Source organism: Pinus tabuliformis, chromosome 4_2 (assembly GCF_031772625.1).
Source record: "Pinus tabuliformis cultivar Carrire ecotype Pingquan chromosome 4_2, CPIR1, whole genome shotgun sequence".
Classification (NCBI taxonomy): domain Eukaryota; kingdom Viridiplantae; phylum Streptophyta; class Pinopsida; order Pinales; family Pinaceae; genus Pinus; species Pinus tabuliformis.
This window is the reverse complement of record NC_142304.1, coordinates 493,123,143-493,184,295: the sequence shown is the minus strand read 5'-3', so window position 1 is coordinate 493,184,295 and position 61,153 is coordinate 493,123,143. Positions and strand designations below refer to the sequence as shown.

The 61,153-nt window shown below is 36.3% G+C and overlaps 4 protein-coding genes and 1 pseudogene across 9 annotated transcripts; 3 read left to right on the top strand and 2 right to left on the bottom strand.

Annotated features, from left to right (window-relative positions):
• The first annotated feature begins 3,201 nt into the window (after positions 1 to 3,201).
• Positions 3,202 to 5,306, top strand: LOC149170132 (UBP1-associated protein 2C-like; annotated as a pseudogene).
• A 14,218-nt stretch (positions 5,307 to 19,524) lies between these two features.
• LOC149170131 (small ribosomal subunit protein uS17z-like) lies at positions 19,525 to 23,626 on the bottom strand. Its single transcript, XM_089425456.1, has 6 exons — positions 23,615 to 23,626; positions 22,306 to 22,346; positions 22,115 to 22,215; positions 20,116 to 20,260; positions 19,937 to 20,026; positions 19,525 to 19,843 (listed from the first exon to the last, which is right to left on the bottom strand). Exons 1-6 carry the CDS (start codon positions 23,624 to 23,626, stop codon positions 19,750 to 19,752), a joined length of 483 nt encoding a protein of 160 aa, XP_089281582.1. The 3' UTR covers positions 19,525 to 19,749.
• Positions 23,627 to 26,418: 2,792 nt separating this feature from the next.
• Positions 26,419 to 37,750, bottom strand: LOC149170130 (putative small nuclear ribonucleoprotein G). 4 transcript variants are annotated; one of them, XM_089428910.1, is made up of 4 exons: positions 37,394 to 37,750; positions 36,575 to 36,680; positions 26,650 to 26,752; positions 26,419 to 26,542 (listed from the first exon to the last, which is right to left on the bottom strand). In XM_089428910.1, exons 2-4 carry the CDS (start codon positions 36,607 to 36,609, stop codon positions 26,483 to 26,485), a joined length of 198 nt encoding a protein of 65 aa, XP_089285036.1. In that variant the 5' UTR covers positions 36,610 to 36,680; positions 37,394 to 37,750; the 3' UTR covers positions 26,419 to 26,482. The 4 variants fall into 4 exon arrangements, with proteins under 4 accessions (XP_089285036.1, XP_089285037.1, XP_089285035.1 ...); XM_089428911.1 differs by having other exon boundaries at positions 37,425 to 37,750; XM_089428909.1 differs by lacking the exon at positions 37,394 to 37,750 and adding an exon at positions 37,239 to 37,386.
• A 13-nt stretch (positions 37,751 to 37,763) lies between these two features.
• LOC149170129 (uncharacterized) lies at positions 37,764 to 38,785 on the top strand. The gene is made up of 3 exons (XM_089428906.1): positions 37,764 to 37,967; positions 38,053 to 38,323; positions 38,442 to 38,785. Exons 1-3 carry the CDS (start codon positions 37,962 to 37,964, stop codon positions 38,696 to 38,698), a joined length of 534 nt encoding a protein of 177 aa, XP_089285032.1. The 5' UTR covers positions 37,764 to 37,961; the 3' UTR covers positions 38,699 to 38,785.
• A 13,455-nt stretch (positions 38,786 to 52,240) lies between these two features.
• LOC149170128 (disease resistance protein Roq1-like) lies at positions 52,241 to 57,834 on the top strand. Of its 3 annotated transcripts, none has more exons than XM_089428904.1 (5): positions 52,241 to 53,111; positions 53,214 to 54,315; positions 54,412 to 54,711; positions 54,854 to 56,320; positions 57,444 to 57,834. In XM_089428904.1, exons 1-5 carry the CDS (start codon positions 52,603 to 52,605, stop codon positions 57,465 to 57,467), a joined length of 3,402 nt encoding a protein of 1,133 aa, XP_089285030.1. In that variant the 5' UTR covers positions 52,241 to 52,602; the 3' UTR covers positions 57,468 to 57,834. The 3 variants fall into 3 exon arrangements, with proteins under 3 accessions (XP_089285030.1, XP_089285029.1, XP_089285031.1); XM_089428905.1 differs by lacking the exon at positions 57,444 to 57,834 and having other exon boundaries at positions 52,242 to 53,111; positions 53,214 to 53,316; positions 53,521 to 54,315; positions 54,854 to 56,386; XM_089428903.1 differs by lacking the exon at positions 57,444 to 57,834 and having other exon boundaries at positions 54,854 to 56,386.
• Positions 57,835 to 61,153: the final 3,319 nt, after the last annotated feature.

Below are 61,153 nucleotides of genomic sequence, written 5' to 3'. Positions count from 1 at the left end.
TCAAGGTTAAGATGCATCTTAATATGTTCTTATTTGTAACTAAAGTTGTATCTATACAACTATGTTGTAGGAAAATCTTGGACTCCTTTTGTCTCTTGGACTCCTTTTGTCCATTCGGCTTCCACACTAACCCATTGAGGATTAGGTGTCCAACATTCCCCCCCTTAATCCGAAGGGTTTTGTATGAGTCCAAGAAAAGAGCTGTAATACAAAATGTGCAAAAATGCATGGCAACACTAGGCTGAATGTGCTCTCTGAAATGTTGGTATAAAGGGCGGTGGTTTAAGGATGACCACCAACACTGGAATGCTTAGTGAAATTCCCGGAACTCTTCTAAAACTGGCAAGAAGCTGAAGTCTTCTGCTAGAGGAAGTGCTCCTATTGTTTTAAACAGGGAAACCTCCAACCATGAAAGGGAGGTCTCACCCCGCATAAAAGGGAGAACTTCAACCTGAAAAGGGAAGTCTCAACCTGTGATGGTTTAAAGATAACCAACAACTCTGGAATGCATAATGCAATTCCTGGAACTCTTCCAAAACTGGCAAGAAGCTGGAGTCTTCTGCTAGAGGAAGTGTTCTCAATTTTTTTTCCTGGAATTCTTCTAAAACTGGCAAGAAGTTGAAGTCTTCTGCTAGAGGAAGTGTCCCAGATTGCCAACTGAAGGCATGTTCACGGGCATCTTTGTTTCTGGCTACAACTCTGAAACTGGTGTGGCAGGTTGTGGCTCGGGCTCGCTTGATGTGGCTTTGAAGCTTGTAGATGACCATCATTTCCCCCCCTGTATGATACAAGGTGAGATGATGGAGAAAACTCAACTGCAAGATTGTTCAATACTCTGGAACAAGTTCTGACATGTGTTTGGAATGTCTTCTTGGCTGTTGATGCCCATTGCCAAGAAGCGATCCATCCAAGATGAATCTTTGTTCTTGCGGGACGTTTATTTCTAAAGCATCTGTGTGAAGAATGGGTGGTTTTATGACAATGCTTACATGGATGAAGATCAAAACAGTGATCTTTCAAATGGCCAACTCGGTCACAGTGTTGGCATTTCACAATCTGTTGTTGTTGTTGTGGAAGAGGGGCAGAGTCTGGAACAGCTGAAGCTGAACTATCATGAGGAGCAGGTGAACTGTCATGAATGAATCCAGCACTCTGAAACTGAATGGGCTTGGCATAGTCTGGAATATGAAAGGACAAGTCCTTGTCATATCCAAGACTAGTTCTATGCTTGTTGTGGACAAGCTAATCCAAAGGTCTGATGACGGCCTTGGGAAGTGCAGACTGAACTTCTGCATCTGCATGTACAACTGCTACTTTATTGAGTAGTAAATCTGAATGAACTATAATATTATTGACTTGCTGCTCATGGGTTGCAGTCTCAACGTTATGAACGGAAACAAGTTCAGAATGATGTCTATTTTTATGTAGCTCTGCTTGCTGTAGCTGTGATTCAAGCTGCAAAAAATCGATCTTTTCCTGTGCATTATATAGGCAGGTCTGAATGTCACAGAGAGTGTCTTTGTTGATGTTTACCTTCCCATCAGCAATGGAATATATCAAGGTATTTAATAAATCTAATACATCACTAATTAAAGCCATTTTCACTTACAACAAAAGAGTATTGAAATAACTTTGGCTTCTTTTTTTTTGCAAACAATTCTTCCAGGCGTCCAGATCTTTGGAAAATTACAAATTAAAAACTCGGAAATTTAAGACACGCAAAACCTCTTTCTTTAATACAACAGCGTAGAAACTCCGTTTCGTCTAGAAAAACCTGTAAATAATAGCGACGAACTGGCCCCCAATAGCAGTAAAACCCTGTCAAAGTTTGTTCAGCAAAAGACCAAACAACACAGAAATCGCGTCGAAGTGGAGTTTTCCAAAACCAAAAACCGTCTCCAAATGTCTTAAATACAATTCCACACTGGTTACCAAAACAGACCACCAAAGCCAACCACGCTACTCCAACACTTGCTCAGGTCATAGGCATTGGAATGAGTCTCTAGCTTTTTAACAGAGAAGAAAACTATGATCATTGTAATGCAAATAAATATAATATGACAAATAAATTTGGCCTTAGGCCTCTTGGAAACTATAGGAAACAATTACATCTGAAAAATTCAGAAAGAAAACCCCTTTTCTTAGACAAAGCGGAAATAAAACAATTATCACTAAAGACGTGATTCGTTGAACAGGTGATCGCCAAGCAGTACGCGAAACGGGTCTGGTCCTAATGGACTGAGTGCTATAGTTAAAAGGCATCCTTGAAGAAGGGATGGTGTTTGGGCGGCCGAGATTTCTTGGCAAACTCCTTTTCGTTGTGGGTATCTTTGCAATAAGTCTCACGGGTTCTATTGAGGTGATAATGGAAACCGATGTGAGCTACAACCATGAGAGTTGTACTAGTACAATGATGCTTGGTACCTCCTTTGAGCCATGATGTGACAGAGATTATCACGATCAGTCCACAGTATCAATGATCCAATGGTCTGGCACTGCTCCTCGAATTCTGTAGTGAGTCTACGCCCTCAAAGAACAGGATGAAGAATTTTAGCGCGGACAGTGTCTGAGGTGAAAATGAACTGAGGAAGTGCAGTCTCGCAAACCAGACTAGCCGAGTTTTGTCAATCATGAATTGATTTCCCATGGGAAATGCCCTCAGATTTTTATGTGGGGATTGCTATAGTCCCCAAGCTGCAGAAAGGTTGACTGGAGTGATAGACCTCCTTACACAAAAACACGCATTATCTCTTCAAATGAAACTATCTCCAGAAAGTTTATATCACTACAGTTGTTTCCAGCTTTGACTCAGTATATACCAAGAGTATATATTCAGGGTGAAGTCCCGAGACTTGCTGCAACAGTAAGGCTGAGCACTGTTACAAATGAGATCGCGTGGTAAGATGAGGAACTATTACATGACAGGTCGCAGGGGTATATATACAAGATGAAGAGCCGAGGCAATGGACGGCATGCCGCTGGCTCAAACTGCGTATCGCTGAGGTTAGTCCAACAGACAGTAAAGTCTACGTTTCTTACAAATCAGGAGCAGCGCACAAATCAATTGTTCAACGCAGCATGACAATATTCCACCGAAACTTCTTCAGACAATATTCCAGTGCTGAAGCCGTCCCTCTCTCAACGCTTTCTGAATTTAGGCAGGAAGACTGCACAGTAGACAGAGAGGACAACATTTAGCAAATGCAGAATATGAGTGTTGTTTGCGTGGGAGAATGCACAGAGTGCATGTCTAGCAAGGGTAATAGAAATGTCAGTGTTGGCATTTCTGAAAGGCGCAGAGAGGATGCAGAAAATTATTATGGCAGAGAGCTCAGGGTGCAGAAAAGTATGCACAGAAGACACGCAGAGAGGCAGCGTTTGTAGTAGGTCTCTTGACAGAGGGTGCAGGCCTGACAGAGGGCGCAAACAATATCAAAAACGTATATGACATTGCTTGGGGCAGGCTATAATAAGGTGCAGCGGCAGGTGAATGATTAATAGCAAGATTTAGTGGGGTAGAGAGCCCAATTTAGGTCTTGCGTTCTAACAGTTGCAGATTTCAGAGAGTCTAGATAACGCTGAGGTTTAGAAACAAACTCACAGAAAATGACCACAAAAATTAGTGGCTTAAATTGGAGCAGGACCAGCAATCTCCCGCTCTGATACCATGTTAAACACACATTGGCAACCACAAATAGGAAAGATAAATCATGAGAGTACAATTTTTATTAACAAGAGATATACATTTATAGTACATTATGTGACCGTTGTGTTCCACATCCCAAGGTCTCTTGGACTCCTTTTGTCCATTCGGCTTCCACACTAACCCATTGAGGATTAGGTGTCCAACATTGCTCACATTTCGCAAGTTGTGTGAATATGGTGTGGTGTATTGGCACGCGTCATTGGCACCCACTAAATTCCATTGAAAGGCATAGGTTTCAGATGCATCCAACAACACACATTCGAATAGGTTCTTTGTGTTGCTTTCTTGCTTGCTACCATTTCTTTGAAGATGGTGTGGTCGATATAGCCATGGAAGATGCTCGAAAAATGTTGGAACCCATTACCCGAGAGCAACTATTGGATATTCTGCAGGAAGCGGCGACATAGGATCCTCCACAGAGAAAGTTGTTTGTCCATGGCCTTAGATGGGATACCAATACAGAGTCTCTCAAGGCCCTCTTTCCCAGTTCTGGGAGCTGGAGGAAGGCATCGTTATTATGGACAAGAACACCAGTAAGAGTAAGGGTTACGGATTCAATACTTTCAAGCACATGGACGGTGCTTTTAATGCCCTAAAGGAGCCCAGCAAGAAGATCGACGGCCGCATGACCCTCAATCAGTTGGCCTCTGTTGGTACGCAGCCTTCCCTGCCTGCAGTTGATGTCTCTACCGGTAAAATATATGTTGGGAATGTTCCCATGGACATGGTGGTAGATCGCCTGCTGAGCCCCTTTTATTTATTTTTCTCATTCTTCCACTCTTTGTAACCAGCTAGTTCCCCCATTAGTGGTGGTCTCCCATCAAACCCCCAAACTGGATATGTTTAGATAAATCAAACCCGCGAATGGAGAGATCGAAGAGAGGCGCTAGGGTTTGATAAGAAGTCGGGCAAGTCGAGGAGTTTTGCGCTTTTTATTTTCAAGTCGGTGGATGCAACCAAGCATGCGTTGGAGGAGCCTATGAAGACTATCGATGGGCATCAGATGTTCTGTAAGTTGGTCGGCGAAGGGCAGAAGCCGAAGCCTGGTGACATTAATGTTCCCGAGGAACCAGATGGGTCTAATATCAATGGCTTGAACCAGCCCCGAAATATAATACCTTCGAACCCTGTAATGCAGTATGGTGGTATGGGGCATGGTTTTGTGAATCCGACGCTTGGGGTTAGCCAGAGTTCGAATCCAACAGGACTAGCCTGACATCAAGGTTTGAATCATGTTGGGTTAGGTAATTCTGCTTTATCTAGTCTTAGAGGCCACCCGAACCCTAGTGGGATTCCTGGTGCTTCCATGAATCATCCTACGAATCCATCTTCTATGAACCCGGGGCTCTCACCTCATGGAGATATGCATGGTGGGTCAGGCCAAGTCCCTACATCTTTGGGGATGGGTGGTTATGGAGGCCATGGGATTACTACATTTCAGTCGGCCTTCTTGTCCAAGTGGTTTTATGATGCACAAAAGGGAATTTTCCATCCTGTTCGAAATTGATAGAGTTGATACTTATTTTCAGCATTCACTTTAAGTTGTAATATACACTACGGGATGATTGTAAGGTCTTAAATCTCTGCATTCAGGCAATTTGTACTCTGGACAACAGGATCATTTAATTGGGATGTCATGAATATCACTTCTTAGTGCATGCTTCATATGTCAAGTGTATCCTCTAATTTCTCACACGTAACTTTGTTACCCTTATGCAAGGAACTTTGTAAGTTATTCCTATTATTTCATATCAGGGCTCTAATTATTTTGATGGATTATATAACAGTCACCATGTTTTGAATTAAAAAGGCAATCGTTTGGATGGAGGCATCATTTGATGCATTCCCACCAAGACTTCTTATTGTAATTGTAAAGCAAATATGAAAAACTGCATTTTGGATTGTAAAAGGGTCAAAAATTAACATTGGCCTTGTGCTATAACATTGTAAATCATATCTATTGGCTATGTAATTGTACGATGTTCATGATTTTAAAACTTCACAGTAATTAATGTTCTATAACTTGAACTAAACAAGCGAGTTTCCAGGTCTGAATCTATCTTTCTTAGTCTAGGTCCAATCTACGAGCTTTCAAACAGAAGATTGATTTAAAATGCCATTTTTATTTTGTTGTTGTTTAATTGGTAGTCTTCCTTTATTGGCATACTAGTCATTCTACAATCTAATGAGGAATTACAATGCTATAGGATGCTATTCATGTCTATGCAGCAAATAGTTTAAAAATCATTGGAATCTGTTAAGTTTGTTCAAGGGCTTCAAGCGGCGCAAAAGCAGATTGCAGGGCAAAGAGATGGGTAGATCCAGGTCAATGGAGATGTTGTTCATGCTTCTCATCTGCATTGCACGCCCCATTGCCACTGTAGATGATAAATGTGCAGCTTGTAAAGCAGTTGCTGCGGAGTTGGAGGCTGCACTTACTAATGAAAAGCCAAAAAATCACTTGGATATGGGACATTTCTTGGACTCAAGGGGTCAACGTGAAGGATAAGTGATTGATTACAAGCTGAGCTACCAAGCCGAGTGTGGTTCGAGTTTATTGATATGGAGTCTATTTTCCAAGCCATATTTTGAGAGCTATGTCTACCATCTATTAAAGGGGTCAAATCTGCTAAGAAGGGGGTTGAATCTTCTATTATGGTTGGGCAAGTTCATATTAGAAAACCAAGGTCAAGATTCTCTTGTATTCTTGACTAAGAGTGTCACATTTGAAGATCCGAGTGGATCCTCCTTGCTGGTCAGAGTGCTGTACCTAAGGAGCTGAGTTTATAGAGGTTGTTGGCAGAGATTGTGGGCCGAGTTTGACCCTTAGTTGAGGTGTGAGGCTGGGAGAAAATGTATATATTAAGGTAGAAAAAAAGAATTAATTCATTATGATTAAGTCGGCTAGTTTGGCAGCAAGTCGTGTTGGGTGGTCTGAGAAGGGGATTGGCTGCAAATGAAAGTGTAGCTTGATTTCTAATCTGTTACATGCAATGAAGTTGTCTTGGTTTCTCTTGCAATATTTTAGACAAACTTCTTTGGAGCAATGACGGTTGGTTATTGTATGGTCTGGGAATTATTCAGTTAGCATGTTCTTCATGTGAAATTTTGGTTGTTTATGTCGATATTAGGTGAAACAAGAGGGCTTTAGCTGTGCATTTTTCCCCAATGTTTCTGCCAGCAATAGCTGATTGTCGCTTGAGGCATGTTTACCTGCCATTCTTATGTTCACATGGCATATTTGGGAATACTACAATCTTGTGCTTTTTTTTTTCTCTGTAGCAATAGAGAGATTATGGGTTTGAGTTCACGGTGCTTTTCCATGTATATATGTTTTTGTAATTTCCAAGATATCAATTTCAATGTAAAGAGAATTTTTGTACAGATAAAATGTCTCTCCTTGACAGTGTTGTTTCTGTGTAATCATTATCTCAGTTTCTTCCTTCCTCTTATTAAATTATTTGATACTAAGTTCCCATGAATTATAGTTATAAGCTTGCATTTTCATGAAATGGCAGTGTTGTTTCCATGTGATCATTATTTTCCTTCATGTTTTCTTCCTTCCTTCTATTAAATTAATTGAGACTAAATTCCCATGAATTACAGTCATAAGCTTGCATTTTCATGAATTTTGTTTTCTTATAGATCTATGTGAAACCAACATGGTAAAACTCGACTAAATTCCCATGAATTATAGTCATAAGCTTGCATTTTCATGAATTTTGTTTTCTTAGAGATCTATTTGAAACCAACATGGTAAAACCCGACTAAATTCCCATGAATTATAGTCATAAACTTGCATTTTTCATGAATTCTGTTTTCTTAGAGATATATGTGAAACCAACATGGTAAAACGACTTTCTGGGCAGGGCTGGCCTTTAATTTGAGTGACTTCTCAAGAGCCAATATAGATTAAATTATCATTTTGCGGTCTTTATTCACTACAGAATAGTGGTTTCCTAACTATTAGGCTTTCTATCTTTTATCTGAGTTTTTCTATCTTTCATATAACTCAGGATACATCTAAAGCAAATATTAGAATACTTGTGAATGTGTTATATGTTTTCATAATTCAGATACGTGTACATCAAGATTGTATCTTCATAACTCAGATACATGTACATCAAGATTGTCACATACATGAGAAACACAACATAATTCTCGCAAGATTGCATGTATCTATCATCATAAATAATTTACATCAAGATTGTTACATCCATGAATCAAACATGGTTCTCGCAAAATTTCCCTAATTACGGAAGCAAGGAGAGATTCGGCTTCAAGGTCCAGATTTTGAATTTGGGCTCTGATACCACGTGTGAGGCTCCCTCCTAGGGTCCTCTAACTAAAAAATAATTTTCTCTAATTTTAAACACAATAAGATGGGAAATAACTTATTTATTTCTAAACATTTATTTGATGATAATATACCATTAACATTTATTTACCACAAATTAAATAAGTAAGAATTTCATTGCAACCATTTACATAAGTAATCAATAAATGGAGGAATACATGTTCCAATAGCTTAGTTGAGATGCTCCTCAACTCCTGACTCTGTTGGGATGCTCCTCTTGACTACCCGACTGGATTTTCCTCCCAACCAACTAGGATGTATTTCCTAGCTTAGGGAATCTCCACAAGTTCCCTAATAGCCCTCCGAGCCCAAGTCCAACCAGATGTAGTGTGTCCAAGTTTAACCAACACTCTCTAGATCCAAGTTTGATCTCTCCCTCCTCTTTCTCCACATCCCTCTTCCAAAACAAAATCAAAACCAAGGATACCCCCCCTCCTTTCATCATCCTTCCCCTTTTATGCCTCTTCCTCCCATCCACCTCAACCACCTATCATTAATGTCATGACTACCCCCTCATCCTTTCATTTAGTATCCTTGACTTTTCTTACCATATATTCTCCCAAGTAGATTTGAGAAGACATTTTGGGGATAATATGTGGATATTTAATTTGGAAATTAATTGGAGAAGACCATATCTTCTCCCAAGTAGATTTTTAAAAGACATTTTGGGGATAAGATATGAATATTTAATTTGGAAATTAATTGGAGAAGACCATATTTTCTCCTAAGTAGATTTTGAGAAGACACCTTGGGATATGGATATTTAAATTGGAATAAATGCAAGGAGACTATATCCTATCCAAAATTAAATTTGAGAAGACAAGTTGGGAATTGAATAATAACAATAATAAAATTTATATCAGTGAATAAATTTACAGTTTCACAAATGTAGGTATGTACCAATATTTCTTGATAATTATAAGTCAATATTTTCAGGTAATTTAAACACTAATAAAATGTGCATGATAAGATTAATTTTTTATTTTTGTGGAAAAACCTGTGAACAGTTTTGAAACCAACATTCCGGACTAGCTTAGTGAGTCCATCATCAGGGCAATGGGATTTGTATTTTGAGAAGAGAGAGCATGAGATTATGGAGCCTATTAATAGTTAATTGAAAAAAAAATTAATGTCTTCTTTTATAGTCGACTTATAAATGATTTATTTATTTATTTATTTATATACGTATTTATTTTTATTTTTATTATTTATTTAATTGCATTATTATTTATTTTTATTTTTATTTTTTATTTTTTATTTTTATTTTATTTTTATTTTATTTATTTATTTATTAATTATTATTATTATTATTATTATTATTTTAATTTTTTTAATTTTTTATTTATTTATTTATTTATTTTATTTTTATTTATTTATTTCCTTTTTCTTTTATTTATTTATTTATTATTATTATTATTTATTTTTTTAATTGAAATTTATGTTATATATTTAAGTTCCTTTGCTATAAATTAGTGTTTTACTAAACTGTATATAATATTTATGTTAACTTATTTATTCTGTGATTTTATTAAATTTTATTTAAAGGATAGCTCTGTTCGGTGATATTTATTACTTTATTAATTAAATAATTTTATTTATTTATTTATTACTACTATTTTTATTTTATTTATTTATTTATTTTAATAGAAAGTGTGTAAATCTGCGGTTATTGCTTTCTCATTTTACTTAATAAGGGTTTCCAGGTATTACTTAATTTTAGTCCATCGTCTCTATTCATGTTGTTGGAGGATTTTTCGATTTCAATTGCTTCTTTCACCTTTCTTTTTAAATAATGGTCTTCCTTGTAAATCAATTTTGCGTGTTCCATGCAAATATAGTGTGAAGAAGAACATGCATGCTCTGCGAGACCTGATTTTTCCGACCTGTTTCTTGAAATATCATTAATATGTTCTTTTAACCTAATGCCAAAGGATCTTCCTGTTTCACATATATATACTTTGCCACATGAGCAGGGAACCGAGTATACTCCTTTGTGATTTTTTGGGTCTATTGGGTCCTTAGCAGAATCTAGCATGTTTTTGATGGTGTTAGGGGGTGTGAAGGCAACCATAATGTTATGCTTGGTGAGAATTCTGGTGATTTTGTCTGTGGTTCCTTTTATATAGGGTAAGGAGATTCTAGGGTTTTCAAGAGCTTTTCTTTTTTGGGTATTGGTTGTGGATTTTTTAATTGTTTTTTGGATAATGTTTTTCTGATAGCCATTGTTTATAAAGACCTTGTAGAGATGGTTAAGTTCTTCTTCTAAATGTTCAGGGTCGGAGATTCTAGAAGCTCTGTTGCTAGGGTTTTGATGACACCGACTTTTTGCTTCAGATGGTGGTGGGAATTTGAGTGAAGATATTTGTCAGTGTGAGTTTGTTTCCTGAAGACCTGGTGGCTTAGTTTGCCAATTCTTTTGGTAAGGAGGACATCTAGGAAGGGGAGCTGGTTGTCTTTTTCAATCTCAATAGTGAATTTAATGTATTCAGAGAGGTTGTTTATGTATGATAAGAATTCATTAAGTTTATCTAAACCATGGCTCCATTTAGCGAAAAGATTAAGTAGGGCATTACATATACATAGAAATTGTATAACAAATATTTATTTTTTCAAGGCAATACAAAGGTTTAAAATTTATAGCTTATGCAATTTTGACATCCTAATGGGTGATGAATGTCATTTGATCATACTTAATGAAAAAGTTCTCAAAATGCCTCCTTTTTCAAGGTTAAGATGCATCTTAATATGTTCTTATTTGTAACTAAAGTTGTATCTATACAACTATGTTGTAGGAAAATCTTTTAGTCTTTTTTGTTGATTAAGCAATCTCCTATTTTTTAAAAGAGTCTTGATATTATGAATGAGCTCGAAACTACTAAGTTTTTTATTAATTTTCCAAAGCTTTAAGTCCCTCTATTGAACATAGCATATGGACTACTATTAATGAAGGTATCTCTAAATTTTGGGTAACAGGGAAACACAATCTCTAATATAATATGAACACACCTTAAACACTAATTCAATTTGTGCTCATAACAAACAACAAACCCACTAGTACTAGATGATAATGCCATAACAACTTGATGCAAGCCTAAATAGAGCTTGTTAATTTTCCCACAGTGCCCAGTCTCCCTACAGTCGACGCTTCCTTCAATCCTTGTTCATTGTCTTCTTCCACGGGATATAAGTCCCTTTTATGTGCATACAGTGGCTCTCGAGATATAAATCCCTTCATATCCAAATATACAATGGGAGGCTTTATTAAATTAGCGGGAGGAATCACAAGGGGTGGAGGAATTCCTCGAAAACCACTAGATTCAAGACCTTCACCTATAGCCCCGAAGCTTGTTATTATACCTCTACTACTTGCATAAGCATTAGCGTAGGCCTCATACTTTATCTAAGCACCCAACGCTTTCAAATTCCTTTTCCCTTCATGCAACACAACCACATCATAAGATCAAGTTTCATTCCTTGGTTTTTGTCGGTTTGTACACATCAGCTCAACTCCCTTCGTAATGGCTAGTTTTCACACATCAACCTAGCACCTCTTTGTTAATTCTTTAGCCACGACCACGTTTTTCTACTCACAATGGACTGACTCAATAAATACAAGGATCATAAAAACCTCCAGCTTACCCACTTAATTTCGAGATCTGTTAATGCCACCTCAGCCCAATATTTATTGCCCGATGGAATAAGAAGGGGCATTGCAAAAGTCGTTGGGGTAAACCTTCCGGGCGAGACCCATCCAGATTCTCCCCTTAATATCTCTGACCCGCTTTCAAAATCTTGGCGTGATGCAAAGATGAGTTCACAAGTCTCTGGTTTATGAAACTTCCGGGTAGGTCCACTTTGCCGTGTGAGCCTCGTTTCTATGCCCGCCTATTTTATAAGTGCTCCCCTCTTGTTCTTCCTGGATAATAACTCCGACCTTACGTGGTCAAGAGATCGTGCTCTTTCCTTCTTAAATAAAGCCTTTGACTCGACTTTTCACATTCTATCTCTCGACACTATCAAATGACACATCCCAATGTTTTCAAGTGACAGACTTTTGTCACGAAAAGAAAATTAAGTGTTGTGCTCTTGACGATGCTTATATGTAATGGATTTATGCCCCAACATCTTCTTGGCTCTCTACTTATATCTCTTTGCTCGCGTTTTTCCTTCAAGACTCCTTGCAACCTTTAAGTCTCCTCTACGATCTCTGCTCCTCTGCATTCTTTGGGTCAATCCTCTTGAGCTTCCTTTACTCTACTTAACCTCTGTCACACCTTCTCATGTGAAACTCTTACAATCACTCTCATATATATGTGTGATATTTTTGGTGCTCTTCTCTCCTTATCTACAAACGACTCCAAAACCATTATTATGTACCTAAATGTTGTGCATGTGTTACATTATATGTATTCTAGACATATAACAAAATGGATGGTTATTAAAGAAACTATTGCTTCCCTCTCACACACAAATCCACTCAGGACACTTGGACAGAGTGCTTCTTTGTATTAAAGAATAAAACATATTTACAATAGGCCCTTTTGGCACTGCGACCATATGGCTTCTCCAAGCCTCTCGATTCTCTTCTCTCTCGCCACACATAATCTTATTTTAGCTTTACATTTGTATATAAAGATTATGAACTATATTATGGTTCAGATCCACAAAATCCTCACCTAAATCCCCATTCTAGGATTCCTAGATCCATAAATCTTTCTAACTCCCCTCATTTCTCTCTAACTCTCACAAATATTAATGAGATCTATCTTCTAAAAGAGAGATCTAGTCACAATATTGTCATTCTCATTACTTATGTACATTTCTCAGGGGAACATAGGAAAATACAATTAAATAAATAATTACACTCAATTAGAGAACCAACTCCCTTAATAAATAAAAACCCCCAATTATAGTCAAAATAGATTTTGACTTGGAAGTGGAATGCTAGTGCATCACAATATAGAATAATACAACAAATATCATAGAAATGACCATGGAGGTTATGGTGCTATGACATTGGAAATTGCGCATTAGAGAATTTTTGAGGTAAAAATTGAGCCTCAAAACAAAAATGTACAATCAAAATCAACTTTATAAGAACTAATAGGATTCAATATGATGATGTCAACCATGGGGGATGATTCACCATTTTTGGAGTAAAAATGTAGAAAGATTACAAAATAAAAATAAAAATAAAAACTATTTTTTAAACTTGTATTTTCAACTTATCTCCCTACGGTTTTATTCAAATTTCGAGCACAAGCACTTCTTGGATGCATAATTTAATTCTTCATCAAAGGAGTACCCATGTTGGATGCTTTCTATGGACCTTGCTACAAAAAAAAAAAAGAGAAATACATGAAAAATGTGATTGCAATGGTGTTTTTTCATGTATTTCTCATTTTTTGTGTAACATCATGGTCCATTAAAAGTATATAACATGGGTACTCCTTGGATGATGAATTAAATTATGCATCCAACGAGTGATTCCATTCAAAATTTGAGTAAAACTATAGGGAAGTTAAAAATACGATGTTAAAAAATAGGGTTTCCCTTTTTTCCTCTAAAATTTGATGATATAATCTAATTTTTTTTTTGTAAGCTTGACAGGACTACATTTTCATCATGTCCAATATATCACCCCGAATGAGGCTGGGAATTGAATCGGTGACTTCACATCAAGAAATGTCTTAACAGAGCACCTGATCACCGTCTATCCAAACCCCATGGACAATCTAATCTTATTTTATTATTTCCACTAACATTTTATAATATTCTTTAAGAGGTCCATTTTAGACCTCAAAATTTCTCTAATAATTTAAAATTAACTTACACGTCATTCTCATTAAAATGAAAATATAAAATGTGTGAGATAAAGTTTTCTAGAAAAATATAATATAAAATAAACCACAGAATAAACCATTTTACCACATCATATAATGTTTAATAAAAAATATGATATAAAATAAACTATGGAGAAGTTTCGTAAAAAGGTATGGGGAAAAGAGTTGGGTAGAAAGAAGAAATATTACATTAAGGAATTCAACCCTACCTGTGATTTACAACAAAAAGAGTTCATTGCAACTAGCATTTCGTGGAGAGCAAAGGTTCTTATTGCTCAATTAAGGACCAACTCACATCAACTTAGGTGTGAAACAGGACGGTGGAAAAGGCTTAAAAAAGCTTGGGAAGAAAGGTTGTGTACATTTTGCACGTCTGGGGCTGTGGAATCGGAAAAACATTTCATTTTGGAATGTGAAGCATTCAAAGACATCAGAAAAAGTTATGAGAACATGTTAGCATTAGTGTCTTGGCATTGTCCTTTTAGCGAGGAGATTGTTGGAAGGTTGAGTCAGCTCATCATCAATTTGAATTGGAAAAACACTGAATTGCAAATAGCGAAAGACAGGGAACTAATGATCCTATAGACTATTTTTAGTCTCGTGGACATTAAAATATCATTTCATTTTATTACATATTATTTCATAACCATCTGACCACATCGATTACCATTGGATTAAACAAAGGCATATCAGAAAAGTTCGAAAACGAAATTGATGTAATGCACATATTCTTAGCAAAGTCCACTCAAATATAAAACCTCAGGACGACCGGCAATTTCTGGTCCATCCCATATGTCATTTAGCAACGTCCACTCAAAATATACTAGCATTTGCACCTTATGTTGCAAAGGAAACGCCGTAAGGCATAGAGTGGGGAAGAATAGCATAGAGTGGGGAAGAATAGGTAATCAAATCCGTCAAAATTAAGATTAAATTAATCTATTAATTTGTCATTTACATACATTGAAATCGTATGCAGCGTGGGATAAAAATCTCAAGAATCTCAAGTTATCATTTAGATAAATTTCTATAGTCCATGTTTTATTTTAAATATTTTACTATTTTGTCATAACTGGAAGAATCTCAAGTTATCATTGAGATAAATAAATCTCTATAGTACATAGTCGTTACATATATATATATATATATGAATGAAGATCTCTGTTATGATTTATATTACTTTCTATAGTCCATGCTCTATTTTAAATATTTTACTCTTTTGTCATAACTGGAAGAATCTCAAGTTATCATTGAGATAAATAAATCTCTATAGTACATACTCATTATATATATATATATGAATGAAGATCTCTGCTATGATTTATATTACTGTGGCAATGCCATTTTTCTCTCACAAAGTTGCATCCATTGGTTTTTTTTAAGACATTAAAAGAATCTAGCTGCTATGGTTTGTTATGATCGATGGGTTATCTTTCAGATTATATTGTAGATGATGTTAGATACATAAAATCATTTTGAAATAAACACGGACATGCCGTTGGCATTGATTAGCGGCACTATAAGAAAATTATAGTAAAAATATCATTATTTGATCTTTTACTCTAATTTCTCTGATTGGTTCTCATAGATCTCTGGATTTTCTACTCTTCCAGATTCGTTTAGCATTTCAATACTCTATCAATTCAGTATTTTGGTACTCAGCTAGTTCAGCGTTCCAGTACTCGGGAAGCTCAGCGATCCGGTATTTCGTCCAATACTCATTCGACAATCTTGCACTCGTCAACCACCTACGCACCTATCTAGTACTCGAGCAATAGTTGTGTTCTCAACGATCTTTCTCACCACGCGTGCACTCATCCAACACTTGACCCGTCACCCGAGCTTTTGGCTAATGCGCTCATCACAACCATTCCATTGTTCGATTCTAGTAACCAAATTGCTCCACAGTTTGATTCTAGTACCAACTGCTCCAATTGTTCTATCGTTTTAACTCCAGTACTCATATTCTTTGTTCGATGCTGGTACCTGTATTCCATTGTCTACTGTCTGATTCTAGTACCATACTTCATCTTCAGACTTAGTGCTTTAGCAAACAATCCACTATGGAACCAATGAAGTTGTTGAAGACATCTCATTTACTTGGTTACCCAAGATCCACTTCCTCCTCATGCACTTCGTGTCATGAGGACAAAGTTACAAATGTAATTTCAATTTCATTACACAGATTATGGTAACGACCCTCTTCTTTATAAAAGAGAGGTATGTCGAACAATTATGTTAATAAAAATCTTTCTTGATTGGTTAATAGTTAATCTCTTAGTCTTCAGAGAGATCCAAGAAGGGAGATTAGGTTGGAAACAAAGCACTTTGAGATTTGTAATGCTGATATTGTAATCCTTTTTTTCATTAACAATATGAACAGCAATTGTTAAGATCAATGTGTTATTTTACTTCTCAACTCTATAAGTCTTTAGCTTACCTAGTAGATCAACAAGGGCCCACCGAAGCCATCAAGGCAAGTTTTCCCTTTGTTTAAGTTATTAAATAGTTTAGTCTTTCCAGTTTTATTTTACGAGTGATGCTTTCGTAGTTCAAATTGTATTTGTGCTATAGATTTAATGATTAATTGTTTGAAGTACACGTCAGATAAAATTTGAGATCTCACCATTCACCTACATGCGCCACTAGTGAAGACTTATATTTCCTATACTAATTTTGATTGTCTTGTTTAAATGCATTGAATTGATTAAGAGTAACAGGAAACGAAGTTAGATCCATCTTGTTATTTCATGAGCCTATAAATGGAGATTTGTAACGTTGATATTGTAATCCTTTTTTTTCATTAATAATATGATAGCAATTGTTAAGATCAATGTGTTATTTTACTTCTTAGCGCTGTAAGTCTTTAGCTTACCTAGTAGATCGGCAAGGGCCCACTGAAGCCATCAAGGCAAGTTTTCCCTTTGTTTAAGTTATTAAATAGTTTAGTCTTTCCAGTTTTATTTTACGAGTGATGCTTTCGTAGTTCAAATTGTATTTGTGCTATAGATTTAATGATTAATTGTTTGAAGTACACGTCAGATAAAATTTGAGATCTCACCATTCACCTACATGCGCCACTAGTGAAGACTCATATTTCCTGTACTAATTTTGATTGTCTTGTTTAAATGCATTGAATTGATTAAGAGTAACAGGAAACGAAGTTAGATCCATCTTGTTATTTCATGAGCCTATAAATGGAGATTTGTAATGTTGATATTGTAATCCTTTTTTTCATTAATAATATGAACAACAATTGTTAAGATCAATGTGTTATTTTACTTCTTAGCATTGTAAGTCTTTAGCTTACCTAGTAGATCAGCAAGGGCCCACCGAAGCCATCAAGGCAAGTTTTCCCTTTGTTTAAGTTATTAAATAGTTTAGTCTTTCCAGTTTTATTTTACGAGTGATGCTTTCGTAGTTCAAATTGTATTTGTGCTATAGATTTAATGATTAATTGTTTGAAGTACACGTCAGATAAAATTTGAGATCTCACCATTCACCTACATGCGCCACTAGTGAAGACTCATATTTCCTGTACTGATTTTGATTGTCTTGTTTAAATGCATTGAATTGATTAAGAGTAACAAGAAACAAAGTTAGATCCATCTTGTTATTTCATGAGCCTATAAATGGAGGAACTTGTTCCCTGATTTAGAATATTCAATTGCGGTACTTGAGCATTGTCTGGTTTTTCATTAATTGTGTGACAAAATGAATTACAGTTTGTAGAATGAAGTGTTAGTTTGTAATACTCACTATCTAGACCATAGTGCAGCAAACAACAAAACTTATCTATTGTCAGCACATATAGTGCATCAGCTCTACTTATTATGATTCCCAGGTCGATAATTAAGTATCGAGGCAAACACTCAATAAAAGAGTATTATCATATATAATATATATACATGATGCCATAACAAATTACCAGTTTTTCATTAATTGTGTGACAAAATGAATTACAGATTGTAGAATGAAGTGTTAGTTTGTAATACTCACTATCTAGACCATAGTGCAGCAGACAACAGAACTTATCTATTGTTAGCACATATAGTGCATCAACTCTACTTATTATGATTCTCTGGTCGATAATTAAGTATCGAGGCAAACACTCAATAAAAGAGTATTATCATATATAATATATATACATGATGCCATAACAAATTACCAGTTTTTCATTAATTGTGTGGCGAAATGAATTACAGTTTGTAAAATGAAGTGTTAGTTTGTAATACTCACTATCTAAACCATAGTGCAGCAGACAACAGAACTTATCTATTGTCAGCACATATAGTGCATCAGCTCTACTTATTATGATTCCCTGGTCGATAATTAAGTATCGAGGCAAACAGTCAATAAAAGAGTATTATCATATATAATATATATACATGATGCCATAACAAATTACCAAAACAATTCCCTCTGACCAAAATAGCCTAGAATATAATGACTATACAATCATATTTTGATTCCATCACAAGTATCCAAAACGATTCGCCCTTTGATTAATCACGAGTTAAAATAATCTATACAAAGTAAAGAATTTCAATCACAAAAGTTTCTTTATACACAACAATATGAAATAATTTCTTTATAAGACATATTCGATGCTTTAATAATTGCAATTATATCAATCATCTTAATTTGGTAATTATAGAAATAATCTAATTTAACACATTATTAGACATCAAATTTGGATATCAGAACCCCCCATCCCCTTTGTAAGATTCTCTCACACGGCCATGCATACTGATACTAACTGGATTTAATTGCACAACGCCTCATCAACACACATCGGCTAAATATAGTAAAATCGCAGGGCATGACTGTTTCATTATTTTCAGTCATCTTTCAATCATCTCAAAATTTTTGGGCATTCGCTAAAATTGCTTGTATGGTTTCTTTTTTCATCCGAGAATAAGAGATTATTGTATTAAAGTGGCCCAGTAAAGAATCCGAAAGGACCCTTGACCCTTGAATGCCCGTAAACTTTACTTCGCATAAGCCCCCAAAATAAGCCTAGACAGTTGCATCCAGTGATATAGAAAATGGAATAAGCATCAAAATAATGACGAGGATTCACAACGCCTAGAACCCTTGATATTCGATCAGTACAAAAAACTCAGCAAGAATCCTTCTTTGCAGCTCCTATAGTTTAAAATCCACGCACATTACAAACCTCTTGTGTGAATTAAATTTCAACATCTTCACATGAAATACTATTGGCAACCATCACATATAACTAGATTGTCTTAGGCACCTTCATAAATTCAAAGTTATGCTGAGAAAGTTAGGTGTATTGATCATTTGATAGCAATATTTATTATCACCAAGTCAACAGCTTAAAGCACACGAATGTCACCTCCTAAAGAAATAATTAAAAGTGAAACTCCTTGCCATATATAATAAAATAAATATGACATCGTCATATTTGGCTATTGGAAAATATATATATATATTCGAAGAATATGCCTTCAAAGGTTTACTGGATGCTAAAACCAAAACAAAAGTATCCAAGAATGGTGGACTTTCAACTATATAATAAAATAAATATGACATCGTCATATTTGGCTATTGGAAAATATATATATATATATATATTAAGAATATGCCTTCAAAGGTTTACTGGATGCTAAAACCAAAACAAAAGTATCCAAGAATGGTGGACTTTCAACTACCAAAGAGTAAACATGCGCCGTACATCTTTTTCAAAATTCAACACAGTAACCAAAAGAAGGATTAAACTAACAAAATTAATTTTGACCAAATGATAAAATAGTAAGTAACCCTCAACTCTATCGAAGCCCACTCTATCACACTTAATGGAAGAAAAAAAAACGGATTCATATTGGAGTGAAGGCTTTCTTTGCAGAATCGCTGCTAGAACCCACAGGAATCACCTTCAGAACATTAAACCTTACAGTCTTGGACAAGGGCCTGATACAAGCAAATCATATAAAATGTTAACAACCAATAAAAACACAAAAAAGAGTCACAGGTTTTAGTGGATATTCCCATAAATAGATTTACCTGCATTGCCCAATGATAACATGATCCCCTTCTTTGACAGGGAAACAGGGTGAAATATGGGCTGGTATGTTCGAATGTCTCTTTTCATATCTATTAAGTATGCAGACATTAAAAAATTACTACTTAAATGGAAGTGTATAGAAATATAATTGCAATTCACTATAATGTTCTCTAGTTACCTCTGATATTTCTTGACAAAATGGAGATAGTCCCTATGGAAAATAATTGTCCGTGTCATTTTAGCACTGTAACATGTTCCAGCTAATATACGACCTATTATTGAAACGGTACCAGTAAATGGGCACTTCTTGTCGATGTAGGTCCCTACATAAAAACCAAGAAAACCTAGTTCACACAATCCAGTGGAGAAAGACCCAAAAACATATAACGGACAAATACGTGTATTGACAAACTAGTTGAGAAAGACTGCAACAATATAAAATAATATGCACCAATCAGAAAATATTTGCACGAACCAGTGGAAACCGAAAGACCAAAATAAAAATTATAGATAAAAATAAAATAATAAATAAATAAATAAAACCAAGATGATTGCACAACTTCTAGTTCATGTATCAGAATCAAGAAAAAACGAAAACTAATCATAAGAATGACATCTTGATTATTCTTAAGATTCTTAATTTTGCTTTTATTATCATATGTTAACGATGAAGGAAAAAGAAAAAAATTAATCAGTGCATATAGATAATATTAAAAATAAAAACAGTAGGGCAATGATCATTCAACTGCCTCTCAGCACAGAGTATCATAGCTTCTTGAAATTAGTTCCAAAGCTTTGAATCTTTCAGGTAAGATCGGATATGCAAAACGGAGTCTGTAAAGAATACTATCTTTCTCTGTAAAGAAATAATTAAAAGCGAAAATCGAGTCTGTAAAGAATACCATCTTTCTCTGTAAAGAAATAATTAAAAGTGAAAACCAAGTCCGTATTATTTTTATGACAGTAACCCTGCAGATGATTTTCCTGCATCTGGAATGATTGTTTGTTGGCCACAGCTGATACAGGGCAAGCATGGGGTTATCTTTGCAGTTGATGATTTCTTGCTAAGTTCCCTGCTGGTAGTGAATTTAATTAATTGCCTTGGCACTGATTGACCAGATAGTAGAAGTTGGTTCTGTTGGCAAACCTATGATGGAGGGAGTTCCTACTTTCTTTGAAAATGCTCAAAAGGTGTCTTAGAACACAAGATATATTGTAAACGCAAGAGATAAAACTGTTGCAAGTTGGTTTTGTTGGCAAACCTATGATGAAGAGAGTTCCTATCTTCTTTGAAAATGCTCAAAAGGTGTCTTAGAACACAAGATATATTGTAAAAGCTTTAGACAAGACTGTTGCATCATTACTTATGCTATTAGAATTTGGTACTCAAAAAGCACTTCCATACCTGGCATGCTACTTTTACCACTAACGTTCTTACTAAACAGGGGCTCTTCAGCTATAGAGACCTACAGAACGTGTGTTCAAAGAATTCAAAACATCCTACAAAAAGGCTTTTTATTGTATCAATTTGGATGATTCATCATATAGCTATTTTTGAATCACATCAGCTACTTCCTTGACTTCACAGACACTATATATTCTGGTAAACAATAAGAAAGAAATGTGATTCTGCATTCAATTAATTCATATGGATTGATAGTTGAAGATCTACAGCATAGTGTGAGCCTGGTAAGTGATTGATGCACGTATTGGGCATGAGAAGTCTGTTCCAATCTATACTAAATTATAAAGGGCTCTTGTTTACAGGTTTAATTGTGTTTTTATCATGATGGAGTCAATTTTCAGTCTTAAATATGAAGACTTAAAATGTATTTCAACCTCAAATGTATTTATGGGAAACAACTAAAAGGCAGTGTTAGAATTTTCTCCAGAGTCCAATACACATTGATCAAGTAAGTTACATTTAAATTGGCAAGCACAAAGACATTTCAAATGGCACCAGGATCCCCCATACTAACAAACAATATTTTGGGAATTCATAACAACTACACCATTTCTATACCTGGTGTGTGTTCTTACTCGTGCAACCTTGCTACAAGGAAGCATTTTGGCATTCAAATGCATAATTTAATAGAAACAACAATTAAATGCACAATAATATATACAAACAAAATATATCGCAATAATCAAATCTACCCAGAATTTAATCACCATACCTTGAATAGCTTCTTTGGGGGTCTTGAAGCCAAGACCCACATTCTTCCAAAACCTGTTGCCACCTTTTCCAGGACGTTTCCCCTTCCTAGACTTCTTAGAACTGCAACAATATAAATTAAGGATCAAAAGAGAAGCAAATCAAAAGATTCTAAACATGAAATAAAATCAAATAATACTGCAATATGATTACCTGAGAAAGACTTTTGGTTGCTTTAGAAAATCTCTCTCAATCTATGAAAACAATACAAGGAATTTGTATCAGAGATGTCCCATTAGTTGATAACAATGACAATACTAACAACAACGTTTTCACTATTCACCCACAAATACAAGCTTCAGAGTGGCATAGAATATTGGAAAAAGGCGTTTGGCTTCTATTAAAAGGGCTTGTTATGGTTAATTGCTTTTTTATAAATAAACCCATCTACCAATATTTGAGCATAGCGATAGAATAATAGAATGGATGATCGGAGAGCCTATCCCAATATTACATATATACCCATACCCTGCATTGAGATTAATAGCTTTAACATGAGCTTGCAACTCCAAACACGCAAAAGAACCATGACAAAATCAAGAACCCCGTTTGATAAAAGTACTAAAGTCTAAACTCAAATCCCCATTGTTTAAAAAAATTAAAAGTCTTGGGCAAATCCTGAGCTGGCCGTTCGTAAGACAACTGGAGAAAAAAAGACCAGCTCAAGGCACCAACACATTGGAATATCTTGTTTTTATTATTAACAAGATCCTAATAAAGTTGGCATCATGGAAACTTTGTCTACTAATTTATGTTATTTCCAAAAGTTTCCAAATAAGGACCAAACAGTCTAACGCGAATCCTACAAGCCAAACTAACAAGGGACCAAAAATAGCTTTTGGCCATTCTACACCCCAGATTACTGAGGGTCTAACCAGTAAACACTTATCAAATCTGGGCCATTAATCAATGCGTTGAACCATTCCACACAAAAACAAACACCATACAAAACTTTGCCAACGAAACAAATCCCTACATTAGCCCTATTTCAAGTGAATCTCAGCAGGGAGTGAATGCCCCAACGACTAAAGCCCTGGATCCTTGCCTTATTGCATATAGCCAGAACGAGGGACTATGCAGAATGTTGTCCACAAACAACGCAACCTTCTCACTTTCTAAATAGGGCAGACAACAGTTCAATGCGAAATAACTGGTAATTGCAATGTCTGTCACCTTGATCAGTGCTAGATTCATACAAAAAGAAACCGCTGCAAATAGCTTAAGCCCCAATCCGACGTTTTTCATAGGAAGAGAGACAGGATGAAAAAGAAGGGTTTCCTTAATAAAAATTGGATATTGTGGGCCAAACAAATGTAAGCAAAACGACATGAATCTGAAAGAGCTCAATAAACCAAAATCTTCTCCACTCAAGAAACTCGCTTGTTCTTCCGCGGAGACCCTAAAAAATCCAAAATACATAAAACAAACCATAAAAATCCTTGAAGGAATAGAACTGGAATACCTGTTCTGCCATGGCTACAGGAATTCAAGACTTCTAACTTCGCATTTCAAGGCCTCGATCGCTCCCGCTCCTACCTGAGAAGTTACAACATTTTCGATGGAAAGATGCCGATTTCATTTTTCTCGCCAGCGTTATGAGGGAGGATTTCTTCTGCTTCATCATCGTGATGGTCTTTTTTTTGCGCATGAGGCGGAGGTTCAGAGCTCGAGTCCAGGCAGAGCCCTTGTTGGCAGTGCGCGCCAAGCACAGGTCAGCTACGAAACGAATGGCTCACTAGCGATGCGTCCGTCCCACTTCCTCATTAACCGTTCAGTTTTGGATCAGTGTTGGATCAACGATCACAATTCTTTCAATCGTCTAACACCACAAATCCACGGTCAACAATAGGACACAGCGGCAGCTAGGGCAATTCATTTCAAAGGGAAACGCCTTCCGGCATAATTATCTTATCTTATCTTATCTCAAAAACACAACAAGAGGCAAATGGACTCACTATTGTTTAAAATGTTTTAGAATTGAGAAACAAAGATGGTCCATGGAGACAACTTTCAATTCCTGTTAAGGTTCCACTAACATTTCATAGCCTCATCACCATAGTAATAGATGCAATAGGGCTCGATATTGTTTTCTTCACCTTTATTATAGGTTGCATACCCTAAAAACATTACGTAAACATTGAAACCACCTAAAACAACTAACCCTTAAACCCCTAACATACAAAAGGAAGGGGAAAACGGATTTTAACAATCAAGCAAGCACATTTTTAATGAAAAATAGGTTATTGTATATTCTTCAGCATTATATAACGATAAATAGCTTAGAACATCACAGGTAGACATCCATATAACTTGGAAAACATTTTTTCTTACCCTAGTCAAAAAGTTGTCTTTGGACAAACATTTACGACAACGAAGCAATAATCATTGAAAATAAGGTAGTAACATTAACCTAACCCGCACAACAAATCCAAAACACAAGCCAATGCTCTAGGCATTAGGCATTTATGTAAATCAGGAACCATTAAAATTATCATATCAATGCTAACTACCCCACAATCCAAAAACACAATTCTCCCTTGCACATGCTCTTGAAAATACCAATTGCTAGCAATGCATATCCATTTTTGTAATTGTACAAAAAACAAAAAATGGCGTAATCATCAGAAGTCACAATAACCCTCAGAATCACAAATGGTCCATTAGTTGTGGTAGACTGTATTGAGGGAGTTTGTATCCAGACGGGAATTGTCCTGCACCAAGCTGAATCGTAGTCTGAGTTCTGTGATAGAGAGATCCATAGTGGTTCCCATAGGTAGTGGGTGAGCCCCCACAACCTGCAATCCACTGCGTGAAGTGGAAACCATTCGGGAGGGATAGAATTTGTGTGTAAGGTGGTTAAGGCGGTTAGGGCATAATAACTCTTTTTTCTAACTAATCATATCCTCTGATCGAACGACTAAACCTATTTCAATCGTCTAACATATTATCTAACGATGCAAAAAAATGACAAGTGGACAGAGAGGGAAGTTCATTTCAGAGGGAACGCCGTACAACGTAATAAATAAATAAACTAACATAGATCCATCTCAACCCTTGGGCGTTATTTTATACCACTAGCCTATATCCATCTTTAGCTCCGGATCTACCAAGCGCCAAGAGGGATCAAATCTCTCTCTTGAGGTGCAAACATTTTTTAGAGTGAAGAGATGGATCTAGGTTGGTTTAGTTATTACCCTTCATATAGGCTACATTAGAGAACAATACCATGTGGAAAAACCATGGGTTGGAATCCAAAAATGTTAGACAGGACATTACAACATCTTTGTCATTCTAGGAAGTCAAAAGGTTAAACATTACAACATCACTACCATATTGGGCTGGAGAGCACCTCTCGGCGCAATGAGAGGTTTGCACATTGTCTTTGATCAATGATACCTCTCTATGCTTGATAGATCCAATCCAAGGTTAAAACAGATTTTCTATTAAAAAAAACGGAGGAAAAGATCCTACATTTAAGTTCAAAGCTAGAAAGGTGATCAGCATGCACTAAAACATGGCATGGCCCTTATAGCAAAAGCAGGGCTGATATGAATCCAACCCATATGGAAATAAAGAACCTACATTATATAACATTATAACATCATCAGAACGCTACCTGAGAACATTGCACACACAAACTTATGAAGCCTTAATATAAGGAAATTGTTCCAACCATCTAAAAGCATTCACAACCAATAAGAATTGATGTTACTATTAAGCATCATGTTAGGATGTGGTTACTATATCAAGCAAATAAACTACATTGTGAAATTCAGTTGTCTACATTGCTGCCATCTTCCCATGCAGCTATTTCAGCCATCTTCTAACTCCTAAAACATGGCATGGCCATTATAGCAAAAGCATGGCTAATATGAATCCAACCCATATGGAAATGAAGGACCTACATTATATAACATCATCAGAATGCTAGCTGAGAACATTGCACACACAAACTTATGAAGCCTTAATATAAGGAAATTGTTCCAACCATCTAAAAGCATTCACGGCCAATAAGAATTGATGTTACTATTAAGCAACATGTTAGGATGTGGTTACTATATCAAGCAAATAAAATGCATTGTGAAATTCGTTGTCTACATTGCTGACATCTTCCCGTGCAGCTATTTCAGCCATCTTCTAACTCCTAAAAGCATAAAAAAAGGGGGGAAGAATACTCTCCATACTTTGCTCATAACATCCATTCAAAATAAAACATTGCAAAAATAGATAGGCAAAATCATTACTGGAATATTTTAACAAATTGTGCATTGCTTACAAAAGTTATGTACCCATGAATCTCCCAAACATGAAAAGGTTTCAAAATAAATTATTATGACCTATTGACCGGTTCCAAAGCTTCAATCATCACAACACTGTTCCCTCTGATGACCTGCAGATAAGAAACAAAACAAATGAATCTCCTAGTAAATTGAATTTAACTAATTTTATATGACATTGAAAAATTTGAAAACGACATGAGAAAGAGGAAAAACCTACCACCATGCCTATCTCATTTCTTTCATTGCCATTTACTTCGACAGTACCATCCAGGACTAAATTCATGAGCTGGTGAAATCCTCGTAGAGTACCAACCACCACTCTGTTGGTGTTCAACTTTACTAAATTCAGAAATTAATTTTCAATATATTAGAAAAGTGAAACAGTAACTAAAAAATAATTGCCTACTCTTATTCTCTACCTCTATTGTGTTTAGGCAAGCAAATTTGTCATGTACAGATATCATGGCAAAATATACAAGCCATTGAATTCATAAATTTAAAGAGATCAAAATGCCTTTCCTTGCAACTAAAAAACAATGGAATTAGATGTCAGACTTCTTATCATGCAAAAGAAATTAAAGTATCATTGAAAATGCAATCTACGAATAAAACAGAAAAGGCAACATCATCACAACCATAACCAAGCAAAAGGAAATGAAGCAAAATTTGCTTATTGGGATTCCCACGTGTATCAATCAAGTCAGAATGGAACAGGAAAATAAATTGCAAGACCAAATGTTCTCTAAACTATGTAATAGTTACCCAGAAAGGGTGAAATCATAAATATTCTACAGTAACATCATATAATTTCTCAAGGGAAAGAGATTATATATGCTTAAATCATATCTTCTGAATATGTCATAAGTCAACTTTTTCATCTGGCTGAGGGAGAAGGGATAATTTAGCAAGCACCTATATTCATTAGATCTGAATCCCTAAGACATTTGAATAGCATCAAGGAAGATTCAAAAGGCACCAATCCTAAAGATGAAGGCTTTGGAAATGGTTTTAATCTTAATAGCATTGAAAATATCTTAATCTTGACTAGGCAAAGAACTATTTATTGCACTCCAAGTTTATAAGGATTGGGAAATCACTGAAATATTGCTGAGCATGGCAGTTAGATTTCATTATCATCATCTAGTTGCTCTATCCAATCTGGTTTATTTCAATAGAAGATGAGAACGTTAGTTTGCAAATATTGAGTAATGTTGTAAACATGAAGTATGTAAGCAAGTTCGTGCAGTGTAACATGCACAAGCTATTAGGAGAGAATGAGAGTTCTATTCTGCTTTTACCAGTGTTTGCTTAACACATTAGAGGAAGATATATTTTTTAGGAGGAACTAAAGGCACACTATGCTATAAAGAGAATTAATTTCTCAAGCAAGATCTCAAGAACTTGTGAAGCAACATCTTGTATTCAAACAATGAGAAAAAATAATTGCTGACAGACTAGAGGCAGGAAAGTTAATACAATCAATGCCCAGAGTTAGGCTTCAGTTTCCACCACACTCCTAACTGCAAAGGACCGATGAGGAAATCACTGTAAAGAACTTAAAGAGTAGATCCCTGCTGTAATCAGATGGGTTTGGTGGGCACGAAACAACGAGAACAAGACAACTGACAAATCATACAACATGAAAGGACAGCCTTAAAGAAAATGACCTGTTGCATGCAATATATTTGATAAGCTACCAGCAGTTCGGGGAATAGGTATTGGTATCAACTTCCAAGTTAACATAAAAATAGTTGCATCATTATAAATGTCTCTTGTGGGCGTTTCACACTTTCTTGCAGTTGTCTACAGTAGTAACATATCTAACTATTAATATTCAATACTCTAGAGTTTTCTGATATATATTGACTACAGTAACTGCAGTTTTGTTTCAACATCGTTGCACTTTAAAAATTGCAGATACTCAACTGAGACCAATGCATATCATGACTGTCATTTTCTTTATGTCTATGAGAAGAGCTGTTTACTCTGCCAATGGCAACCTAAGTGTTGGTTTATAGGCCAGAAGTTCAGGAACTCTCTGCTGCACCTACAGTTTACTATGAGAGCATGCTCAACCACTAATGAAGTAAAACTAAGTGAAACTTCAGTTATTCTGTAGGTTTTTATTTCAAAATTGAGTACTGAAGCTTGCGACAGCTGGAAAAAGGTGGCAAGGTAAGGATCGGAAAACACAGAAAACAACAAAAATTATTAAATCACAAACAAACAAAAAGTTAAAATCTCATATGTTTGATGTAAATTAGAAAACCAAGAGAAACAACTAAGAACGAAGGTTTCATCTACTACTAGTGGACAGCGGTTGCCACCAATCATCACAATCCAAAATTCCACTGGGCCATTGCACTTGCAAACACTGTAAAACAAGAAGGTGTGCTAGAACGGGAACGTGGTCACTCTAGCTTGGAAAGCTGACTAGTTAAGACAAACTGCACAAGTGCCTATCTTCCCATAAGATGATGAAGAAAAGTAATGTAAACAAAAAATACAATAAATCAAACACAATTTATTTGACACCATGGTTCCATGACAATGTTTGATGTGCCCACGTTGTGGGATTTATTTGGTGGCTTATGATAATGTAGTGAAACCTTAGCCACATCATGGTTTCCATGACAATGTATGATGTGCCCACATTGTGGAAATATATGGTGTCTTATGATAGTGTAGTTAAACGTTAGCCCAACTGTTGAGGTAAGTGCTAACTATTATCCAAAGGCATGATAGTGTAGTTAAACCTTAGCGCAACTGTTGAGGTAAGTGCTAACTATTATCCAAAGGCCCATGCAAGGTAACCATATGAGAACCTGGCAATGCTAACCTTCTTCAGCTTTGAAGTCATTATGGAAAAGAAAGTACTGAAAGTCGAAGTGGTTTAAATGAACAGTTGAAATTCAGAAATTTCAAGATATTACTAGAAAGGCACAACAGAGGATGCTGCGACTCGGCCTTTGCAGAGTCTCCTCACAAAAGAAGCTAGAGGGAGGAGTCTCTTTTCACAGAACAGGCCTCTGTTAAAGAAGCAACGGGAAACTCTGATGTTTAATTCTACAATCATGAAGAACGATTTGTGAATAGTGAATGAGTTTGCACCAATGTCATCAGAATCTAGATTCTATAGTAGTGAAACGGAACTCAGCATGATACATTGTTTTCTATTGAACCATTCAGTGTACATCGCTAAGTAGCCAACTCAAACAATGTATCTCTTAAGCATGGTTTTAAAACCCAGCCAGGTCGAACCGCTACCTCGTCAAACCAACCAATTCATTAGGTACAGAGGTCAACCCAGCCAATGACCCCAGTTTGGGCTAAGGTAGACCGCAGTTTGGCACCAAACCGACCATGAACCGGCTGTTTGGTACCACACTGGCATGAACCAGCTGGTTCCATCATAACCCAACCGGGTCATTGAGAGTTCACACATGCGCGGCCGCAGACACACACAGAGCACTTTTGGGTGGGTGTGAGTGGTTTTCTGGGAAACTAGGCGTTGTTTCCCTCCAAAAACAACCCCTCCAAGCCTATAAAATCATACATCCCCTCTCATTTGCCTCACACATCTCATTTGGAGTTGGGGGAGGTGAGGGGTGATCCTGATCTGGTAGTGCCAGTAGAACTAGAGCCAGTAGCTGAATCAAGCTAAGGCAAACACCAATGGGAAGCACTATTCGTGCAGCTCGACCAACTCGTGCTTCTGTTAGGTCTAGTTTTGCTGCTACAACTACTACTACTACTGAGGTTGCAGAGGAATTTGAGGAGTCCTCAGACTCTGAGCCAGATGATGTTTATGTCACTCCTATTGATGATCTGACCAGTCCAGTTTTTCCTTGTTCCAGTTCAAAAACCTGTATGATAGGTGGACCAGGTCAGTTACCGGTCCTAGTTTTTAACACTATGCTCTTAAGCTGAACCCTGTGTAGTAGGCCTTTTCTTGTTTCTCCGATACAAGAATCAAATTACTATGTTTTGGACTTACAATATCCGGGAATACCCCAACCCACGGGATGTTAAAGACCAGAGTTGCACTATTTATTTCATGTAGTGCTAAAATGCTAAAAATAATTGAAGTCACTGTTGACACCTAATCCGAAACGGATGGGTGAACTGGACAGTCATCAGGAAGATGAACTGATCCGTTGTATTTATGTATATAAATATGAGTTAGCTAATGAATAATAATATCAGTTTTTCTCTCCCGCTCATTCTGGAGTTACCCTGGCCTGACATGGTATCAGAGCACAGGTCCCAGTTCCTAAAATAGCTGTAACTCCTGCCTCTGCCAGCGCTCTGTCCTCTGCGTGATTCCCTGCACCTCATTGAATCTCTGCGCATCCGTTTTCTGTTGCCTCATGACCCCTCTGTCCTGAGACTGAGCGCCTCTGTCATGAAGACTGCGCACTATACATCCGTTGAAGCGTCACTGCATTGGTAACGCCCTTCCCTCTTCCCTCACGCCGACTGGAATCATTCGAAACCCTAGCATTCTAGAGGTTGTAGCTCTGCGACCAATGTTCTTCAACATGGAAGTCGGGTTACATGCATCTGTACGTTTTTGCTCAGCCGAGAGATGACAAAGAAGGTGAACACACAGTCCCTGCTCCTGGTCGGAATTCCAAATTAACGAACAGTGAGTTTTCTGGAGAATGCAAAATTATATTATGTGTTTAATTAAAATGCCTGCCGCCGAGATCCTTTCAGTTATTTAGCAGATGTAGAATTGGGTATTGACTGTAGACCGGTTGTCTGTCATCTTTTCCATTCAAAGCTGGGACGTCCGCGGGTTTGATCGCGGGACCTGCCCGTGGCCCTATGAAATGATTTACCATACTTTATATCATTTTCTCCATTGCAAAAAGTATGCATACTTGTCTGTCATCTTCACTCCATTGCAAAAAGATATCTCCTTCTCGTTTTTGAATAGAATTAAAGCTGGATTTGACAGACACCCCTTTGGTGAGCCAGCGGAAGTGGCGCAGCGGAAGTTTGGTGAGCCCTTGGCTTCTTAAAGCTCCAACAATCATCCTCTGTGCGGTTCGGGCAGAAGTAGGAGGTCTTGGAAAGGGAGGTTCCAAATCTTTATCAGAAAGTAAGCTGAGAAGACTGTCATTCTCATCCAATGCACGGATATTATATTGACTATGAATGATTCGTAGTGCTTCACAAGCAGAAGCAGGTTTCCTAAAAACTGCTAATGCAATGGTGTCATTTATTCGACGAATAACAACTCCATGAACTGTAAATGCCTTAAACATATCCTCCAACTCCCTTGTTGAAACTTTTGGAGAAAAGATATCTCCTTCGTCGACTCCTACTCGTATAAGAAGCCCCCAATTCTGAAGTCTTCCTACGCCGTCCTCCCACGTTCATTTCTCTTTCAATTCTATTAAATTCCACTGTATTACTCTTGGGCACGCTGGTTATCTGAAAGAGCTTTTAAATATTATTGATTGTTTGCGGACGGGTACCCGTAACTGCCACCATTATTTCTCTTCCTATCGAAGCAATCGTTGGCGCATTTAAATAGGCAGTTGCACAGTTTTTTATAATGCTGTATTGAAGCATAAAGTGATATAATATTTCAATGAAATTCTGATGCCTTCTGTCACATATTAGAGGGATTTAAAGGCTGTAAAGTGAGGATTTTTTTAGCAGAAGTAATTTTTATCAGCAAAATTATTTTTCTATCAGCAGAAATAATTTTTGTTACAGTATGCATTCAAGAGAAAGAGGAAGATATTTCAGAGGCAGGGGGGCAAACATTCTCAAGCAGAAAAGGCAGATCTGCATTGCATTCGCTGCAAACGAAATGGATCACATGATGCTTCTACATGCAAGCTACCATGGGAAAAGATTGAGCAGAGAAGAAATCAGCATAAAGGTAAAACTGATGACACAGACAAAGGTAAAGCACCTGAATCCGCTCACTATATTGAGGCACAATGTAACATTGGAGTAAATGAAGACTTGTTTAATGCTTCACTTGCTTCTTCGAAAAATGACTGGTTGCTTGATTCAGGAGCAACCTGTCATATGACTCATAGGAAAGATTTTTTTGAAGATTTCACTGACAATGTTGATGGAGCAGTATACTTTGCAGATCAGTCAAAAATCAAGCCATCAGGGCTTGGCACAGCCAGGCTTAAACTGCCTGGTCTTCCAGACTTTCTTCTAGATCATGTTCTATATCTCCCACAGCTCAAGAGAAACTTGTTGTCCCTGGTCCACATCCGCCAGCAAGGTCACTCCATTCATATGTTTGATGGAAAGCTTGAGGTAAGAAAGGCATCTGACCATTCACTTGTCATGAGAGGTATAGAAGAAGAAAGACTTCTTAAACTGCAAGGAACCTCTGCTCATGCACAACATTTTTCATATATTTCTCATCATGAAGAAGGTACACTTCCATCAAGTTTATTATGGCATGCTAGATTTGGACATTTAAACTATGATAGTCTCCACTTGTTGAAGAAAAATGGTGTTGCTGGTTTGCCTACAATTCCTAGAAAACATAAGCAATGTGATGCTTGCATTCTAGGAAAGCATAGCAAACAGTCTTTTCATGATTCACATTCAAGAGCACATAGGAAGCTTGAGCTCATTCATTCAGATTTATGTGGTCCAATTCATGTTCCTTCTGCAAATGGAAATAAATATATCATGACATTTATTGATGATTACACCAGAATGTGTTGGGTTTATTTATTGAAGAACAAATCTGATGCTTTTCAAACATTCAAGAATTTTCATAAGTGGATTGAAAATGATGCACAATCTCATATTGGGTCTATTCGCACTGATAATGGAAAAGAATATACATCAAATGAATTTGAAAACTATCTTCGCCAACATGGGATCAAACATCAAACAACTGTGCCTTATAATCCTCAACAGAATGGTGTAGCTGAAAGAATGAACAGAACAATTTTGAATATGGTACGATCCATGCTTTTCTTCAAAAATGTAAAGACAATGTTTTGGGCATGCTGTTCTATGTGCTGCATATATAAAGAATAGATGTCCATCTAGTGCTATAAGAAACAAGACTCCTTATGAATTGTGGTATGGACATGTTCCTTCGGTAAAACATCTCAGGATCTTTGGTTCCACCTGTTATGCTTTAATACCAAAGGTACATAGAAACAAACTTGGTGCTAGAAGTCGTAAGTGTATCTTCCTGGGGTATTCAAACACATCTAAAGCATACCGCCTCTATGATGAAGTAAATAAAAAGTTTGTTTTATCTAGAGATGTCATTTTTCTTGAATCATCCAAATCTGACAGTGTTGTTGAGCGGCAACTTGATCGCTTGGATAGATTCACAAAACCGAAATCATTCCAAGAGTTTGATAATCAGATTCCACATCTTGAAGGGGGGATTCCTATACTAGATCAACATGTGGAATCTCCTTCTGAAGAACAATCTCCCCTGCATGACACTCCAACAACGGATGATGCTTTAAGTGATGTAATTGATAGAATTGGGAGACTCAATCTTGATTCAGACCCAACTCAATCAACAGAGCAGCCTGGACCATCTCAGAAAGGTCCCCCAAAGTGGCTGACAAAGACACTTGAAAGTGTTCATCCTGATGAAATTGGAAAAACAGGAACCAGAAATACAAACCGACAAGATGGAGGTGATGTAGATAACTCTAATTCACCTGTTGATATGGATGTTACTTATGATTGTGAATTGAACTTGTCTACAGATTTTGAACCAACTTCCTTCAAAGAAGCTGCTTCTCATGATGAATGGAAAGAAGCGATGCAGAAGGAGTATGATGCCCTCATAAAGAATGGCACTTGGAAGCTGGTTGATCCTCCATTTGGAACCAAACCAATTGGCTGCAAGTGGGTCTACAAGAACAAGTACAAAGCTGATGGCTCACTTGACAAGCACAAAGCTAGGCTTGTGGCAAAAGGTTTTGCACAGAAGGAAGGGGTCGATTATGAGGAAACTTTTGCCCCCACAGCAAAATGGGCCACCATCCGGACACTCTTTGCACTAGCTGCTCAGAACGGTTGGAAAGTCCATCAAATGGATGTAAAAACTGCATTCTTGAATGGAGATCTAAAAGAGAATGTTTTTATGTCCCAGCCTGAAGGATTTGCTGTGAAAGGACATGAACATAAAGTATGCAAACTTGTGAAGTCCTTGTATGGCCTCAAACAAGCACCACGAGCCTGGTATGAAAAACTAACTGAGCATCTTCTGAAACTCAACTTCAATCATTTTGATCTTGATGATGCAACTTTATTTGTCAAGAAAGTTGGCAAAACAGTTGTATATCTTGTGGTATATGTAGATGATCTTTTAATGACAGGGAACAATGAAAGCTATATTGCATCCATAAAGAAAGAATTAGGAAAAAATTTTGAAATGACTGATTTGGGCTATGTTCATTACTATCTTGGCATTGAAGTAACCCAACATCCAAAGTCCATATTTCTTTCTCAAAAGAAATACATTGGAGATTTGTTAAACAGATTTGGCATGACAGAGTGCAATCCCCTTTCTACTCCAATGGAACAAAACTTGAAGCTCACATCTATTGAAGGAAAGGAATTTGAGGATGCAACAAAGTATAGACAACTTGTAGGAAGTCTCATCTACCTCACTACTACCAGACCAGACATTTCATTTGCTGTTGGAATCCTCTCCAGGTTTATGCAAAAGCCTTGTGAGGGACATTGGTCTGCTGCAAAAAGAGTTCTAAGGTACTTGAAGGGAACTCAAGACCTTGGAATCAAGTATACACAGGTGGACGACTTCAACTTCATTGGATACTCTGATTCAGACTTCGATGGAGACAAAGAAACTGGGGTATCTACTTCAGGATATGCTATGAGTCTTGGATCAGGAGCTGTCTCCTGGAGATCACGCAAACAATCAGTACCAGCAGATTCCACAACAGAAGCAGAATATGTGGCAGCAGCTGAAGCAATGAAAGAAATTGTGTGGCTCAGGAAAAGTCTTGAAGATTTGCAGGTAAAACAAATACAATCAACTCCACTCATGATTGATAACACATCTGCAATAAAGTTGGCCAAGAACCCAAAGTTCCATGATCGTACTAAGCACATCAATACTAAATATCATCTTATCCGACATCATGTTGAGGCCAAAACAATCCATCTCCGTCATTGTTCCACAAACGAGCAAATTGCAGACATCTTCACCAAAGCGCTTGGAAGAGAAAAGCTTGAAAGATTCAGAACGATGCTTGGACTCACCAACATCCCTTTAGATTAAGGGGGGGAATGTTGACACCTAATCCGAAACGGATGGGTGAACTGGACAGTCATCAGGAAGATGAACTGATCCGTTGAATTTATGTATATAAATATGAGTTAGCTAATGAATAATAATATCAGTTTTTCTCTCCCGCTCATTCTGGAGTTACCCTGGCCTGACAGTCACCTTAATTAGTTTCACTGTGAGGTCCCATGAGTCTGAGACTATCATCAAACATCCTGAAATGGGTATCCCACTTTTAACTTTTAATGTTGAACATTTACATATGTTAATATTTATAAAATAGGGTAAATACTCCATACTAAGGCCGTATACCATCGTGAGATTCCCCAACACAAAAGATGCAAAAGACCAGGGTTGCACTGTTTATTTTATGTATTTTATGTAGTGCTAAAATGCTATAAAACAATTAGAGTCTGCTGAAAATTTAAAAACACCTCAATTTCTACACTGACTGTGTGAAATCCTAGGAGCCTGAAGACCAGACACCTTGAAATTGGGGTCCCACATCACCAAACAAAACAACAATAAGCTTTTAACTTCAAGAAATCCAAACCTCGGCATAAAGCTGAGACTTCTACCCTAAATCCTGAAGACCCGAACTCATATTCAAACCCTCAATAGATCCTCAACCCTGAAATGATGTTTAAACCCTGAACTGATCCTAAACCTTGAAATGATGTTTAAGCCCAGAACTGATCCTAAAACCCTAAACCTTAATTTCTTAACCTTATGCCACTGAAAAGTAAACTACCCATGCAAAACGCCTACTTACATAAACCATCCAGTGTATGTACTGAAGCAACAAGAACGGATCCAAACACAAGTTTAGTTTAACCGAACTGGGGGTGAATTATATACTTACTTCTTGAGATCCGGGGGCTGCCCTGACCTGCTCATGATGCCTCTTAAGAGGGGAAAAGCACAAACAAAAAATGAGCAGCAACGTGTGAACAACCCTCAGACCTAGGCTGTCAAACAAACCCTTAACCACATCAGTTGAAAGAAACTTGGATTGTAAACTTTGGAGAAATAACAACAATCTGTTCAGCTTTAGAGCATATATTAATCAAATTGTGCATACAGCGCTATCGGAATTAATGCGAACAATAGTAACTATCATACATTTTACACTGAAAATAAGCACGAAAAGCCTTGCGGAAAACAGTTCAATAAACCCTCGGCGAGGGTTGAAACCCACAACAAATAATCAGTAAATTACAGCTTGACAAAATACATATTTTTCTATCATTTCAAAGTAAATATCAAGAGGAAAAAGTCTTAAAAAAAATTATAACTTCACAGAATTAATAACACAATATTCATGGTATCTCTGAAATAACTATGAAAAGACTGAGAAGACTAAATTAAATTAGTCATAGCAGGGCCGAATCCTCAAAATAAGTCCAAAACATGAACTATTAAAGTATAATGTTAACCACCGAGAAGATCGGTTCTCAGAGAGATAACCACACAGGGTTATACAATATTAATCTTGCATATAGTAAAACAAGGCGAGGGCCTCGAACCTCCAGAGAAACCTGAATAGTCATGCATGGCTATATCAGCCAACAAATAAAACAGTACGCAGTGGAAGAATTTTCTTCCACCCTAAACAACCCAGCTAACTGGAAACGGAAACCCCCATTAGGCAAGGAAGATCAGAGACGTTCAGTATTCCAACCTTAAAAAACGTTAAATTCATTCAAAAAAACCTTAAATTAGACGGCTGATTTCTGTTCCATCGTCTAATTTCTGTTCCATCGTCTAACAATAAATCCGACGGCTACTATTAACACAGAAAGGCATTTTGGGGGTTTATTTCAAAGGAAACGCCTTACGGCGTAACAAAGGAAACGCCTTACGGCGTAAAAATGCTCAGGACGACCCACAAGACAACACATGGCCCCCCAAACAGTCCCACAAGACAACACATGGGCCCCCCAAACAGTCCCATCTGTCTTCAAACATTATTGTAGACAGTTGGCATGGCCGCTGAAGCAGCCTTGTTCCTTCGCTGACCCTTCCGGGAGTCTCGCTGGACCTGAACTTTGAAATGGTCTGTTTTACCTGATAAATTTTCAAGGAACTACCACTACCATAAACGTGTGGCCCTTAGGTTTGCTCGTCTGCTTCTATTTGTTACGCTGCTGCAAGCAATGGATGGATCCCTGAAAGTCCAGTAGGCTAATGTGGTCTGATTTGATAATAGCTGATTGGGCTATTCTCCATAGGTTATCAAAACGAAAACGATGACGGTACATCTCTTACAGTTTTGTTGATGGGTTAATTATTTAAGGATTCTGTATCAATTACATCATAAACCATTGTTTCGATGTGCAGAATATATGCTGTCTAGAGCGCGAAAAGATAGTGAGTATAAGCTCCAATTCGACGGTCCCGGGGCCGAAATCCGATGCTTGGAACAGGGGATGCTACAATTATTTGGGTGTGCAGAGACCGCAGCTTTCTCCAGGGCAGAGACCGCAGCTTTCTCGACGGATTGCTATTGAGAAAAGCGTGGGAAGCAAGAAAAGGATCGTGGGGGCTGTTCCAGGGTTTGGAGGCATGGGAAGCAAGACAAGGATCATGGAGGCTGTTGCAGGGTTTGGAGGTGTGAATCTTCATTACCATAATTTTGTATCTGCACCCAAAACTGTTTCAGTCCATATTCCTTATGTTTGTTTATTGTCATGGAGGGGTTTACTAATGCTGCAACTGCTCTGTTTCAGACTTTACTTCAATCGATGTGGACATCAAAAAGGGAATGGTAACTGTGGTGGGAAAATCAGTTCCTGTGAGTGTGGCACTGAAAGTGAGAGAAATGGGATACAGAGCAAAGCTGCTGAGCCTCGGCCCTGCCACAGAAGAAGAGGATACCGACGAGGACACAACGATGATCTCCCCTGCCACAGAAGAAGAGGATACCGACGAGGACACAACGATGATCTCCCCTGCCACAGAAGAAGAGGATACCGACGAGGACTAAACGATTAATAATTTGTGATTTATAATTTTAATGAATTAATTTAGGATTATATGGAATTTAATTTATGATTTTCATGAATTTTTTATGCTATAGTTTAATTCAATTGTGATTTGTGAATTTGATTTTAATGAATTTTTGATTATATAGTTTGATTATATAATTTAATTCAATTGTGATTTGTTGATTATATAGTTTAATTTAATTGTGATTTTAATGAATTTGTGATTATATAGTTTAATTTAATTGTGATTTTAATGAATTTGTGATTATATAGTTTAATTCAATTGTGATTTTAATGAATAGTTTAATTTGATTTTAATGAATTTCTGATTATATGGTTTAATTCCTTTGTGATTTTAATGAATAGTTTAATTTGGTTTTAATGAAATAATTTATGATTTTAATGAATTTATGATTATATAATTTAATTCAATTGTGAATTGTGATTTTAATGAATTTTTGATTATATGGTTCAATTCAATTGTGATTTTAATTTAATTTGATTTTAATGAATTTCTGATTATATAGTTTAATTTATTTGTGATTTGTGATTTTAATGAATTTTTGATTATATGGTTCAATTCAATTGTGATTTTAATAAATAGTTTAATTTGATTTTAATGAATTTTTTATTATATAGTTTAATTTATTTGTGATTTTAATGAATAGTTTAATTTGATTTTAATGAATTAATTTATGATTTTAATAAATTTTTTATTATATAGTTTAATTCGATTGTGATTATATAGTTTAATTCAATTGTGATTTGTGATTTGTGATTTTAATGAATAGTTTAATTTAATTGTAATTGTGATTTGTGATTTTAATAAAAATTTTATTATATAGTTTAAATCATAATTGTGATTTTAATAAATAGTTTAATTTAATTGTGATTTGTGTTTTTATGAATTAATTTATTATTTTAATGAATTTCTGATTATTTTGTTTAATTCAATTGTGATTTGTGATTTTAATGAATAGTTTAATTTAATTGTGATTTTAATGAATTAATTTATGATTATATAGTTTAATTCAATTGTGATTTGTGATTTTAATAAATTCAATTGTGAAGAGTTTACTAGGGAAATTGTGAATTTTAATAAATTTCTTATTATATGGTTTAATTCAATTGTGATTTGTGATTTTGTGATCTTAATGAACAGTTTAATTTAATTGTGATATGTGATTTTAATGAATTCAATTGTGAAGAGTTTACTATGGAAATTGTGAAGAGTTTATTATGGATTGTGATTTTATGATTTTAATGAATTCCTAATTACATAAACTTTGTGAAGAGTTTACTATGGAAATTGTGAAGAGTTTATTATGGAATTTGTTATTTATGATTTTAATGAATTCCTAATTACATTATTTGTGATTTAAATGATTTTTTGATTATATATATTTTAATTAATTGTGAAGAGTTCACCATGGAACTTTTTGATTTGAATAAATTCCTACAAGATTCATGGAACTTTTTTATTTCAATAAATTCCTACAAAATTCAAGTCTCTAGACAATGATATTTTTCTAGTATTCAAATCTCTTGAATTCCTACAAAATTAAGTCTCTAGACAATGGCATTATACAATAGCATTTTCCGAGATTTTTTAGGATTCAAGTCTCTTGAATTCCTACATGATTCAAATCTCTAGACAATAGCATTAGAAAGTATTCAAGTCTCTAAATTCCTACAAGATTCATGAAATTTTTTGATTTCAATAAATTCCTGCCAAATTCAAGTATCTAGACAATGACATTTTCTAAGATTCAAATCTCTAAAATTAAGTCTCTTGACAATGACAATGATATTCTCTAAGATCAAAATTCAAATCTCTAGATAATGACATTTTCTAATATTCGAATCTCTTGAATTCCTACAAAATTAAGTCTCTAGAAAATGACAATAGCATTCTCTAAGATTCATGTCTCCCAACAAAATTCAAGTCTCTAAACAATGACATTAGAAAGTATTCAAATCTCTAAAATTCCTACAAAATTCAAGTCTCTAAAATTCCTACCGGATTCAAGTCTCTAAGACAATGGCATTAGGAAGTATTCAAGTCTCCTGAATTCCTACAAGATAGGAATTCAAGTATCTAGACAATGGCATTATGGAGTACAGGAAGACAGGACTCAAGAAAATTAAAACATATCAAACATTTAATGACTATCATTATTTGGTCCATTTTTATTTTGGAGTTCGAAATTTTCGCGAAGTTCTACACACCCTTGGCTGTTTAATACTAAATTCAGGTATCAAACATTTAATGATTATCATTATTTGGTCCATTTTTGTTTTGGAGTTCTAAATTTTCGCGAAGTTCTACACACCTCGGTTGTTTAATACTAAATCCTACTTGCCTTCATAAATATTAAAAGGGCCTGTTACATTGTACCGGGAAACAAAGAACCGTCGGAAAGTTCTACACACCCTCTGGTGTTTAATACTAAATCCTCCATAAATATTAAAAGGGCGTCTCACATGGTACCGGGAAACAAAGAATCGAGCTTTAGTTGTACATTGATATGGTTTAGCCATATTTTCATTAATGATTATCAACCATCATCATGATTATCAGGAGAATCTTTTCTTTTTATAATTAATTAATTACTGGTTAGTTAATTCATCAACCATCATCATTATTTACTATTTGGAATTCTTGAATTTACTCATGGAAATACTATTTATTTAAAATATCATCCTTATAAAATATGATCTTATTATCATCTTTTCAGGAATTTATTCATACAAAGATTATTTATCTAAAGAAAATAATTTATTTAGAATATAATTTTTAATTTTTTTTTAAATATTAATTATTATTTTTATTAAATTAGTATAGGTTCATTTTAATTTTGGGTCTATCAAGTAATTAGAGGGATAAAATGTTTCAAGGTGTGGATATTAGTGGCGACCCGTTCTTCACTTTCCTAATTTCGAACACATTTTCTTATTTTGGCAGATTTCTATTTTTGGCAAATTTTTGGGTCATGAACTTCCAGAGCTGTTTTCAGGTTTTAAACGACGTTTTTTGGAAGAAAAAAAAATACTAATTTGGAGCTTGCAACATGCTTTGGAGTCGAAACTTGTTATCGAATAGATCTTTCTAATGAGGTATCATGTATATCAAATGGAGATCGTATGCAAAAGTTATGACCCCAGGAAGTTGACATTCTAACTAACGCTAACATGGCCCATAAACTTTTGGCATGTTGGAATGGGGTCCCCTGGGTCAATTTTGGGGCAAAAGCCCAAGTTTTATGTAAAAAGACGTAAAGTCTCTGCAAATTGTGGTCGCATAGCGCGTAGATAGTTAAAAAGTCAAAAAGAGTTTTACCCTTCTTTATGTAAGTTAAGTCGGCTTTTTGAAGATCTACCCATGGTCCGCAAGCTACGGAATTGTATAAATAGGTGTGTCTTATGGATGTCTAAGAAAAGTAATGAAGTTTGTCTATGGGAGAAGTCTAGAAAGTTAGCGCAGAAGAGTAGGAAGAAAGGCTCTGCAGCTGAGTGCGCAGGGAAGTCTTAAGTCTATAAGCTTAACTGAATATCAATAAAAAAGATTACTCTAGAAATTTCTGTATTTATCTCTTTACTTCTGTTGCGAATGAATGTGCTTTATGATGTAATGAATAAGGGTTTTATGAAATAATGATGTATTGATGCGCAATTCTACTTGATCTATATTGTTATCTGAACGCAATTAGAGTTAAGTGTTTACGCGAAGATTATATTGTTGTTTGTTAAAGTTATCGAACACTTAAGTAGATCTGACTAAATCCTGGGTTAAGAGTAATCTATAATACGCATAAGTAGCTAATTGACCTATCTCGGGTCTACAAAAAATAGTTGTAGACCTTCGCGGAGGTTTAGACGCTGATTAAGAGGAGTTACAATGATAAGCCATCAAGGCTTATCGATCTACGCGAAGGCAGATCTAGGTCACAAAAAGACGTCACACTAATCTCTAGGTGCGGAATCTTGGTTCCAGCATCCCCCCATACTACTTCAAGTGAGACTTCAGTCCGCGCTCAGCGGATTGATGCCGAAAGGGCCAGTGGTGTAGGGATTTGTTTGGCACAAATAACTCTGAACCTGGGTCAAGACCCCCTAAGCCAACAAATGGTTGCATTGCTGAGACCAGAATCTGCATAAAGAGATGTGTGATGTCGCATCACTGGAATCCGACCAAAAAGGAAATTAAGGACTGGTTGGATAGGAAGAGTCACGAATTCACGACGCAAGAGAACATAAATCCACGTCTAACAAGATAACACTGGTTGGATAGACATTTATACACAAAAATACACAAGATTTTCTTCTGCACCTTCCTGATCGAACCATACGAGTGGATTGCTAAATTGGCAGACGACCAAGGAAGGTGGAAGCTTGATGGTCCAATAGTGTAGACCCCGGAGTTAGTGCGGAGGTTGGAAGCTTTTGAATGTAATATCGCGCGTGTTGTTGACCATTGGCTAGATCGTGTCATAGGAGGATTTGTGACCAAGTTCGTACTTGACACCTCAGTTAGTTACAACGAAGCGGAGCGACGCTTCTTCAAAGGACTGCGAGGTATGTATTTGAAATCTTTAAATACTTGGATTAAGATGTTGTTGTGTGAAAACGGGTTATGCCACTGCCTTGATGTTTGGAGCTATGCGAAGTGGAAATCTCTTCAGGAATAGAGGAAGAACAGGCCCCGAATATAGCTCGTTGATCGAACCTCCTGTGAGTGACGACAAGGGAGCAACATAGGCCTCACTGTAGAGCATTGTCCAATTGATAAGACAGGGTTTTCCATGAATAAATCATCCATCCACGCCACCTCGACCTTCACCTCCACAGCGTACACCTTCACCCACTCCGCTACCACCACCGCCACCATTCAACATGTCGAATACAATGGTCTGCCTCTTCATCTGGTCCTGATGATGAACCACAGTTGTTGGTTCGAAACGCGTCGGCCAAAAAATTCTCTCATGTGATTTCTACCGAAAGACTTTGTTTAATACAATGAAGTTGCTGATTTTTAAGGGCTTAGGAAGTGAGGATCCGAATCAGTTTTGGTTTGTTGTGAAGGCTGTGTGGACCGCACAACAAATTACGAATGATAATATAAAGAAAGCATAATTGGTTACTGCCCTACAAGATCGCGCACTGACATGGTACATCAAGTACTGCACTTATTACCCAGTGGCACCATTAGCAAAAATTTATACCGTCCTAAACAAAGAATTCGATAAGCCTAAGTCTTAATCGCAATCAGTAGTTGGATTCAAGGAAATCATGATGAGGCTTGGCGAGAGACCCTAGGAATTAAATCAAAGATTGAAGTGCCAGATCCACAAAGTTAATATGAATCTTACAGATAGTCAGCACCGGGAATGGTTTGTATCCTTGCTCTTGCCCCACTTAACGATTGCTTTATCACAAAAAAAGATAGAAACATAGGCAGAAGCTCTAGAGATCGCGATGAGATTGAGCGAGACACCTATTCAGGATGCTTCTTTGGGGGTTCAACAGATTCACACAGAGTTGCAAAACCTTTGCCGGGAATTGCAGAGCATGAAAAAAGAGAAAACGACGAGGGGGTCTGGTATCTCAAGTATAAGAGTCAGGGGCATGACAAGGATCATTGCCCTGTCTTCACGAATTATATCATAAGAGGGGGGTCAATGCCCCTGAGGCAGGAAGCTCCAACAGGACCAAGTACGGGGCCCGTGCTACAGTGTGCTATCTGTCAAGTGGCTGGAAAACATGTCACAGATAATTGTCATTTACTGCAGAAATTTGTACAAACGCCGCAATAACTATTCTGCAATTTCTATAAATCGGTGGGCCATGAGGAGCGTGTTAGAAATAATATTGAGAGGCGGGGTGAATCCGTATTTACAATTCAATAATTTTTCATTTCTCATCATGATTTATATACGCTACTTCAGTGAAGTGAACTTGCATGTGCACGCTACTGTGATTAGAGAAACCCACATATACCCAGGGAACTTATGATTTAGTCAATTTATCATGTGTTGATCTTTAATTAGTGCATCAGTAACTTATTATAAATTAACTATGTGCAATAATAATATAATAAACCAGCACACATAAGCAACACACATGAACGCCAATATTTAAGGTGGAAACCTAATGTTGGCATTATGATGCATGTGTTGTACTTGATGGCAACCCACTCATAGAAGAACATCTCACCTATATACAATCAGATGAATCTACAGAAGAGATATCAGATGTGACATAATACATGGGATGCAAAGCAGATTCATGAAGAGACAGGAGCAAGGCCATCAGGAAAGCCAAGCCATAAGAAAAGAGAAGCTACCTAAGGAGGCATATCAAAGCACATTACAAGATATTAGAGCAAGAGAGGCATTCACATATGCAAGGAGGTCTTTGGAAGACACTACCAAGCCAGAGGAGCAAATGGAGCAGACGGACCAAGAGGAGCAGATGGAGCAAGAGGAGCCAAGAGGAGCCAAGAGGAGCAATATATATATATGCCATATATATGTCAAAGAAGAGGAGCAGAGAAAACAGAGCAAACAGAGCAATATAGAGCAAATGGAGTAATATATAGACAGAGCCACCAAGCGGAGGAGATGGAGCCATATACATACATATATATATATATATATATATATATATATATATATATATATATATATATATGTGCCAAAGAAGAGGAGCACACAGAGCTATCGGGAGTCCATAACACCATCGGCAACAAAAACTATGCATATATGTGTTTAACACTATCGGAGGCGCAAACGGAGGCTAAGGCATGTACATAGGCAAATACACTATCGGAGGCAGAAAGTGGACTTGAATTTTTTATGGATGGGAGTGTTAAGTCCTATCGGGTCCGGCACACAATATCGCATCGGGACTTCAGGAGGAAATTCATACAATGTTAAGCGACCCTTTACTTGCGATCGTCGATATCGATTATCGCATCAGGATTTCGGAGCGAAGGTAATTACAGTGTTAAGTGACCCTGTGTGACTTGCGATCGCCGATAGCGATATCGCATCGGACGACAGTCAAGGGCAAGCGCCGATTGCGATAGAGGTATGGACCCGACGGAGTTATTAAAACAATTTAAAATAATATCGGGGAATTGGCTATGTTATGTGCAAATCTGCCGATTGCGATTGTAAGAGCGGACCGGATGCTATATTGTGATTTGGCTTAATGTCTTATCGCGTCCATCGGCCATCGGCCATTGATGACTACCGATATGTTGCGATCGCCGATAGCGATGAACGCTGCAGACCCGACAGGCATATAAAACATGGTTCAATGCTTATCGCATCCATCACAATCGCATATGTTATGAAGTCGTGCCACACCCAAGTGCCGATTGCGATGAACGTTGTGGACGCGATGCGACATTATAACATGGATTAATATAACATCGCATCCAGTTCATCGGAGCAGTGGAGGATCGGCCTATCGGCCATTGGCGATGTCATGAGGAGCGGACCCGATACAGTTTAGATGTGGGTTTAATATTGCTTGAAGTCCGCCTCTTAGTCTTTTGGACTGTTTTTATCATATTCTCTGTTTTTATCACTTAAGACATCATTAAGTAATCCTATGGTTTTGGTCCAAACTATTGAGCCCCAGGTTTTTGGATCCCTTGTATTGGTTATCTATGGTTCTAATTCATGGTTTTAGCAAGAGCTTGACTATAAAAAAGGAAAGGAGATCATTTGGCGGGACAGGAGTGAAATTTGAGGATCTTAAACTCTTATGATCGGTTGGTGAGTGATAGTTGAATCTAAATCAAGGAGAAACATGTGGATTACGAGTCGGATCTACTGAAGGGTTGAGATCTCCTCGGCGCATGATTAGATCTGTAGATCTGATAGGTTGGGGTATTCCTGAAGTCTAGAAAATTGTCTATACCCGCAGGACCGCAAGTGCAGACAAGGAACAGTGTGGAGGTATGCAGGCCCATAAGCGCCGCAAGTGCGGAGGTGCGCAGGCAATCCATAAGACTCAGTGCGGAGGTACGCAGGCAAGCTGTTGGCGCAGTGCAGAGGTACGCAGGCAAGCTGTTGGCGCAGTGCAGAGGTACGCAGGAAAGCAATTGACACAGTGCGGAGGTACGCAGACAAGCAGCAGGAGAAGGCGCGGATATACGCAGGTGTTCTATTGGTGGAGCTGCGAACTTTTCATGAAATCTATTTAGCTGCCCCTGTTTATTATTGCAGTGTTCTAGGATCTGAAGTGATGTCTGGTTCTGGTACTGTTTTCTGAGAAGTTTGGGTGATTCATTGGATTTATTGTATAAGGAAATTAGTTGATTCACGTGTACTTGATGATCATTTGATCTTTTTGGATCCAATCTGAAAATTAATGAAACGTGGTCCTTGAAAGAAAATAAGTAGGGGGTTGTAGCTCCCTTCCAGGAGAGACTGGAAAACGAGAGAGAGAGTTGTAGCTCTCTGCAGGTTGCAGCCTGCATACTGGTAAAGGACTGCAGCAGTACAAAATCATTGTAAAAGAAGTTCTAATTGAAAGAAGAGACATATTGCAGCAGATGGTTTTCACCCACATTGGGTTTCCACCTTATATTTGGTGTTCTTTGGTGTGACTATCTATTTTTCACTGTTCTTGTTCATTATTATATGGTACTGACATACAAGTTAATTATCAATATCGGAAAAATAATTTAAAGTATAAATCTGGATGGTATATTGAAAAGAATCTGATAATACTGATTCACCCCCCCCCCCCTCTCAGTATTATTTCCAACACCTAATTCGGGAGAAAAACCACCTGCTGTTGTCGTCTCTGTCTTCTTTTAATTTAAAGAAAATTTGTTTACAATCTTGTACTGTTGTAGACTCATATCAGTATGCAGGCATCCACCTGTAAAAGGCTACAACTCTATATTGTTTTTCAGCTTCTACTAGAAGGGAGCTACAACCCCTTAGCTTTTGTACTAGTCCATATGTTTACTAATATGTAGGCGTCGGCCTATAGAAGGCAACGACCTTCTCTCTTCCTCCAGGGACCACGTTTCATTAATTTTCAGACTGGGTATTCTTGGCACACAACAATATAAAATGAGGGCCTCGTTTCATCAAATTTTCACACTGGACCCATCAGAACTTTCAAACTGCATCAACCAATAATCAATTAATCTGAACAGTCAGATCACTATCACCAAAATACTATGCCGAACCCAAAAACCTGCATCATCATTCAAAACCAGCTGTAACTTCAAAATCGTACATCTGAATGCATACACTACTATACTGAACCCAACCTGCATGTATATGCTACTTCCTTTAACAAAACCTGTGTATACCTTCAAAACTACTGAATCTTAAAAACTTCTGAATCAGATCTATACCAACCAATAATATTCTGAACATCTACTGTCAATTTACAAAGATCTAGACAGTCAGCAACAAAGATAACCCTTCTCACTTAATCAGTCAATTAATCATACACAAACTCCGTATGCATTCAGTTTTACTTTCAGATCTAAGAAGACTTCATTGACAGACAACAGTAAAACAACAACACTGATCAGATAGATCAGTAATTTCTTAACAACCAGATTTTCTTTTGCATATGCTACTTGGAAGAGTTGAACCTCAGTGTATACGCGCCTTTACCAAGGCGAACTAGCGTATAGATCTACAAAAATTAACTTACTACTTCGCAGCTATTCCAAACTTAAGACATACCCATATCCTAACATATAAAGAATAAAACATGTGTACGAAATCAGACCTAGCCCAACCAATATCAGATCACATAATGATAAGTCATTTCAGGTATCATGATCCTGATCCAACATTGTATCAAAGGTGCACAAAATATTTCAGATCATATCATAATCATAGCCCCTGCAACATAAAATATACTTCATATAGAAGTATTCCTAAGAAACCCTTTCATTTGCACACTTGGCCCTTTGATCTTCTCCTCATATAGTTTTAGCCTTTCTCAATACCTCGGACCAAAACAACACTTAGAACCTGTGGTATTCTTGGATGGGATCAAATAATTGTTACTCCGCTAAATATTGTGGGCTAATACCATGGTATTAACCCTTGGTTTTCTTTAGTCTTGTATTTCCTTGATTTTCCAACCCATACGTGCTTTTCCTCTTGTGAAAGTGAGTGCATACATATACGCTCCTTTTGTTCTGTGAACCTACGTCTATATGCTGCTTTGTCAAGTTGAACCTGCCTATACAACTTAAACTATCTGAAAACATGATTTTGCTTCAACTTCTTGATTCTGATCAGTAGACCTCTGTTCCAACTTCCTGTTCTTCTGTACCAATGCCCTGTTACCTCTGAATTGGCCTGTTACACTGTGAGTTGCCTTTTATTAAATCTTAGTTGACCTCTGAATGACTTGCAATCAAGGACAACACCTGTATCATAATTCCAACAATCTCCCCCTTTAGACTTGATGGAAACCATATTGATGTTGATTACTGCAAGCTATAGAAACTGTTAGAGATATCAAGCAATACCAAAATACTCTCCCCCTTTGACATCAAGGGCCAAGGGCAAACCAAGATATTCTCCCCCTTTGAGATACACATGTTGTCCATGCTCCCCCTAAGTACATGCAGAGTCTGCAGAGATATGTTTCAAAAGAATAACATGACTCTATAAATCAACTAAGGGAGTATGACCTCCCTAAGACCATATTCACAAGGACATATTTAGATCATATCTTATATATACAAATGTTATGGTATGTGCGAGTCAAAAATATTTGATTTGAGTGTTATGGATATTTATTGTGAATCTCATACAATTTCAAAAGAAAATTCATGATTTAATACGGGCATTTATGTGTTATTGTCATTTTGTTTTTTTTTTCCTTACGGGTAATTTTTTAATTAAATATTTATTTGCGAAAGGGTTAATTTATCAAAGCATCATTTTTGAAGGGAAAATTTTTAAACATGTTCCTTATGGGAAGAATAAAGACCCAAAACATCAAAAAAATTGGCAGACTAGTAGAAAAAAATCCAAATTCCAACCTTGCATCCAGGATGCATAATTTAAGGGTTCTAACCCATTTCTCATATTTAAGATTTGTTTTTAAAGTATTATTTGATTTTTGTTCCCTCATGGAAGGGAAAGGTGGTTGGTTGATTGGAATGTTATCCCCTCCACATAGTTTCAAATCCCACTGGCTAATACCTTTGGCCTGTTATCATAAGGCAGGAGTAGGCTCTCCATAAGGCTCAAGGAGTAGGCTCTCCTTTATCTAGCTTGTTGGTTGTTGGATATTTATTGGTTTTAAGAGTATGTTGTTTTGGCTTGTTATCATAAGGCTCAAGGAGTAGGCTCTCCTTTATCTAGCTTGCTGGTTGTTGGATATATATTGGTTTTAAGAGTATGTTGTTTGATAAACTCTTTAAAAATAATAAATATAGATAAAAAGTTAAATACTATTTTTATTTTATTATTAATCATAATATTTTAATTTTTTTAATTTTAAAATGATGATTTTAGGGGATATTAAATTGATGTGTGATTTTTTTTGGTTTGGGAAGCAAAGTTATCTTTCTTTATTTTTTTAGATATTAAATATATATAATTGTTTATTCAAAATTATAATTTAATTATAAAAGATATATATTTAATAATTATTAAATTCATATATTTAAATTTAAATATAATTTAGATTTTTCATATTATTAAATATATTTAGTTTATTAAAAAGATATAATTTCAATAAATTTGGGGATGAAAATGGAATTATGATTTACATGAAAAGGTTTAAATTTCAAATTATAATTTTATTTATACCTATTTATTTTAAAAATTCATTTTATTTTGAATGACAAATTTTAAATCAATATCAATTTCTAATATAATAATATATTTATTGTAAAAAGATTTTTTTTTGCAGTCAATAATTACTAATGGCTAAACTTATCCAATTCAATTTCAGCATTTAAAACCATGAAGTAACTATTCTCTTTTGCTTTTAAACTAAATAATGCATATCAAATTTTTATTCTATTAATTATCAAAACTATTTGTAAGTATTTGTGAATTCTATTTTTATTATATTGATTAAGAAAATCAACTACAAACAACTTTGATTATATATATATATATATATATATATATATATTAAAAAAATTAGAATCTAACTATTTATATACCACTCACTAGAGTGAATATTACTGGCTTTTTATAAATGGCTATGGCTATGACTTTCCCAATACTATTTTTATTGCATTGATTATAAAAGTCACTTACTTATTTATGAAAATTTGTGACTTTTCACTTTTATTTATATTACTTCAATTATAAACATATTTCTTTATAAACTTGTGACTTTCTCAATACTATTTTTTGTTACATGGATAATGAAAACCACCTACTCCTTTATAAAAGTACACAATTTATAAACTTGTGACTTTCTCAATACTATTTTTTATTACATGGATAATGAAAACTACCTATTCCTTTATAAAAGTACACAATTTTATCTAGACAATAATTTTTCCTCAAAAATCATAAAACATAAGAATCGTAACCTAGATTTCCCAAAATTTCTACTAAATTTTATTAAAATTATACCAAAATTTCTTATATTTTCTTAACAAAAATATAACATTCTTATAATTAACTGTAACTTTAAGTAAAACATCACATTGATTATTTTACAATGAATCATCATAATGATTACAAAAATCACCAACTCCGAAGTGAAAAAGCTATTTTTATTACCTTGATTAGGAAAGTCACACACTCTGGCGGAAAAAAACTACTTCTCCTACCTTGATTATGAAAGTCACCTGCTACTTCATGGTAGTTTGTGACTTTAACCTTGTTTCTATTACGGAAAACACATTATCTGCGAAGTGATTGTGACTTTACGAATTTAAATGCTAAAAATCACTTACTCCAAATATTTATTAAAAATATAAATATAAATCATATAATTCTGATATTCCAAATATTATAAAAAGAATATTATAAAAAATTCAAACTACTTAGGTAATAAAAAATATATTTTAAATAACAAGAATAACAATCTCACCCACCCTCACTAATCAGGTCAAGAAATTCGAACCACAAAGCCAAAACATAGACAACACCCGTTTCCCTTTCTGACTCTATTTTGGTTTTGTATTCACGCGGGCAGCATATCGTCGTTGTCCCGATTCTATATTATTTTCATTTTTATTTTGTATTCACGCGATAAGCATCTTATCATTTTCCCGATTCTCTATATTATTCTCATTTTTACTTTGTATTCACACGGTCAGCATCTTGTCGTTTTCCGGGTTCTACATTATTATTTCTTTTTCTTTTATGCACGCGTTAAGCATCTTGTCGTTTTCTCGATTCTATATTATTATTTTTCTTTTTCTTTTGCGCATCTTGTCGTTGTCGCTGTACTTATGTATGTATGCGCGCCAGGCTGTTAGTGGGCAGCATAATTTTTGCCGTGGTGGGGCTGATTCGTCTTCAAAAAAATAACGTTGATGTGCTCTACAGAAAAGGCGTTGAAACATAATCCAGGGATAGGGCGCAGGGGAGATTTACATAAACGAGGGTCGAAGGGTTTAATCTCCATATATCTCTGTCATCTGCATATTCACCTTGTGTTCCAAGGTTTTAATCGCACCAGTGGCATTTCTCATTATAATGTTTTCTACAATTTCTCCGCGCCTCTAGGTATCCTAAATTATCTCCTTCATAGGAATATATATCGACCATCCAACAATTTCCCCATCGACTCCGTTTTTATTTCCATCGTGCAATTCCCGATTTTATGTCCATCACCTGCATTTCCATCACTCAAACACCGCCTACAAATTGAAAGTAAAGATTAAGATCAGCCTTCTGCTACTTCCCCTCACTCTGCAAGTGCTATGGACGTTTCCTCCTCCACTGCCGTGTCCGCGTCCACCTCCACCCGGGCAGGTCCGAGTAGCAGCAGTTGCCACGACTTTGATATATTTATTAATCACCGCGGACCGGACACTAAAAAGCTCTTCGCGAGCCTCCTCTACCGTCGCCTTCTTTCACGTCGGTTGAGAGTCTTTCTGGACCAGGAGGAATTGGAACGAGGAGACAGTATTACTTCTCAAATAAAAGATGCCATTACAACTGCCACCGTCCATGTGGCAATCCTTTCTAGTGGATATGCCCAATCAAGATGGTGTCTGGACGAACTCGTCCTCATGTGCGAGTCCAAGGGTAAAATTATTCCCGTGTTTTACGATGTAAAGCCCGCTGAGCTTAGGAGGACTGACGGAAGATACGCTGAAGCTTTCCAGAAACATACATCGCGATACGACTCCACAACTATTGAAAAGTGGAGAACTGCTCTTTCTAAAGTTACAGATATTAGTGGTTTCGAGTTGGAAGCGTGTAATGGGTGAGAACCCAACCTTCCCTCTCAGTATTTTATTATTTTAGTTTTGATTGATATGGATAAACGTTTCTCACTCATATTTATTTTGCTGCGAATGTTAACCAGGGACGTGGGGGAACTGCTCGACCAGGTTGTTGAACGTGTGTTGCGAATGGTGGAAAAGCCACTTCTGAACGTAGCCAAGTATCCAACGGGCTTAGATGACAAGGTTAGATATTTTGAAAACACAGTTTCATTGCAGCAGGAGCAGCAGAGCGGGAAACCTCAGATCGTTGGAATCGTAGGGTTGGGTGGCGTTGGGAAAACCACATTGGCAAAAGAGCTATTCAATAGGAAAAGTCCAAATTACGATAGATCCTGTTTTTTATCCAATGTTAGAGAAAATGCAGCTAAAGGATTGAATTTTTTGCAGAAAGAACTTCTGAAGAACTTAGTTGAATCAGATGAGGATATATCCAGTGTCGATAAAGGAATAGAGACGCTCAAGAAAAGACTCCGGGATCTTCATGCCATAATTATTTTAGATGACGTAAATCGTCGGGATCAGTTGGATGCACTGCTGCCTGCACGACATGTTCTCCGCCCAGATAGCTTGATATTGATTACATCTAGAGATAAACAAGTTCTCAGAAGCTCAGGAGTGAAAGTAATTTATGAGCTAAGTGGTCTTAATCCACAACACTCGCGAGAGCTCTTTTGCTCCCATGCCTTCCACGGGTCCCATCCACTGCCAGAATTTGAAGATCTGGTAGAGAAGTTTTTAAAAGCCTGTGGTGGATTTCCTTTATCTCTAAAAGTGTTGGGGGCACATATTTGTGGAAGGCATGACAGAACTTACTGGAATCAACAATTGGATAAACTTCCAAAGATACTTCCTGTTGATATAACTGAAGTACTTAAAATAAGTTATGAGGCACTCGATGAGCAAGAAAAACAGATATTTTTGGACATTGCTTGTTTTCTCGTGGGAGAAAAGAAGGATATGGCGATAAGGATATGGGATGGATCAGGCTGGCAAGGTTATTTGGGTTTTCAAAATCTAGAGGACAAGTGCCTCATAGAGGTGCACAGTGGAAAGATACATATGCATGATAGCCTTCAAGATCTTGGTAGACAAATTGAAGAGGATTCGACATCGGCGCGTCGTTTTTGGCTTAACACAGAGAGCACACAGAGCATTGATGATTTGTTACAGCAATATTCATCTGTAAGTACTTAATCATTCAATACTGTATAGAATATTCAATAATATTATGTGCTCAGTTTTATAAAGTCCTCATTAATTTTCAATAATATTGAACAGGGAACCAGGGAAGTGAGGGGAATTCGGATGCTTGGTATGTCTACGCGCGAAAGTTGGAGAGATAAACTTCTTAGATGGCTGAGTTATCGACGACATCGTACTGTTAAGTTGCAACTTCTTGATACCGAGGATGGTCTGTTGAAGCTCATTTTGAAGAAAGTGCAGTTACCAAATCTCATATGGCTTCGTTGGTCGAATTGTCCTACCCGTTCCCTGCCTCCCTGGATCCCACTGAAAAATTTAAGGGTTTTACATGTGATGGGGAGTTTTTTGGAAACATTGTGGCAAGACGAGTCTCAGGTAATACAAATTTGTGGAGTTAAAGTTTTTGGGTTTATTAGCCATTGATTTAGTATCACATGGTCTCCAACAAATTTGATGTGTTTTGTGGAACAGAGTTGTCAAAATCTTTCTTATGGTTGAAACCGTGAACATTTTGCAGGCACCTGTGCAGTTGCGAGAGTTAGTTATTGTTGCTCCTCTCTTACAATTACCAGAGTCCATAGGGCTGTTGAAGAAGCTAGAAGTGATTGTCCTAGACTATCAGACGAGTAATCTAGAAAGTTTGCCAGACGAAATTTGTCAGCTGCTGTCGTTGATACGCTTTGAGTTAACAAATTGCTCAAAAATAAAATCCCTTCCATATTCCTTCGGAGATTTAGCTAATCTCCAACATATCAATCTGTCTCACTCCTACTATTTGCGGACCCTTCCAAAGTCCTTCGCTAAATTAATTCAGCTTAAATATCTTGATTTGAGTTATTGCTATGATTTAACTATGTCAAGCGACACACTTGGTGATATCAACACGCTTGAATACATAGATATTTCTTATTGTCCAAAAATTAAAACCTTACCTCCCCAAGTCGGCCGTCAACGGTCCCTGCAGAACTTACATTTCTTGGGTGCACACTTCAAAGAATTGCCAGGTGACATTGGAAAACTCATGGATATGGAATTTCTCGTTATAGAATGTCCTTTCCTGGAAATGCTGCCGTCTTCGTTGGGTAACCTAACGAACTTGAAGGAATTGATGCTCCGGCACTGCAAAGCCTTGAAATGTTTGCCGGATTCTGTTAAACTGTTGAATCGGGTAATAGTTTATGATTGTGGGTTCAGTGAACTGTCCTTTAAAAGGGTTGAAGGAGAAACAGAAATATTAAGACAGTCGAAAGGCAAAGGAATATTGAATAATTTGGACTCTTCCATTGACAGGCACATGCCTCGGCTCCCAGTTCGGATTAACAGAGAAACAGAAAAATCAAGACCGTCGAAAGGGGTCAAAATATTGAGTGATCTGGATTCTTCCATTGACAGGTACATGCCTCGGCCTCCCCTCCAGATCAACAGAGAAATACCAGAGGTATCAGTTCCCAGGCTTCAGCATCTTCTCGTTGAGTCTTGTAATGATCTGGTGGTGGTTGGAACATTGCCAAATACTCTCATAACACTGCAACTGAAACTCTGTCATAATTTGAGAAAAATAGAAGGGCTTGGTAGTCTTACAAAACTTCAAATGCTGGACATCAGTCAGTGCACAGAATTGGAGGAGCTGCCGAGTATTGAAATATTGGTATCGCTTGGGGCATTGGATGCATGTGGATGTGTTAAACTGAAGATTATACGGGGGTTTGCGCAGCTCGAAAAGCTTCGAATGCTTGATGTTTCCGAGTGCTTAGAGTTAGAAGAACTTCAAGGTGTGGAGCATTTGGGTTCTCTGGAGATGTTCAAGGCCACTAAATGTCCCAAACTGCAGTGTGGTGAACAGTTGCCACTAAGATTAACATACCTCCTCCAAGCATCTTCATTCCAGGCATTTTCATGGCCATGGCGGTCACAACAGGTTATGCGTATGGCTCTTTTGCTTATAACATGTAATAATCCTGCTTGGCCACGGCGCTCAAGACAGGTGATGTATCTGGCTATTTTTTGCGCCTTAAATGGTTTTGCAATTAATTAATTAATGATTATTTAATCTGTGTGCTAATTTGAATTTTTAATGAATAATTCCTTAGTGTTAGTATTTTTTGAAGTCTACTGAACGATGCTAAACGTGCGACATAGAACTTATCCCGTGGTTAAGTCCAAACGGCCATGGACTGTATGTTTGGAAAAGGCATTGAAACTTCCTATTTGACAAATAATTTGATATGTAACACATAGAAACCTGAAGTGTTATGTTCCAGAAAATGACTAACATATATAATATAGTGAAAAAACCGATGTCCCACTTCAAAAATAGAAGAAGCTTATGTAAATGGGAAGTTCCCCGTACTCTGAAAAATGTAGTTTGTATAGGTTGAATGTATTATCACCCCATTTTGATAAATGCTCACCTTTCTGCAATATCATTTTGTTCCTTGTATGTGAAAGAAGTTCACCTCATGAAACTATCAGCGTCCATATTCATTGGATCCAATTATTGATACCATTCTATAACCCTTTTTGAATTTTCATATATATCCATACTCTCTATAGACAGCCACTTTGCAAAATATAAAACCCCATAAAGTTATTACCTCCACGGATATCTTCACATATATCCACGGGCTGAAAAGTTCTCAGGGATCCCCATATTTACAAATTTATCGTCGTCATAGAGTTGTTAATGACGAGAAAGTTGAAGCTCGCTATAATTATAATCAGCACTTATTCGGCCAGAATTGCTAATCGCGATAAAGATAAAGCTCGCTGTCACTTATAATAACCATTTCTTCAAACAATATTTTTTGTTTGCGGTGTGTACTTACCACGGATTTAAATATGGTTTAAATGAAGATTCAAACTCAGCGAAATAACATACTAAATATAATAATAGTAACTCTGCTTAAGCCTCCCCTCGGCTTCTCTCTCAATTAGAGAGGGAAGTAACGAATAATTATTCTTAAAGTAATTATGCTGGTGTTTTTGTTGCTCTTCATTGGAGCTGTTTATTTTCTTAGCTGGAAATGGCCTCTTTTTCGAGAAATTCTGTTTCATAGGACGTTTATTTTGCTATTTATGAATACTCAATTGAGCAGTTTCTGGTTCAGATGGGAGAGGAAAAGAAGCATTGAACTCCTCACTCAAGTTTCTCTTCTGTCTTTGTTGGACCTCCCGATTTCATCTCGGTGTGCGAGGGCTTGTCCAGTTCAGAGCTTTCTGTGCATCATTTCTGGATTTTAAGGGATCTGTGGAGAAATTGCAGGCTCGGGGATTGAAAATAGTCCTCAACATCCAGCTCTGTTTAGGGGTTCGGACAGTTTCAGATTTATGATGGACAACCGTGAGTTGCAGGAGACAAGGGACCCATGAGGAATCTATTCAGGGTAATAGAACTTTCATTTTCACTGCCATCGCAAAATTATATGTAACAGTTTCAGATTTATAATGAGTTACCGTGAGTTGCAGGGTTTTAAGGGGACACGAGGAATCGATTCAGGGTAATAGAACTATCATTTTCACTGCTGTTGCAAAATTATATAAAATTGATCCACAGGTTATAACTTCGTGCATGGTCCAGCTGAAGTATCATATAATATTGTAGGCAAAATGCAAGATGTTCAGAAATATGGTGATAAACTTGAACTGAAGCCTCAAACTTGCAATCAACTATTTTTTTACGAGGAAGAAACACTTCATTTTATGAACATTATGAAGCCTCAAACTTGGCGCAATCAACTATTTTTTTAAATGAGGAAAAACACACTTCATTTCATTATAAATAAAAGAGGAATAAAAAACACTTCATTTCATTATAAATAAAAGAGGAAATACAATATCATGTATTTCAGATTCGATGTTATTTTCTACCAAGCCCAAATACAGTAAAAGACCCACACAAATATTATTTTCTGTCCTTTCATCTTCTATGAAACTCTTCCTATGTAATCTTCCATCACCTCTGGAAATCCCTGTTTATCCATTTTATAACCTTTTTTCCACTTTGTTCTTCCATATTAAAAAAATGGTTACCTCTTCATTCTGTATCCATACAAAAAGAGAGCATCAAAGATTTACAAAAAGAGACTATCATGATAAGTTGACATCTCTGATCTACAAAAGGGAAATAGAAATAGCCTCACATAAAAGTGATACAGTCATCTTTGATCTTGACATGGTTTTCAGATCATGGTTTTCAAATACTGCATAATAGATTCTACCAAGATTCATCTTTAAACCTCTTTTGGGTAAAAGGTTAACGGTTGTATTCTGTTCTCTAAATATATAGTGGAATTGGATGTATTGGAAGAAATTTACCAGTATTTTAATACGATTCATCTAATTGAATAAAATGAGCGCACTGAACTGATTATGTTCTTTGAGCGCACTGAACTGATTATGTTCTTTTAACCAATTTATGATGCCCTTTGCATCACCATATATCTGCAATCTCTCAATCCCCAGTCACTTTGCAGCAGATAACACACCCCACAAAGCTATAATCTCAGCTCTAACACACCCCACAAAGCTATAATCTCAGCTCTAACACACCCCACAAAGCTATAATCTCAGCTCTATTGTTGGTTCTTTTTCCTCTTTCCCACCAGAACTGATAATATAACAAATTGATTTTAATGAAAACACTACATCCACATTTTCTCTTGCGAGCTCCATAAAAAAACTCCACAGGAAATACCCTCCAAATGTTTTTGTATCTAACTAACTATAACTGAGGGAGATCTTCCAGTTAGGTGCTATCAATCAACTTTAACTGTGAATTAGAATTGTCAATCAATTTTAAAACTGTAACTGTGAAGGTCTAAGGGCGATCATTCTGAAGCCCCCAACTAGGTGCAAACAATCAACTCTACTGTGAAGGACTAAAAGTGATCACTCTAAAACCTCCAACTGTGAAGGATTAAGGGAAGAGGAAATGTGTATTAGTTAACATATGACAGACATATGATGTGTAAATTTTCAAGCCAGATTCCTTGATTGTGGCAATGAATGAAGCTGCCAGCCGACTTATTTTTTTTTTTGGGTTAAGTTACATGTTTTGCAAAATTATTAAAATTTAAGATTTTATAGTTGCTGCAACACAGGTGAATACTTAAACAGGTGCAATTATACATAGGGCTGAATACCGGAGGAACTAAATAGGTGTAATTGTGTGATTGAAGTTATAGTGGTTTCACTAGTGGTTAAAAACTTTGATCTTTGAATTCTGAATGTATTTTATGGCCAATTTTAATTAATATAAAATTGTGTTTTAAAGTTATAAATTACATTTTGGATGTTGAAAATTTGGATTTTATCTATATATTTATAAAATTAATTTTTATTATATTAAAAAAATAAAAATTATGAGATTCATTTTATATATAAAACTAAAATTTATTAAAATAAAAATAATTATAATATAAAAATAATTTGTAATAATTTATATTTTTTAATAATTATAATATAGATAAAAAATTTAATAATTTATATATATTTTTAATTTATTAAAATAAATTAATTAATAAAAGTATTTGATTTTCAAGATAATAATATATTTTTTTGACTAGGTAATGTTTATATATAAGTATATTTTTAATAATGATATAGTTTATTTTAAAATGGGTGAAATTTAATGTTTATATATAAGTATATTTTTAATAATGATATAGTTTATTTTAAAATGGGTGAAATTTATAATATGATTTATTTTCAAATGGACAAAGAAATAATATTTAAAGATTAACATTTTTATTAAAATGGGAATTATATTTGTAATTGAAAAAATTATTTATAATTTTTTTAAATATGTTTATATATTATTTTAAATTATTTTATAAATATTTTTTTTAAAATGTAAAAAAACTTATTATAAATTAAAAATTATTTACTAAAATATATAAATGATAATATTTTTATTATTTTAAATATATTTGTAAGAATAATAAAAACAAGTAATATAAATATTTTTAAAAAATCAACTCAAAAATATAATATTTTTTTTGCTAAGGCAAGTATGGATCCTTCTATTTCAAAAAACCGAAAAAATAGTGTACAGATTTACAAGAAAGGAGGACAAAAGCCCCAGGTCAGAACCATAAAGTCTTACAAAGAAACCCGAACCTATGGAAAATCAACAAAAATGCCACCTGGCTACTAGAGACCCCGTGAACAAACATGCGACCTCGCTTTAGGAAAACTCTGTTCATCTGAGCCGTCCATAAAAAAACATTAAGATCAATGGTCAAGGGGATATCGCTCCGTCAAAAAGACCGAAGTATAACCCAAGATGCTTGAACCGATGCAGCCGTAGATTACTGTTGACTAAATCCAACGGATGATGTTGATATCCCGTGGGATAAGAAGGATCGACTTTAGTGAGCGGGGAAGAGCGGTTTTTGGACCCCTCTCCCTACCACATGTCAGAGGGTGAGTGGCATCGCTGCCAAATTAACAAAACCGCTTCCCAACGGAAAGCGGTGCGATCAGTCGTAAAACCGCCTAGGGGCTGTAAACCATGCCGAGACTCCAAAGTTTTAAAGGACCAACCGCCGGAAGAAGCAAGTCTATGTCTGCACTTGAGGATCTCCCTTGCCTGATCCTGGAACACTAAATAGATGAGGGACGCAAATCGTTCTCCACTATAAATAGAGATCTTCCTCTCGATTACCCTGGGAATGTGAGCGACCAAATTAGGTATCCGCCACACCACAAAACCGCCTATATGAAACTGATGACACAAGCCGATGTTGAAAGCAAAGGTTGAGTCAATTTGATCCCTAGTTCCAGGCTCTGTCTTTATACTCCAACTTATCATTTTCTG

Bases quoted from the DNA above. Each gene is read 5' to 3' on its own strand.
- LOC149170128 (XM_089428903.1), top strand. From the start codon at position 52,603: ATGGACGTTTCCTCCTCCACTGCCGTGTCCGCGTCCACCTCCACCCGG. The intron at 53,112-53,213 runs GTGAGAACCCAA...AATGTTAACCAG, and splicing joins GAGTTGGAAGCGTGTAATGG to GGACGTGGGGGAACTGCTCG. The intron at 54,712-54,853 runs GTAATACAAATT...AACATTTTGCAG, and splicing joins TGTGGCAAGACGAGTCTCAG to GCACCTGTGCAGTTGCGAGA.
- LOC149170131 (XM_089425456.1), bottom strand. The intron at 20,261-22,114 runs GTATGGTGATTA...GTTTTTATGTAG, and splicing joins CCCCAAAGAAGCTATTCAAG to GGACCTACATCGACAAGAAG. The intron at 20,027-20,115 runs GTAACTAGAGAA...CATACTTAATAG, and splicing joins TTTGTCAAGAAATATCAGAG to ATATGAAAAGAGACATTCGA.
- LOC149170130 (XM_089428908.1), bottom strand. From the start codon at position 37,266: ATGCATGACTATTCAGGTTTCTCTGGAG. The intron at 26,772-37,238 runs GTTCGAGGCCCT...TTCTGAATTTAG, and splicing joins CTATTCAGGTTTCTCTGGAG to TAAAGTTGAACACCAACAGA. The intron at 26,543-26,649 runs GTAGGTTTTTCC...TCTTATCTGCAG, and splicing joins GAAATGAGATAGGCATGGTG to GTCATCAGAGGGAACAGTGT.
- LOC149170129 (XM_089428906.1), top strand. The intron at 38,324-38,441 runs GTGTGAATCTTC...GCTCTGTTTCAG, and splicing joins GGCTGTTGCAGGGTTTGGAG to ACTTTACTTCAATCGATGTG.